Source organism: Thermobia domestica, chromosome 15 (genome assembly GCF_964235325.1).
Source record: "Thermobia domestica chromosome 15, izTheDome1.hap1.1, whole genome shotgun sequence".
Classification (NCBI taxonomy): domain Eukaryota; kingdom Metazoa; phylum Arthropoda; class Insecta; order Zygentoma; family Lepismatidae; genus Thermobia; species Thermobia domestica.
This window is the reverse complement of record NC_137468.1, coordinates 39993840-40046824: the sequence shown is the minus strand read 5'-3', so window position 1 is coordinate 40046824 and position 52985 is coordinate 39993840. Positions and strand designations below refer to the sequence as shown.

The window sequence follows — 52985 nt, the reverse complement described above, 5'->3', positions numbered from 1 at the left end:
CCTCGAAAAAGGAAATGATGTATGACTTGGTCCAATAGGATGATAGCAACACATACCAGAATAAGCATTTTATGCGAATATTAAAGTATCTTTAAAACTAGGCTAAATAGAGCGCAATAGATTATAAGCATCATTGTGCATATAAGCTATTCCAAACAATAGAACGTTTGTTCTACTTAATTATAATTTACTTTACAAAACTGAAAAATTTAGAATTTCTACTAAATATTATTTGCCTAAAATTAGAATTCTAACATCTGAAATTTAATTCAACAAATTTATCTTATTATCGCTTCCATAATGCGCGCAAAATCAATTTATGCGTATAGGTTTGAACCAGTGGTATTGTTCTTTCAGTATGCATTATGTTAGTAATTTCAGGGAATTTTCGGGAAAAAAGTTTCTCTACGAAGCTGCGAAATGCCCCCAGGGCATATCCCCGATAGTTCTCAACATAAGTTAGCATACCAGTATGTTTGCACTATTACGTTCAACGCTGCGTGTTAAAAACTGCTCCGGGGGATATCTTCTGATTTTTTTTAAAGCCCGCAACAACGAGCGCCTTTGGCAAGCGTGACACCCCCTACCGTTGAGTAGTAATACATAATCAGACATGGTGAACACAGAATGTTTTTTTATTAATAAGTTTTAGCAGTTTTATGGTATAAATATTTTCATTAATAACTTAGAACGGTAGAAACAGAAATATTTAATTTCGTTTAAGATGTAGTAGGTAGACCTAAATATTAAGGGAGCTCCTCCGTGGCTAAGCGGTTAGCGTACACGCCTTTGGCGTGGGAGGCCCGGGTTCGATTCCCGGCGGGAGCTCATGTGGTTCGGATTCCACGTTAATCAGTAGGTCCACGTCTCATATAGCCTCGCTGCTGAACGGGACGTTAAACTCAAAATCAACTCAACTCAACTAAATATTAAGGTTCTGTTGTTTACCATGTCTAATTATGGGGGACGGGTAGCCACATGGATTTTTATCATAGTGTGTTAAAATACAAGAAACGGATAAACAAATTCATATAATGGATTTTTCTGTAGTTCAGTTAGATAAGGTTTGTTGTTTTTAACTTAACCTTCTTTCTCAGCACGTAGCCCAAGTTACGTAAGCCCAGACGAGACGTTGGGTTCCTAATGTGGGATCTGAAGCAGATGAACTTTCTCTGGAAGTGCAGCGTCCCTTTGCAACAAGTGACTAACGCGAATAGTTCTTCACTCGCGCCCCCACAGGGAGAGTTTGTCTTGATCCACAATGATACAAATAGTGTGGGCAAAGAACTTGTTTATTTAAAAAAAGCGAAAATGATGAAAAAGAAGAAGAAAAAGAAAGAAAGCTGTTTTTGAAAACTTAAAGAAACCCCATCAGGAAGTCGCGTTCGAAAAGAGGGATTGCCGCCGTCTTTTGCACAATTACGATGACTGAAATTAGACTACTCACAACTCTATACACACAATCTAGAAAGTCGAAAAGACCAAAATGAGGCATGCTTTCTTAATTTGTTACTTTGTTAAACGAAGATTAGAGACAAAAGACAACCAATCAGAGTCGATTTTACAAATTGACCAAAGTTTACTTAAACGAGATGTACTGAACTTCGATTTTCAATGGTGCAACAAAATCCTGGAAACACGTTTAAACTTTAATATATATATATATATATATATATATATATATATATATATATATATATATATATATATATATATATATATATATATATATATATATATATATATATATATATATAGATATTGTTGAACGCATTTAACTGAACTCGCATTTAAAGTTCGTTGGTGCACACGGCTGTAACAAAGAAAAAAGTTCTTTTTTTTCCTCCTATCTTTAAAAGTATTCTAAGATATGATATAAATTAATTAAAATTCTCTTGCAATATCAAAATTAAAGCGTTTTAGCTTCTAATGAAATACTTCTTTATTAATACCATATTTATAAATTTCTTTCGTCTTAATCTTCAAGATTTATTACAAAAGGAGCAATAAATAAGCTACTAAAATTTTGAAGAAGTCAATTTTGTTTAAAATGAAAAAAAAAAAGTATATCTTGACGCTAAAAGTTTCACAAATATATATACATACTATAGACCTAATGTGAAAACTGATAAGAAAGGTCTGAAAAAAGTACTAGTCATCGATATATGTTATAAGTATTAGACATCGAGCTGGGTTTTCTCGAGGTTCTCCCATTTGCTTCCATTTTCTTCATTCCAACATTTAATACTAGTATCACCATTATCACTGACTTGAGTCAGGGGCGGATCCAGGACCGACTTCTGGGGGAAGGGGCGGTGAGTTGTCATACTGTTACTAAGAGCTACTTTTAAGAGCTTCAAACTCTGAGATAGTTTTTATTTATATATATAAAATAAGAAAGTTTCCTCTTCTGGGGGGGGGCGATCGCCCCGATCGCCCCCCTCCTGAATCTGCCCCTGACTTGAGTAACCGTAGGACTTATCATTAAAGAATATCATTTCATTTTCTTTCTAGTCCTAGCGATATCGAAGGAGTCAATGTCAAAGGTAGCAATAATATCTATAAAGAAGACAGAGAGAATGTGTAACTTTTTTTGAGGATATAAAGACTTTTTTTTTTTTTTTTTTTAGTACGGTAAGATTCGAGATGATGATGTAATAGAATTTCTCCAACCTTTTCACTATCTTAAATAAAGACTATAGAATTGTTTTACAATGAATAGTAACAAAAGATAATTAGTTAAAAAGAAAAAAAGTTATCAATTAGCTTCTAGCACGTATGTAACAAATAAATGCTGCTTTCTTCCTGGATGTACGCATTTTTCTTTCTTTTTTTTTTATCATTCTGAGCTACAATCTTCCTTAATTTTTGATTCTTTTTGGGGGACATAGGTGTGGGTATGCTCTAGAATAATAATAATTAGTTACACAGTAGATGATAGGATTCAGTTGTAAACTTGAAAGAAAAAACGGAAAATTGCTTTGATAATCCAGATTGGCAAACACTATAAGATGCTGTGTTGACATTGAGGAACAAAGATTTCAATACACTTAAAAAAACAACTTATGACGAACGTTTCTGCCTTCCTTTCTCTAAGCCTAAGTTTCACATTTAGTAGAGAAAAGCGATGTCCAATCCAAAGCAGAGAGAACCCCCGCTTAGTATAGTGGCTAGCACACTTGACTTCGGTTCGCGTGGTACCGGGTTCGATTTCCGGTAGGGGTACAGCTGAATGATTAAAGTGGTTCGGATTCCACTATAATCAGTAGGTCACTATAATCAGCCTACCAGGTATAATCGTGGGACGTTAAACTAAATCAAACGAAACCAAAGCAAATACAAAGCAGAACATATGCGGAGAGAGGACCTGAGTGCATTGGAGCCACATATTCAGTTCAGCCAATATGCACAATGAACGAAAGCGCGGTAAGATCAGCAATATATTACTGGAAAGGGACTGACTTACTGATAGTTTCTACTAATGGAAGAGTTTTCTATATTAAGGGGATGTTATACCTCTTCGCTTAGGTTTCTAACTCTCCATTTGATAACACGTAAATTTTAATATGGTAATTTCTAACAAAGTATTGCAGGTAATGACTTGAAATTTTTAATACAAATACACAAGACCCAAATAAATCCAACCACAGTCTCCAATTTACGTTACATGCGTTAGATTAATTGCAATATATTCTTCAGAAAGTTTGGCAACTATGCTGTATATAGTATATGGATAGATCTTTTTGAAGGAATTGAGAGCCCTCTGAACCTCTAGCCCTACTAGTCTTCGCGACACGTGGTAGTGATTTATGAGCGCTTCAGGCTAAAAAACACTGTCGCCTCTGAGCCTTTCTTTCTAATTTTCTTTCTTTTTTCCCTTTTTTTTTTCCAAAAACTTGTTTTGGGCAGCTTTGCCCTTTTTGTCGGCTGTCTATAGAAATAGCAGTCATACTCCCTGGAATTGTTGATTCTCGGTTGGAACAGTTACTTCCTCTCCGTCGTGAACCTCAGTGTTAGATTCGAAAAACAAAAATAAACAAGACAGTAAATGTAAAAAGACAACAGCAGCAGTAGTTTGTATTAAAAATTTGGAAAGAACAAAAATATTGTATCTAAATAACGTATTTGTGTTAAATGTACTTTATCATGATAAGAAGTTCTATATTCTTCTCGTATAAGATGCTATAAATGTTCTACTTTGTAATAAAACTAAAAGTAATGTCTTTGAAAGATGGTATTAGACTTGGCAAAAATTGGTTTTGTGGGGTCAATGTAATATTTCATACATACAATATTTTTATTCAATTTTCAGAAATTAGTGTGTTGGTAACATACAAAGTGTACAGTACATGTAATCAGTGTACAATATTAAGATATTTTATTGATAATTGTTTTTTGGACGAGTTAACTTCAGGCATATAATCATTCTATTCTTTTCTATAACGTATTAAATATAAATGTGTACACAGAGTATGAATGTTGTTTGACAATAGTAAGGTATTTCGTTGAAAAAAAATGTGTTTTGTAGGATCATTTTAATTTTAGATATACAGTCATTCTACCTGTTTTCATAAAGTAATTAATATAAATGTATCAACAGTCAGGGGTGGACTGGCCATAATCAAGTACCGGCCCGATGGCCGCTGCGCCCTCCTCACATCAGTGCCTTTGCGCCCTTCTGGGGAGGGGCTAAGACCCGTCTTAGCCTCGGAAAGGCGCACAGTTTCCTCTCTGAACACAATTTAAAAAAAAAACAAAGCTACATAATTATTTTATAAATTTGCTAGCCTTTGGCCAGCTAGGGCTCCACCCCAGACACCGGTATTTGCTCGGCCTGAAATATTTTATTAAACCAGCCGATGGAAGCTTTTCTTGGCAACAACAAATATATCAATAGTTTAAACTATATCACTAGCTTATGTATATTTTTTCTATTAAAAGCAGAGACACTGGTATTTAGGCATTTATTACAAATATCGCAAAGTAAATACATCATTCTATCTATTACTTTCCTTGGAATACCAAGTGTCATGAAAAAAAAATACAAAATAATGAAAGATAGCCTAAATTATAAATTCTAGAAGTGTAGCACAGTAGCGAATCGGCAGGATACCTCATTCCATTGTTCAGTTCCTTATTTGTATTATGCCAGGCTATCCTCTCAATATGCCAGCTAAGCTAACACCTTCATCTTGCTAGTCGTCTAAAAAGTTTTTTTTTTTTTAATTTTAGAGAGATAATCTGTTTGAGGCATATTATAAACGGTGTTTCTTAATACACCAGTGATTTGTCCATTTTTGATAAAAGAAAGAGATCAAATAACAAGACCGGGAGAGCAAATAACAAGAGATCTATAGTTACAACGAAGCAACAGTTTCACCATTGTTTTAATGTCCCTATAAAACAGAATGTAACGATCAAATTAATTTTTGCTTCATTGAATTCACAGTCATCTCTTTATGTTTTTGTTCATTTATTATGCAGAACTCCATTAGCGTTCGCTCTCTTGTCTAGCTTCTCCACTCTGAGCCACAGACCACCTTTAGAGGTGGAAAAGAAACAACGTTTGTCCAACTCAAGAGGAACTTTCGTCTTCTCCGAAACTACCAGTTTGAAGTTGGAGATGATGTTCACAATCGCCACCTTTGATTGTAACAGAGCGAATCTTGTTCCTGTGAAAAAAAAAATAAATTAATATTATTTTAATCATAGTCATTAAGTATTTTATGAACTTACACAATATTATAATTTTCCAGTTGCTGTAAGACCGAAAAGAAATTAAGTGATACGAGGGCTGCTCAGAAAGTACCAGATGTTTTGGCCTATTGCGGCACACTCAGTACGCATCCATCTATGGTAGCGTAAGGTCTGTGACGTTCTTACTATGCTTTCTGTGATATGTTACAATGTGCGCTGCAATATATAAATCCGAATCATGTGAGGGCAATTCTGTGATTAGGTTTTTGTTTGCAAAAAACCACAAGCCAATTGAAATCCATCGCCAAATAAGCGCTGGGGAGAGCTTAGCGCGATGTTTTTTTTTTTTTACGATAACGCACGTCCACACACGGCCAGGCGTACCCAAGAGCTTTTGGATGGGAGATGATCGATCACCCATCATGCATGCCGGATTTGGAGCCAAGCGACTACCACCTCTTCCCTTCAAAGAAGCCATGAAGCTCGCTATACAACGCTTTGATACTGACGCCGAACTGCATGCCAGTGCAAGCCAGTGGCTGAAATCGCAGGTGGCAGATTTTTACCGCAACGGTATTGAAAAACCCGTTTCACGGTATGACAAGTGCCTTAATTTGCATGGCGATTTTGTGGAAAAATAATAAGAGTGTACCTTCCAAATGGTTTGTTCATACTGTTACTTTTTTGCTTTTATTTCAAAACGTATTACTTTCTAAATAGTCCTCGTAGAAAAGAAACCAAAAACGAAAAAGGAAGGAACTATCATAAAAAGTGTAAGTACCACAGAAAAAAATAGATGCAAGATTAAAAAGGCTAGTCAAAATTTAATTTTTATTTATACTCAAACGATCATAGGGAAAGAAACAAAAGGAAAACAGATTTAAAGTATAAAAGTTTCTGGTGATTTTTTAAAGTTTTAATATTTTAACGTAGCTTTGATCTAACTAAATCTTCTTATTACTAATTTTAGATTAACTTGCACAAAGGAAAGTAATAAAGGGTGAGGTATAAAATACAAAACAATTAATAAATGTTCTACGAAGCTTCAAAAAATATACAATATCTAGTTGTAGCGTGAAGCTTTTCGACCTGCTGTATATTATAGGTTAAAATCTGTCACTCGAGTGTTGATCGTAAGTTGTATTATTGCAGCCGTGGTGCCAATACAGGGTGGCCCAAAAGTAGGTATACAGTCTCATCCACTATTTTATATCATTTTTTTTATTTTTATCAAACAGGTAGACCTAGTTTCTTTATTATTTGTTCTTAACTTTTTTACTTATCACTTAAGCCTGGAACAGTCGAAGCAAATAAATCCACAAACTAGGATGTTATACTTGATCAATGCAGGGATGTGGGCCACCCTGTATATCAGTGGAACGAGCACATCAAGGTGAACAACGTGGTGTACTTTCGAATAAATTCTCATGTGTGGTGTTAAAGTAATCGATGAAAAGCGAGTTTTTAATTCATGAAAAAGGATGTCACTCTTTGTGGATAATAATTGACAGCTTTTATTCTGTCTAACAGATCATCTACTAATAACTAGATATAGCTTATAGTAATCGAATAAGGGGGATGTACAGGCGAATTTTTCCCTTTATGTTAACTTTCTATTTCGAACATTTTTTTATATATAAAATGCACATTTCTCTAAATATTTTGCAGTCTCAGATTTAAAAAACACCCTGTATGTTCTGTATTTTCCTATATTGCTTATGAGGCTATAGATATTTCTCCTCGTCTTAAAAACGATGAAATTTTCCATGTATCTCGTCTCGTGTAGAACTAAAAACGTATTTTCCGTCTTGTTCTTGACAAGAGAATCGATACGAAACAAAATATTTCTCCTCTCGTGGGCAACATTACTCGTAGACTGCCAACAGTTGCTTATTCCGTTCTTCTATCTCATCGGTTCGTCTCTTTTCCCTCATCTGTTTCTCTCTGTCATTTCTTCGATCATAAAAGTCTGATTCTACATCATACATGGACCAGTTGTAAATCACTACTTACAGAAGCTTTAATGCTCTATTATCACAGCTTGTGAGCCTTACGTTGGCGACTGATCGGCATAGGTTGGGAGTTAGTAATTACAAAAATGAACTTTAAAAATACATCAACTCAACGCAGTTTAAAGTGTATGTTGACCAACCAACAATTTGCCATCACTTATCTAACGTAGATTAAAGTGTAGGTTGGCCAACCAACAATTTACCGTCATTTATCCAACATAGATTAAAGTGTATGTTGGCCAACCAATAATTTGCCACCACCCATCCAACGTAGGTTAGTGTGTATGTTGGCCAACCAACAATTTACCGTAACTTATCCAACATAAATTAAAGTGCAAGTTGACCAACCAATAATTTTTCATCATTTATCTAACGTAGATTAAAGTGTATGTTGGCCAACTAACAATTTGTCGCCAGTTATCCAACATAGAATGAAGTGTAGGTTTGCGAACCAACAACTTGTCATCACTTATCCAACATAGATTAAAGTGTATGTTGGTCAATTAACAATTTGCTGTAATTGATCCAATAGTTTCGATCACGCGATCTCCAACTCGCAGATTTACTTCTTTTCGTTAAGTATTACGTTGAAATTGAGTTAGTTGGCGAATGCTCGGCAAAGTGGCAAATTACAACGTAAGCCCAGCTTTAACAGTCACTTAGAGTACCGTTTCCCATTGTTGGATGTATTTGTTCTATTATATGTGCTCCTATGGTAATAACAATTTATTTTAATCCTTTATCCCTTGTTTATTTCCGAATTTGATTGAACTAGTGTGAATTAATTTGCCAAATTACAGCGTTACGTATATAATAATTGATTATCAAAGTTAAAGCCGACGACATTAGCCCCAATAATTAAATCAAAAGTGGAAAATAATGGTTGAAATATTGCCTGCTAGATATAGTAAAAAAAAAAAGAAAGAAAAGAAAAAAAAGCTGCTAACGCTCGACATTGGACGAAATCAACTGCAAATAGCATATTAGAGCGTAATTTCGACATCGGACTAGTATGGACAAAATTAAATGTCGAGTCCCACTCGAATCGGATTGGTACGAACAAAATTAAATGTCAACTCCCAGTCGACATCGGACTGGTACAGACAAAATTAAATGTCGAGTCCCACTCGACATCGGACTTGTATGGACAAAATTAAATGACGAGTCCCATTTGACATCGGACTTGTATGGACAAAATTAAATGTCGAGTTCTACTCAACAAGGGAATTCAAATGGTTGAATTTACTTTACATAAATGGTTGAATTACGCAGCATTCAGTTTTATGATGGTTAGGGCATTTATTTCTCTTGAAGTGAAACTCTGACCGAATTGGCCACGCTTAAACTCCCAACAGGAATTGGAAGTGTGATTGCTTTCACAGAAAGCAAGCACCTTTACCTATGAGGCGGAAAAGAAAATTTTCTTATATTAAAATAAAATACTGGACATTTTTTTTAAAGTCTAGTTATTTTTTTCCAAACGAAACTCGTACGATATAAAGTGCAACATTACCTAAGCAAATTCTTGGTCCTTCTCCGAACCCAAGGAACGTATAATTTGGACGCTTTTTCTTGTTTTCTTCTGTGAATCTATCTGGATCAAACTTTTCAGGATTTGGATAAAATTTCGGATCATAATGAATTCCAGACACTGAAATAAGAACACAGCTACCTTTCTCAATGACAAGATCTGAACCAGGGATTTTATATGCTTTGGTGCATTTCCTATTCAGAACAGGAAGTGGAGGAAACATCCGAAGAGCCTCTAGAAACAACAAAACATAAAAAGAAACACATTAATTCTTTAAGCAAAAGAAATCAGGAATTACAATATATTTATTTATAGTTGTTAGTCAAAATCTTCTGTTAAAGGAAGAAATTAAAATAGACAAGAACAGATTATGAATGTCCTCAATAATCGTAATGTGCTCAGAGTATGCTGAGTGTCGAACAATCTTAGTATAAATAAATAATCTGTGATTGGGTTCTGTTTGTTTCATTATAGATCTGGTCAAAAGGACTCTCGATTCAGCATTTCTGCTCTCATTTCCCCAGGACGCTTTGCGGTCAGTGACGTCACGTGGAGGTATTGCCAAAGATGTTATAAAATAGAGGATCTGTGTATACCACAAAATCGTGAAGCCATACGTCACAGTCATATGTATCCTGTGATTGGTGTTTTTGTTACCTGTGAAAGGTTATTTCGGGTAATTTCTTCTCATTCCCATTTGTACATCCATATGTACAGCATATAACCATTGTATAATATAAGTGTGAAGGAACGACTTAAATAAAAATAAACGACAAACACACTACATGTCTACATATGAAGATCGCGATGTTTTGAGCCAACATATATGGCGGTCATTCAGTTACCTAATAGGATGAAGATACATAGGGCAGATCCTCTATTTTATAACACCTTGAGTATCGCTAGGTATCGTTTACGAGAACAAGGGAAATACTGCATACGCAATTACGCTAGTTGGTATACTGTTTCAAGATGAGCAAAAGTCCCTCCACATGACGTCACGGACAGGAAGCCAATCAGAACGCTAAACGCGAACTGGGACTACCTGTTATTTATACAGGGTGTCTCAAAAGTCTCTTGACTCTGTTATTATCAGAATTACAATAAAATATAAGAAGGGAAACCGTCTCAAAATATGACGTTTTCAATCTAAAGTGAAGGGTTTTTTTTTTTTAAACGGACGAGTCATTTGGACTGTACACTCCTTATGTACCCAATGTTAAATGAAAATGAAACGTTGCCATTTACCTGGACCCACAACATAACTGAATAAAGTTACTGTCTTTTACACTAACGTGCCGATGGCCAACCCCCATTTCAAACATGCCCCCATTCACCATACTCTTACAAAATTTATCCACCTTACGCGCCCCGCCCTCCCCTTCCCCAGTCCCTCTATTAATGGTAACGATGTATTTTCATTTAACATTGGATGCATAAAAGTATAGAGCCAAAACGGCTCGTCCGATTAAAAAAAAAATCCTTCACTTTAGATTGAAAACATATATTTCGAGACGGTTTCCCCTCTTACATTTTGTTGTAATTTCTGATAACAACAGAGTTACCCTATGTCAGGGGACTTTTGAGACACCCTGTATACCTTGTCTGGTTAGGTCCGCATATTCAGTTACATACACAGTTGTTTTGTATGAATAACTAAGAATATAATTTTTGTTCTTGATTTTCTTGAGAGTTTGTTATTACATATTCTTGGCACCCAGTCTAAAGTGGACGTACTGTACGTATTAACACATCGCACGACCGGTGGAAGAGTGTTACAACTCAAATAATGGAAATTTTGAGCCATCATTGCTCAAAATAGAATAGAGAGAGAGAAGCGAGCTCCACCTGGTGGTATTTTCGCATAGTCGTAACTAAATAAATTAACTTCTAGATGCCAGAAATATCAGTATTCCAGGTAACGATTTTGATAGAATAACAAATTTTAAAAAGTCATTTTCTTATAAGTGTGTAATTTTGACTCGTAACAGTCTTCCACCTGTTGTGTGATATGTCATACATTGCCTTGTCCTAACATTAGGAACCTATACTAATATGTTTCTTAAACTTAGTAGATGCTGTACAATTTATTATTTTCAAAGTTTTGTGCTACAGTCTATGTTTGATCATTTAACACGCATATATTTTTCAATAAGTCAAGTTTTACAAGTATTGCCGATAGTTCATACGTAACTATTAGCGCTAAAATTGTACATGGTTTTAAAACTTAAGTATTTAATAAACCTCTCATGCATTCACTCTATCTTTTCTGAATAAAATACAACTACAGGGTTCCATACTGGACATCCAAACTCTTATTTTGGTCTAACTATAACATTATAGAATGAGATATACCCGTCAATATAACAATAATAATAATATTGAGTTAGTAAAAGCCTCGAAGTTTCGTAGTAATTTTGTTATTACCTTCACTTGTTCATCAAAGAATAGCTTTTCGTCAAATGTTGCTCCTAAGTTATTTCTACATCTTTTCTAATGTTTCCCCGTTTATATCTAGGTACAATATGCTGTCACCATATAATTTGTTTTCCTAGTAATGATACCACATTGTTTCATGATGTTTGCCCCCGCCCCCACAAGTTACGGCCCTGGTCACCATCACTATGACACATTATCCACAGAATTACGAAGAAATAGTACTTATCGTCATCACTCTCATTTTCTTAAACCCAATAGTTATTTAACTATCAACTATGTGCAACACCTACCTGAAAATACTCTATCAAGATATTCCATTTCGGAGATCGCTTCGTATGTTATTTGACCGCCATGTCGTTTCAATACTGTTTGTATTTCTTCTCTTAGTTTGCTCTGGAATTCAGGATTAACAGCCAGTTCATACATGATGAAAGTAAGTGTTTTCGAAGATGTTTCAAACCCAGCCTCGAAAAATAACATTGCTTGTGCCATTATATCATCGTTCGAAAATTCTGTAATGGAAACGGAACAATCTTTTAGTTTATTTCATCGTTTATTTCGATATAATAATGTGATAAAAACTGGACAACATATTCACAAACTTACAGGGTGATCGAAAAATCTTGTCACCCTTAAGAATTGCTTTATTTTTACCTCATTTGTGATTGTAACATTTAAATATACTTTAGAGAAACCCATGACATCGCGACAAGGTTGTTTGACTTTTTTAAAACTGTAATAATGTAATAATGTAATATTTTAAGATTTTATGAAGTTTTGACTCTATGTAGTACAGAGCATTGTTGGTGCCACTGTAGGCATTGATTAGAATAGTCTGCCTAAAAGTTGGTTTTAACAACTATTATATACTTCATAGGTGGCACGGTGGCTCAATGGTAGGGTGCTTATCTCTGGTGCGAAGGGTCCCTGGTTCGATTCCCTTCCAAGTAAGTTTGTGGTGGACAACATCTTATCTGTGGAGTGGGTTTCCTCTGATTTTCTCATTCCATCAATTCTTCCATGATCATTCACTTGCCTTAATCATCCGTCTGCACTGCAGAACTGATGCGTTCTTTGAGCTCGACTAAGTATTGCAGTAATTGGGGCACGTAAGCAAGGTCCTTAACGTATCCCGCTAGGAAGAAGTCGCAGGGCGTTAAATCAGGAGATCTGGGAGGCCAGGCGAGTTTCCCTTTACACAAGCAAACCAGTGTCCTTGAATTGCCGACACCACCGCAAAATGCTTTGTTTACATGGTGGTTCTTTCCTATATGCCTACTCTCTTCTGAAAGCGCGTTGCACAGCTATAGCAGACCAACATCTGGCAGATTCAAGCACACAGAAAATGTTTTTCTTGCTTTCCCTCCATTTTCGACACACCCAATCGGAAAGATAATAAACTCGAGCTGCCACATAGTACAAATATAGCCTTTTCAAAACGTATGAATCATTTATGCTAGCCCTGTACTAAATATGGTCCTGTATCACACCATATATAGTGTGGTCAATAATATGTCGTTAAGGCGAGTTTTATTATGTGGATCCTAACATATATTGCTTATATGTAGTGGATAATTGAATTGTGTGGACGATTGTGTTAATAAATGAGCTGATTAGAGTAATCTACTTTTAACGTAAGTTTCTTCTTGATTTATTCTTAAGGTCATTTACGTGTGAGAATCCTGGTAAAAAAAAAAAAAAAAAAAAAAAAAAACCTTCCATCTCTCACTGTACTGAAATGGTGTTACCCAGAGATCGATAGGCTACTCTACGTTCTAGTGCTGGGTTTCTGTTTTAGGGATTATACCTGGTTTTTCGCTTAGAGTTTGTATTCACGCCACAATATTCTATTTTCGGCCACAATTATAATATAATGAGAGGTTATGTGTAGTATAGTCGCCAACGCTCTTACCTTTGATGCAAGTGATCCCGGGTTCGATTCATGACGAGTATACTCGGCCTTGTCTTTTCAGGCCATTCTTCTGAGTGAGAATATTCCTAGATTTTCCTCATTTACATCACGCAAATGCCGGAATTGTACGATACCTAACATAAAGTTTCCAGGCTACTTCCTTAATTCCACACGTTTGTAGGTGGTATGATAGTCGAGGCACGGTATCCCTCACGCATGACGGGCTTAGCCCATAAATGCCAGTAATATCCAGAAATACAGTACAAACAATAATTCTAATATAATGAATCTGACAATTTCAAAATTCCCATAATTATGAAAAAGATGTCACACACAAGTTATGTTTAATTTACGGCAACAAAGCCTGATTCCAATTTAACTCCAATTTGCAAAATAGTCATCTCTTTAACCAGTGGTTTCATACAAACCATTTAGCAACAAATTCTGTCATTCGTATTTAACAAATGGTTCTTGGATCAGTGTAGATAAATTGATTTAGTATTAATATTATTACTAAAAGAGATTGTGTTAGTATTACTATTTATTTCAAAAGTCATATAGCACCAATACATTGGTGTTTGACTTTCTAAACCTATGCTAGAGATTTTATTTTAGTATTATGAGTGCTGGATCTAGAGATGAAGAGATACTTTTAGCAATTCATTCCGAGAGCCTGAGAAACTTTAACAACCGGTTCGGGTGAACCGACTAAACCATCGTCTTTAATGGTCACAGAACTATATGTTCAAATTTGAGATGATATCACTTTATTTAACTAGTAGTTAAGTTATCTTCTTATTTCATATTGAAGATATAAAAAAAGCTACCTTACCCATTTTGTTGCTTGCGTCTTTGGACCATTCAGTTTGCTCTTCAGCGGATTTTGCATCTGGTTCATCCATAATTTTTCCATACTTCTTCAGCTCCATCAAGATATCTATGAAATCATTTCTCTTCATGTTATTATTCTCCCGATAGTTAATGGTATTTTTAACAACAGACCTAATTAAATCTTGGATCTCTTGTGGATTAAACCTTAACCTCAGTGTCTCCATCACATGTGGTGCAACAAAGAAAGAGGTAATGGCTAAATTCCTGGCTATAGAGGGCTCAAAGATTTTGTAGCCAAGTTTTCTAAACTCTGAGTCAGGGTTCTGAAGAGAATTGCTGTCAATTCCAAAAGCACAAGAACATATGGAGTCTGTAGTGTATTTTCCCATAATCTCTTGCATATCGACACTGTGCTGTTTCTCGGCTGCGTTGTCCAAATAATTTTTAAGATGTTCCGCACACTGACACACCAAATAAAACATTTTCTTTAACTTCCCAGAAGTAAACGACGGTGAGAGTTTTCCTCGCATTGTTTTCCATTTTTGCCCGTTCATCACGAAGATATTTCTGTTGATTAATGGATCTGTTGAGTCATGAGCTGCAGAGATATGATCAATAAAATGATCAAAATCTTTGACGAATACGTTCCGAAGCAACTCTGGATCTCGTACAAGCAATGCTGGTTTATTCATCATGAATACACCGCCAAAAGGGTGACCGTCAAGCTGATTGTACAAATCTCTGAAAGCAGCAATAGAGTCCTTTCTACACAGGATAATATCCAGCAAGTTGCCCACAAAAGGGAGAGGTTTTAAATACGGCACATTTTTCTTTTCCCAGTAATTCAGATCTTTTGTGGCATACCAATATATAACAACGAATGTGGTCAACAGTATTGCAAGAATATCAACAAGAAAAGATTCAAAGAAAATAGCCATTATTTAGATGGATCAGAATCAGGTTAAGTTAAAAGTAAAATGTTCTGGGTTTTAATGCTAATACTGTTCTATTTCTTCTTTTAAATATTTTGTTTTAAATTAAACTAGATGTATCTGTCTGTAGTAAAATTATTTTATTTTCTCGCCCCTCAGTTGTGTTGGCTTGTCAAGTCTAAATCAAACTCGGTACGACGTCTTTTTTATTCAATATTGGCGCAAAAGATCCTGAAAATAAAAAGAAAAAAAGTAAAATTAATTAATTAATGACTCTTTTATTAGAAATTAGTATTAGTATTATATTAGAAAGTATTGTCAATGACTATTATTGGTATTTAACAAAAGAAGACAAAAAACATATAAAAGTGATACATGTGGCGCTTTCAGTGCACGAAGGAATCAGTCATTTTAGACATTTACTGCCTTATGCAGAGTCGTTTTGACGTATGATTAGTGTAATACTAAACACATGTTAGTCGAACCCTTTAGTATGACACTATTCATGCGTCAAAACGATTCTGCATATGGCCCTTAAAAATTTAGGCTGACTCGTTTTTGGCGTTGTATTAAGAGCTTGACTAACGCGTGATGCTAACTTCTGTATTTAATAACACGTAAGTGAAGTTAGCAACAATTTGTCCAAAAAGAGTAACCACGACTTCTCTGTGGGGTTGTCCAAATTCTTTAGGAGAAATCAAGCTACGTGAGGCCTATTCTCTCTCATATTGATTTGTCCTATTGTATTTGGACAACCCTACAGAGAAGTCGTGGTTACTCATTTTGGACATAAATCGTTGCTTACAACGATAACGTTGTATGTTGTATAAATAACCTGCACCATCTTATAAGAAAAGGATCAGAGGCGAATTATTTGAACAGTTTCATATAAAGAAAAGAAAGATACACAGAGATATCTGTAGATTATTTTGTAATCATCTACTAAAAAAAAGGTAGTTCCTATGGAAACATAATAAATGTAAGTAAAAGGGTGCAGACATCTTGTTAAATATGTAAAAAGTGGATTATTTATGCTTCTCATGATTGAGTATAAAAATCAGTTAAGAAAGTGGTAAAACGTGTGAATTATTTGAAGATTAGTTAGTCAAGAACCAGGATACAATCTAGATACTACGTAAAAATAAACGTAGTAAAATAAGTGGTGCCTCAACACCGGGAAATATAAAAGTGTCGTTTCGAAGGATAGTAAAAACGGCTAACATTCAACGTGGCATTAGTGTTACCATTTTGAGAAGCGGTAAAGTGATACACCGAAATATTACAATGAGTGCAACAGATAGAGACATAACTGGTGATCAGAGTATGTATCCAGAAATGAATTCAAAGGAAAATTTAACGGACATCTTAAGATACTTAGCTCATCAAATTAGGAACCAATCTGAGCAAATTAGGAACTAATCTGAGCAAATTAAGGACCAAGTTCGAAAAAGTGATGAAATAGCTCAGCAAATTAGGAACCAATCTGAACAAATTAGGGAACAAGCCAAACATTTTGATGAAAAATTAGACCAGAAAATAAACCAGCAAACTAAGGATTTCGATGAAAAGCTAGGGAGATTAGAACAATGTAATGAAAACAAATGGAACCTTAGTCAGCGTGAACTGAGGCAGATGAACCAACATATAGTAGTCAAATTTCAACAGTACGACGAAAAAATGGAAAGGGTAAGTTCAAAATTCTATAGATGCCATAGAATCAACGATAAATGCTCATGCTAATCACATTAAATTATTGCAGGATGAAGTGAACTTAATCAAAGAGAAATGTATTCCCGAAAGTGCATTGCAGGATGATGGATACATGAATGTGGTACATCCTACGTCTACCGGTTGTGAACCTACTCGCCATCCCAGAACAATTTTGGAAGTTAATGAATCTTCGAGCTGTGAAGAGAGTACTGATAGAGAAAGAAGAGTGAGACAATCATCCCGGCGGAACCATAACTCCAACAGGTGTATGAAGACTAATACAGGTAAACCTTTACGATTCAGCGAAGTTAAGTCGCTTACTAAATTTAGTGGTGTACCGGAAGATATACCCGCTAGGGGATTTCTTGAAAAATTTGAGGACGAATGTGAACTGATGGGTGTAGATGAGTCTCAATTTTTAAAATTATTGCCACATATATTATTACCACCCTGTTTAACATGGTTCAAAGCTATCAGGGGTAGTCTTCGTACATATTCTGATTTCAAGAATGCTCTACTATCGAATTATGAGAATGATTTTATGATAGCGAATAGAGATGCCGTCTTGCGAACGAAACATTTCACTCCAAAATTACACAGGAGCATTACGGAATTTGTAGTATCTACATATAACGAGTTAAGATCACTAAATTCAAATCATCCGGAATCCCGAATTATAGCTTCCATTAGAATCTTATTGCCATTCCGATTACAACAATTGTTAATGTCGGTGCAGTGCATCAACTTTAATCACCTAATTATGCTTGTCCAAAATTATGAAAGTCAGTCGGCAATACAGAATAACAATAGAATACAGGATAGAGGTCAGGGTAATTCTGGACGTTATCAGACACAATATGCTTCTGTTCGTAATATAAATGTACAACCTGAAAATAATTCTAATGTGCATAGTTTTAATAATAGAATGAATGGTTATAATGATACCGGTAATCGAACGCAACCTAATCACAGAAATGAAACTAGGAATTTTAGAAATAGCAACAGGAATTTCAGTAGGAGTAATAATTATCGCCGATTTTCACAAAATAAACTTGCAGATGGCAGAAATTTTGTAAATAGGAATCAAAATATGGTAAGACCCTGTGAAAGACAAGAACATACACAAGATTGTGCTATACAATGTTGCTTAAATGCACCCCTTGAACGTATAACTTGAACTATTAAATAGGCGTTCGACGTATTTGTATTAGATTGACCTTTCCTTACGTCTATGGTTAATGTGTTCTTCATTCAATTTATTATTAAAATGTACGTTAAAAACATATGCAATTGTGAAATATTATGGAATATTGATGAAATTAAGTTATGGCAGCCTACTGAAAATACTATTGAATTTGTTCCTTATAGATTTGTTGCAATTTCCTTTTATAGCATTAATTGAGAAAATGTTAATTTCTGTTTCATGCTAAGAAATTATCTAAAAGCTTTATTGTAATACGAGAATATATTGAATTTGACAATTTAGGGGTTTCTCCAGGAAACATGTATTTAAGATATTCTTGTTTTCGTGTTTTTATTCTATTCTAATTTTATACGAATATTATAAATATTCAAGAATAAAAGATCATAATTTTAATGTAAACGTATGAAGGTTATGAGAGATATATAAAATAGATGCAACTTATTATATAGAAAGAATAAGAATAATGAATATCGAATTTCTTAATTTTTCAGAGTTTATTAATGTATTAAATGATAATCATCAATGTGTTTATATGTTATAATTTTGTTGCCTTCTGATCCTACCAATATTTAGTACTATAAAGATCTTTGTTTGTAAATAATGTTGTTTGTACATGAAGGAATAGTTAATTAGTACCTTTAAAGGAAACTATCAGTTAGGTTTAATTTTTGAATAGTCTCATCGACAATAATTGTAAATCGACGTTCTTAGTATATTGATATATTGATAAATATAAAAAAAAACGTAATGTTATAATATGTTATATATATAAATGGAAGAGCAAGATATTTGTGTTAAAGTGATATTCAGTTTATACGAGGGCTATTCAAAAAGTAGTTGTTTTATAATTTCAACCCAGGGTTCTTTCCTTCATAGCAAAACTATTACGGAAGTCCCGTCCGGACAACATTATACAACGATAACGTTGTATGTTGTATAAATAACCTGCACCATCTTATAAGAAAAGGATCAGAAGCGAATTATTTGAACAGTTTCATATAAAGAAAAGAAAGATACACAGAGATATCTGTAGATTATTTTGTAATCGTCTACTAAAAAAAGGTAGTTGCTATAGAAACATAATAAATGTAAGTGTAAGGGTGCAGACATCTTGTTAAATATGTAAAAAGTGGATTATTTACGCTTCTCATGATTGAGTATTAAAATCAGTTAAGAAAGTGGTAAAACGTGTGAATTATTTGAAGATTAGTTAGTTAAGAACCAGGATACAATCTAGATACTACGTAAAAATAAACGTAGTATGCTAACTTCACTTACGTGTTATTAAATACAGAATTTAGCATCACGCGTTAGTCAAGCTCTTAATACAACGGCAAAAACGAGTCAGCGTAAATCTCTAAGGGGCTTATGCAGAGTCGGTTTTGACGCATGATTAGTGCCGTACTAAAGGCCAGACTACTACAGGAAACATATGTTAGTCAAACTCTTTAGTATGGCACTAATCATGAGTGAAAACGATTCTGCATAAGGCCCTTAGAGATTTATGCTGACTCGTTTTTAGCGTTGTATTAAGAGCTTCACTAACGTGTGATGCTAACTTCCGTCTTTAGTAATACGTAAGTGGAGTTAACAACAATTTATATCGAAAAAAGGCCAGCCACGACTTTTCCGCAGGGTTGTCCAAACACCTTTGGAGAAATCAAGTTAAGTGAATACTCTTCTTAATAATTATAATGATTTCTCCTATTGTAATTGGACAACCCTAAGAAAGGTCTAGATTGGCCTTTTTCGATATAAATCGTAGTTAACTTCACTTACGTGTTACTAAATATGGAAGTTAGCATGACGCGTTAGTCAAACTCTTAATACAATATCTAGTCTACTAAAAACGACTCTGTATAGGGCCCGTTATTTATACCTAGGTAAGATCTCTATTTGAAGCTCCTTTCATAGTTAAAAAATTGATGTCCAAATATTGTAAATATTAACTTTTAACAATATAAAAAAGAAACGAATGTTAAATGTTTCTATGTACTTGAGTGTGTCCTACAAAGTTCTTTCCCTTAAACAACTTGGGTTTTAAAAAAAAGGACTTGATTCCCTTGTGCTCTGAATACTTCATATATACATAATGCATGCCTTTTAGAGGTTAATAGTTCGGCTAAATTTTTTTCTTAAAATTCGGGATGTACCAAGTGTGTGACTAATTTGTGACAAATGGCAACCCTATCACATACAAAGAAGGACCATATCAATCGATAATTCACATAGAGCTGACGAACACAACACACGGGGTACATAGTTAGAGATAAGGGTCATGCACATTACACAAAATTGATGAAAAAGGACTGGAAGCTTTCGAAATGTGGGTGTGGAGAAGAATGGAGAGGATTAGCCGGGTCGAGTAGGAAATGAATGAGAGGGTGTTAGAAATGGTAAGGGGCCCAAAAGAAAAATTTCTGATATTATACAAAAGAGGAAGAGAAACTGGTTGGGATATTGGCTGATAAGAAACTGTACAATGACGGACGAGCTAGAGGGTATGGTAGCAGGAAAGAGAGGGAGAGGGCGAAGGAGACTACAATTAATGGACGGTATCAAACAGAAAAATTATATGTGAAGACGATGAAATTAGAGGAAGAGTGTGGAGCATGGAAGCTTCTTAGCTGCAGCAAGTGAACTGCCAATAATGGTAGACCTATAATGATGATGATGACGATGACGATGATGATGATTTTCTTCAGAACAAATGACTCATGTCATATCGTTAGGTTAATGGGGACTTTCCGAATGAGAAAGTTGCATCTGAATGAAAATAAATTTCTTAAAAGTACGTCTTATGAAATGAAATGAGTTTTACGTTGCACGCCATGCCCAATACGATACGTATTAATTCGTCACGCCCAATACGAATCTTATTATGACGAACGTAGTCGTCAGGGTGCAAATACAAGCGAAATTTTCATGACGAGTGGAGTCTTCATTGACAGTTAAGAGATTAATGAAATATTTATGAATGAAACAAAATCGCCTACGTCGTTTTTTTTCCTTCAGAAAATCGCCCGAGAAACAAATCCCCAAAATAAACTACCACCTCTGAATTTTTCAAGAAATGAATTGGCATTTATTCATATTTAAGGATACACAAATAATCACACAATATATTCCAATAATATATATTGTTTAAATGTTGTTATACCACATCTTACGTGGACCTCTGGTGATGGGGAATGATTCTGATAACGTTTAGATGAAATTAAAGAGACAAATCAGAGTATAAAATTCTGTACATAAATTTACAAAACGAGGAATCAAATTTGGAGACGAAATGAGAAAAGCTTTCCGAAAATCGAGACGAGACGAGAAAGAATTATTTTCAAAAATTTAGATGAGACGACTTCTACTTAATTTACGAGACTAGACAAGACGAGAAAGACCTATTCTCGCCTCGTGGGTAACTTAACTATACTTCTCTGATTTATGTTTAAATATTTTGCTTTTTGCGCAGAAAACTACGAAATAAGTTTAAGTTAGCACAGCAATTTATAAATGCATTTTCGTCATGGAAGATACATAATTCCTATTATCATTTATTTAGTGTTTTATTTTTATTTTACGTTTTTTTCTTATTCTGCCATTATTGGCAGGTCACTTGCTGCAACTGAGAAGCTTCCATGCTCCACGGACTCCTGTTACTCTTCCTCTTCATGTACGATTTTTGTGTTTTAATATCGTCCTTTAATTGCAGTCTCCTTCGCCCCCTTCCTCTCTTTCCTGCCACCATACTCTCTCTAGCACATCCTTCATGATAAATGAATTCAGTTGAGTTGATTTTGAGTTTAACGTTCCTTTCAGCAGCGAGGCTACATGAGACATGGACCTACTGACTAATGTGGAATGCGAACCACATGAGCTCCCACCGGGAATCGAACCAGGGTCTCCCACACCAAATGCGAGTACGCTAACCACTTAGCCACGAAGGAGCTCTCCCTCATGATACAGTTCCTTCTTAGCCAATGTTCAAACCAGTTCCTCTTCTTAATAATATCTAAAATTGTTCTTTTCCCCACCACCATTTCTAACACCTCTCATACGTTTTCCGCTTAACCCAGCTAATTCTTTTCATTCTTCTCCACAACCAGATTTCGAAAACTTACAGTCGTTTTTTTATCAATTTTATGTAATATCCATGTCTCCAATCAATACAGCACAATATTTCACACGAAACATTTTGTAAGTCTTTTTCTCAACTCTTTATTCAAGGTGCCACAAAATAGTCTTTTCTTCCTCCTAAAGGCTTCTTTTGCCATTCCTATCCCTGCTTTAATTTCATGTTCACACTTCATATTATCACTAATAGTGTCATATACATATTATCACTAATACTACCCAGATATCGAAAACTAGTCACCTGTTCTATTTTCTCCCCTACTACTTCTATATTTGACAGCAATCGTTTCGTTCCAATCACTATAGTTTTTGTCATTCTGACATTTATTTTCTCAGCATATGCTTTACAGCCCTTCCTCAGATTTTGAAAAAATGAAATGAAATTTTGAGTTTTACGTCCCACGGTTATGCCGGTTAGGCTAAAGGAGACGGTGATGATGAGTAATGAATGAAAATGGTGGAATGGAGAAAGTGGGAGGAAACGGGGGAACCCCGGGAAAACCCACGCACACGGGTTTGTCCACCACAAAGTCCACTTGGCGAAGGCAGGGATCGAACCCGGGACCCCAAGCACCAGAGGTGAACACTGAGGCACTCCTCAGGTTTTCTAACATCTTATTGAGTTTCTATTCAGATTCTCCAACAAGCGCCACATCTGCAAACCGTATACACCTAATTATTCTACCTACTATTTAAATGACATCTTCATTTTGAAGATTCTTTTTCACTATTTGTTCTAGACAGGGGTAAAAGTGGATCTGAAAAGGTAGGGGAACGCATGACGTCACGAAGTTCCCTGCCTATCTTGGTCCATTGTAAGTTTTTTTTAGAAAGAGGGGGACGCCATAGATTTCTGGAAGTGCGGGAACGACGTCCACCTACGTTCCCCCGCATTTTTATCCTTGCTTCTAGATATATATTAAATAATATAGGCGAGAGACAGCATTCCTGTCGAACTCCCCTTCCAATTGCAATTCCCTCTGTCATTTCTTCCCCTGCTCTAACACTTACTTGTTGGTTCATATATAAGTTTCTTATGAGTCTTCGGTCTTTCCATTACAACAAAATCTTTAAAATTTCCAAAAACGATTCCCAATTCATGGGGCGAAAAGCCTTTTTTTAGATCAATAAATACCACCATACACCTCTTTCCCTTTTTCTATAAACCTTTCAGCGACCATCCTTAATAATCCAATTTCATCTCTTGTGCCCTTACCTCTCCTGAATCAGAACGGTTCCTTCTCAATTTCTTCATTTGTTATTCCATAAAACCTTCTTTTGAAAATTCGAAGGAAAATGCTTTTAGCTGCATAAGATATGAAACTATTTAATAATAGTTCTATAATCCTCACAGCTCTGAGGGTTAGATTTCTTAGCCATCGGCATCGTGATTGTCTTCAGGAAGTTTTCCGGCCACTCTCCTGTTACATAAATGTCATTGCACAGTCGGAACAATTCTTTCTTGCTCCTGTCTCCCATATTCTTAATGAATTCAATTTATATGTTATTTATCCCGGTTGAATTTCCATTTCTAATCTCGGATATAGCATTATCAAACTCATCCCAACTAATAGAAAACTCTTTGTCATCCTTTCGTACTTTATTTACTACTTCAACATCTAGGCCACATGATCCATATCTCTACTCTCGTATAATTCCTCAATATATTCTTTCCACCTTCCTAAGACTTCACTTGTTTCGCTGACTACCTTCCCATTCTTATTTTCTACTGCCATCGTAATGCTCCTTTGTTTCATCCGAAGTTCCATAGATTTCACCTCCTTGTACAGCCACGAACATAAATAAGTAGAGGTTAGAGTCATAAGAAATAAAGGCTCTTACAGCTACTTATTTGTGTTCGTGACTGTACATTTCCTCATATTTCCCAACTTTTTAAAATTCTTCTAGGTCCTCGTATTTTTATATGGAAATCAAATAACAGAAATAAACGATTGTTGTACATCATAAATAAGCATGATAATTAACATAGAGAGATAATAATTATATGTGTAACTAATTTTTTTTAAATTTATATTTATTATGTAAGCTAATGTCTGAATTGCCCATGTTGTTACTGAATCCACAATTGAAATCTGGGCAGAGCCGTATCCACGGGGGAAGCAAGAGGGGGCCGCCCCCCTAAATTTTTCCTGGCCCCCCTAAAATTTTCATGGAAGACTTGCAAAAAAAACTCGATTAATTCTATGTGTAAACACTAAGAACAAAATGCAATATAAAAGAGATTATTCCAAGAATTTTTCCATTTTAACTATTTGATGAACACTTCTAAACATAATTTAAAGGAGTTAAAGTAAAGTTTAACAGTCTCCTCGAATCTCGATATGAAATGACGCAATACATATTGAAGCAAGTTTTTACGAAAAGAAGGAATATCTTCATAATACTTCATGCCACAGTTGTAATAGCGATCTGGGAGGTACGAGATGAAGTATGAAGTGCTTGCTGCAAGCCAAATCATAAAAATAGGAGCAGGAACAAATCGTTTATCTCTTGTCGATTGCAGTAACGGCGGTAGGTTATTGTTATTTTATTGTGTAGTTGAAGTACATACATGCGTTGCTAATCCTCGTCAACAGCAAATCTTAGATTAACTGTGGAACAATTAGTTGTGAATTGAATTAAGAGCTCCGAGTTCCGTTAAAGGCGATTGATTCTAGTAGGGTCAAAATCATTGTTGTGTGATATGTAAAACAAGAACTGTGGTGGAATATTCACCGAAAAAGTAATGGTTGCAAAGACCTTCATATGTTTGTTCTCGTAGAAGAATAAAGTTTAGCTAAATTACCTTAATTAGATGAGTAACTGAGCAAGTGAACATATTTAACGTTTAAGTTCAAGGATTAAATTCGGGATTGTAGAGCCAGGATTAGTAAAAATTTGCAAGATTTAGAGGAGAAATTAAGCAGCAAAATTTTTTGTATTGTACTTGGGGTGGGGGATCCCGTGGAAGTAGCTAGTTTTCATATAAAAACGTTGTAAATTGGAACTATTTCTTAGTCGCGTACGGTAATAATGTTGCAATTCAACATGAAAGAAGCAGTGATGCTTTTACTCGATACTAGATGGGTGTAGCGTTTTACTTACATTGAGAAAAATTCGTTCTCCGGACAGTGGTATATTGTACAATAGGCGGCAAAAAACCTGCAACATGAGCATATAAGTTAATTGTGAAATGACGAAGTCTTTTGCCCCAAAATAAGTGTGCACGGGAGGAGGCCGAGGTTTATGCTGGCGTGATTCGTTCTACTTAGACGTTATGTTCATTCCCTGTGCTATTAGGCGTAGTTTCACAATAAACTTACATCCTCATGTTGCAGGTTTTTTGCCGCGGATTATACATATACACGGAATCCTCTTGCTTACTACAAAAATAAGAACGGAGCATACATTATCCGTATACTACATAGGCACTGCCCTTAGGTGTTACATCATGCCGTTGCAGGATGTTTGATGTCTAACAGTACATACATATATGATTGTTACCTTCGTCAGCTATATGTTATATACGTCCATTTGTATGTGGGATCCAGACCGCCTATTTTGTTTCATACGGAAAGTATGTATAGATGGAACACTTATACAGAAAGTATTATAAAACATGCGTTTTCGGTTATACGCTTGCTGTACGTTGTCCAGAAACTACAGGATTTACAAATGTAATCTACGATATTACATATGCCGCATACATTTTTTTCTCAGTGTAGCTTTGAATAACATTATAGTATTTTCTAAGGTGTTTTGGTATGTGTTTTCTTGGTATAATGTGTAGGTGGTTCATTTATATAAAAAGAGTTTAATTTAAGATTTTAAACAAGACCTTAGTATAAATATTTAAAAAAAATACAACTGTAATTGTAAACAAGGGAATTACTTCAAAGTTACCCGTCCACCTAATTTTCAACAAAAATCGTAATAAAATCTACAATCATCAATTTCTACTTAAACTTTGTTCATTTTATGTTCTGTTACGTGACCTCGAGGGTGGGAGTATTGGGGGAGGAACCACAATTGCATATGGAAATCCATTATTAACCTACAGGTGAAACTGGCAGCCCACGGGGAGCACGGTTGTGGGTAGTTAATGGGGAGTACGGAGTTGAGAAGGAAGAACGAGCGAAGCGAGAAGCCGAAGTAAGGTGGAATAACGCACTACTAGGTTACTTAGGTTAGGTTATATCTACTTCGCACTTACCTTAGTACGTACTTAGGTTTGTAGAGCTCTCCTATCTCAAGCAGAAACTCGTGAACGATTGTTGGTGGTCTTTGTTCTTTCATTCATTAAGCCATGAATATTCAAAAGATTAACCTCATTATCAACATCATGTTTTACAAATGTTAGTACTGTCAATTCGCATCCAGCGCAAAGATCCTGTACATTTGCAGGCGTGTTTGCTCGAAAATTATCCACAATCCAACCGTCCTGAACCTAGAGACAAGTAGTTCCCTCTACTTGCGAATTAATCCCGTCTTTATAACCGCTTGTCAGAAGGTATTACGCATAAATTACGCTTCACTTACATGTTATCAAGCACACAAGCAATCAAATTATCAAATTCTTCAGGGAAATTTTCTAAATTTTGATAAAACGGAAGAGCAGCTTCGCAAGTTAACCATAATCAAGAGCCTTAGTAGAGTTGAATTTCCTTATTTCACAGTAGATCATCTCTCGATCTTAATGTTAGTATTACACGTGGGACTATTAAAACATTTATATTTTAATTCTAAATCGTGTAGTTAGTAATACCCATTCAATAAATTCACGTTTTTTTTTTTTTTTTCATGTAGATTACAGAATGTTAACTTAATGTGTGTGTGTGTGTGTGTAGAGGGGATAATAGAATTAGGTAGAAGCAAAATACTTAAACATTCAAGAGCAGATATGATGAATTGCTGATATTACTATTTGATGAACTAAAATATGGTTGGCTCGGGTCCCCTCTACATTTTTGGGCTCGCTACGGGCCTGAATCTGAGTAACAAAGAATTATGATTTACATGAGATGAATGTTCATTTTATGGTATACAATAAAAAACAACTTAATTTCACGCAAATGTTCATTTCCTAACTTCTGTTGGAGCCAAATGCTACTCGGATCTATACATTGTTTATTCAATTTTCAAACGTTTTACATAGAACACTATTTATTTTTTAACATTTCAATGAAAAACAAGAAAGCATAGCAAATAGGAATGTTTCTGGACGAGTTATGTGAGACAGCTACATCTGTTGTTTATGAATGTCCCTTACTGTAGTTTGAAACAACTAGGGAAAGATAGGACTTAAAAGATGCGTGTTATTGTCAGTGATCAAGTTGCCGGAAACTAAGCAATATTCTTACTTTTCTATGCATCTCAGTGAAAACAGCACCATCCACATGAACACTAACTATCATATACCCATACGTAAAAAATTACTGTTCTTATCAGAAATCCAGAATATACCAGATTGTGAATGGGGCTGTCTTCACGGGAAGATGGTATCATTCACTTTTAATCAGTGTTCGAAGTGAAAAAAAACAGAGGCGGTGTGTTTTATTATGATTTTGACTCAACATACCGGCTATTTAAATATTGTCTTGAACACTGAAAAAACAGAGACGGTATGTCCTCATTACTGAAAAACCAGAGGCGGTATGGTATATCACCGCATACCGTCTCAACTCGACCACTGCTTTTAATACCATAGCACTAATTTTGAAGGTATGTGAAATATTAGTGCTGAATATACCGCATAGTAAGAAAATTAGTGCTGTTCATACCGTCATGAAAAATGTTTTCCTTGGTGATGCCACTAGCATTATATCTTTGTTTTCTACTAAAGAGACTATACCGTATTATAACAGTAGGTGAGACACTACACATCCACAAAGAATGTGAAATTCTACGAGTGTAATAAGAGCATTAATATTCTTTCAATGCGTTACCGTTAGAGCTACTTTATTTTCCATTTTATTTTCCTTTTTTTCTTTCTTTTCTTTTTTCTTTCATTTTTTCGCGTATGTGCGATAATTAGTGATCATGCGGATGGCGCTGTCATCACATAGATTTTCGAAACCCTATTTAGTCATTTTTATTCCCAGATGCAAGAAAATATCGAAATATCTGTATGATCTTCTTGTCATCAATTCTACAGCCAATCTCCAATAATATGATGTATGGTCCGAAACGGGTTTATCTGTATTATTGAGAATCTAAAAGGCACCTGAAAAGAAAAGTCGTGTTCTTGAAGGAAAAATTTGTTGCTAAACTTGAACCAGTGCCGTAACAGATTTCTTCGGGGCCACAACGCAATAGAAAAATCTTTAAGGTTTACGTCCCACGATTATGCCGGCTAGGCTAAAGGCGCCGGTGATTATGAGAAATGAGTGAAAATGGTAGAATGAAGAAAGTGAGAGGAAACGGGAGAACCCCGAGAAAACCCACGCACACGGTGTTTGTCCACCTACAACAGAATAGAGTATTCGATGGCTGGCCGTTTCCTTTTGTGGCCATTCACGACCAACATTATCAAAACAAAACTAGTCAGCCTAATAGATCTTTTGATTTCAACAAAGAAATATTATAAATAAAATTTTGGTAATAATCATAATGATTTATTGATGATTGATTTCGCCTTAGCTTTAGTGATAAATTTACTATTCTGCATACAAAGGTCTAGCCTAAGTTAACTATCTGCAAAGTATTGTGTATTGTGCAAACGCGAGTTGTTTTAATCGTTATAATATTTAAACGATTTTTAATTTTTGAACATTATTTCTATTTTAACAAGGGCGGGGAGGATCAAAACGAGTTAACCACTAATCTGAAATCTTGTAGGGTATAAATCTCTTACACAAAATGAATAGCAAGGTAAGTTAAGAATTTAGTAATAAACAGTGTTTCTTCCGGACATTATTTTGACGGGGGACTGCCCCCCTGAGCTCTGACAGTAGGGATGGTACCGAGACCGAGACCAGTCTCGGTCTCGTCTCGGTCTCGTCTCGAATTATCAAGACGAGACCGAGACCGAGACGGACTTTTATATACCGAGACGAGACCGAGACCGATACGGACTTTTACATACAGAGACGAGACCGAGACCGAGACCGAGACAGACCTCTATAAATCGAGACGAGACCGAGACGAGACCTTGGTCAGTCTCGAAAGTCTCGGTCTCGTCTCGAATATTGACAGCTATTTTGCCTTTACTCAAAATTTGTTTCGCTGCTGTGTGAGATAAAATGGGAACGGTTGACTGATGTACAGTGGCGTATTTAGGAGGTAGGTGTCGGGCTCAAGCCCCTCCCGAAATAAATTTGTGATCATTTTTTCGGATTGCACGTATAACACAAATGTTTCTTACCCGTTCCTCAAGCTTCCCCCGAAACAAAATCCACTGCTGTTGTATATAATCTTCTCTCTCTCTCTCTACACATATATATATGTATACATATATATATATATATATATATATATATAGGCGCGGATCCAGGATATGATGAAGAGAGGGGCTAAACCATACTTTGCCTCTTTATCCAGTGTAAAGCAGAATTGAAGTTCATTTTATTCAGTGTATACCTGATCGTTAAGGGGGGATATGGCCCCTAAAGCCCTTCCCTTGGATCCACGCCTATATATATAATGCTGAAAATTTGTACCATGTTGTGTGAAATATTGAAGGGAAAATCCTTCTAGATACTTTGCAATACCACTAGATAAACAAACAATGTTGCCAACGCAAAATAAAGTTGTATTTTCTCAAATTGCACTATATAAGGTATTACCTATTTCTAATTTAGATATTAAATAAAACCACAATAGCCCATACATTATTTAGTGTAACAAAGGACAACACAGTATCACTAACATCAACATTTTGGAGATCTCTACTAACTCAAATGGCATAAACGGTGCAATGCGCATCATTTGTATCTTAGTGTCAAATACTATGATCATGGTATAATGTATTTCGAATAAGTGAAGGATCAAAGTTACAAGAAATGAAAAATTTAACTTTTTCTAAAGACTTCACTTCGAAAACGTGCAGACATATCACGTCTCATCATGTAGATGCTTCCAAAAGACTTAAGTGATCATAATGTCATTTACAAAAATTGTTATTTCAAACCGTTTCAGAGATACAAAACACATGGATAGTGATTGTTGTACTGCTTAAAATAACGTATTTGTGTTAAATTTTTATAATGATTGTTGCTTTAGTTTACTTCTATAACATTACATCAATAGTTTTTAGTGGTTTTAATTACAAGTCGCAATTCCATTATTTTAAGTAGTGTTGCCAACTTAAATAAATTGCTAAATATTATTCTAAATATAGTGCAAATAACGTAGCTAAACTGCAAAATATTTTTAAATTACTCATAATTTGTTTTATGGTGCAAGAATGTTTTCAAAAGACGATGTTTTTCGTAGTCTTTATAATGTTAATGTTAGTGTCAAAGTTTTGGTTCCAGCAATACATGTAAATGCAAATTGTAACTGAAATTAAATGTAACTGATAACTTTTTAGTAACCCTAGTTGTTCCCCTAAGCCTTAATCGTGATGTACACAAAACCATGGTTAATTAAAAGTTCTAATTACACCCTAGTTACATTTCACTTGTTTTAGTTTGACCACCGACACCCTCAAACTCGATCCATACCATAGCTGTATGCATAGTTATTCAAGGACTTACAGTTAGTAATACACATTGTGTTGATTCTTGGTTTGGTTTCTTTTAGTTTAATGTCCCTCGATTATGCTAGGGCGTCTAAAGAAGACGTGGAGCTAATGATTATAATGGAATCCGAACCAGTTCGGTCGTTCAACTATACTCCCACCGGACATCGAATTCGGGATTACGCGAACGGAGTCAAGCGTGCTAGCCACTAGACCAAATGTAGTCCTCACATTGTATTGATTTAAAACATTGAGTCAGTGTTGTCAGATTCGAAGATCAAAAACTAGCGTGTCTGTGCTCCAAAAGTAGCGGATTTGAACTATTTGTAGGACAAATATATACAGTAGAAATGAATTATTTGGCAACTAATGACTGGTACTAATGAAATGATTTTTAATATGGACTGGAAAATGTGCTGGACATATTGCAAGAAATTATGATCGATGAACAAAAACAATTTTAGACAGGATACCACGAGATAAAAACAGCCTAGAAAACGTTCTTGTACAAGCAGGTTTGACGAAATCAAGAACAACTGGGGAGTAACCTGAGAAAGAATTGCTCAAGATAAATAGTTGTAGAGAAGACTTGGAAAGACCTTCATCCAGCAGTGTGTTGATAATAGGTGATTATGGTTATGATTTTATTATATCTGGACCTCAGATATAAACTAAACCAAGTTATAATTTCGTAATTTCACAGGAGAAGCGAAAAACTGGTTCCTTAAGTAAGATCTATAGTACTGTTTTTCAAACTATACTAAGTAGTTACAAAGTAATACGATGCTTTTAGACTTATATTATTACATCACTAGAAAGAACATAGTCTATTAAAAAAGTATTCTTAAATCAATTTCGACCAAAAAGTGACTTAGCATAGTCTACCTCTAAAGTTTATATATATATATATATATATATATATATATATATATGTATATATATATAAACTTTTACTGGGTAAGGAAAGGTAAAAACGGATCCAAAATTTAACGAAATTCGCACAGCGAAAAAATATTTTTGACTTCATATTGCAGCAAAACTACGAAAATTAATAGAAAAGAAAACTAGAAAGTTAAGAATTACTCGTATTGCCGGGACAGAGAAAATAGATACATATAGCTCGAATTACCTATATACTTATATAATATGTATGTCCATGTTTCGCAAGTAATTTTCAATCAATATAAAATTTCAACGTAATGAACGCACGATTAGTTTTCTCGAATAAAGATCACATGCACCGCTGAGAGCTCAGGAATAAGCCGCTGAGACCTCATCTATGTTACGGCACGTATGCATATGTAATACATTACGACCTTATGAACTTGTATAAGAAACAGAATGTACTTAAAGTGAGACGCGAACTATACGAAACATCGGACTTTGAATGAAACTTGTTTGGTGAATCAACCCGAGACCAAAGGTAGCAAAAATGAGTGCCGTAGCTCCCCCCAAAAGGTTTAAGAAGTTCCTGTTTTAAAGTTCAATTAAACACTGATATGTGAATCGGTACTAAAGCATTTGATCAATTTGAAACAAAATATATTGTAGTAATAATTTACTCTATTTGTTAAGATCATGAATATTATATTCTGTTTTTAAAATGTCAGTCAAAGCAGAATGTATTGGATAATAACTGAGAAATTGTAAAATTTCAATTTCGGTACGATTAAATACATTCGTGCTGCCATGTGTTGCGTTATCCGTAAGGAGGTATTGAACAATTCTGATTCAAAGGAAGGAAATATACTACTGGTATAGTACTGGGGTTAATTTAATAGAGTTTAATTGTATAGGCAGTACTGAAGCTATTTGAGACAAAGTCTATTGCTGAAAGTGAAACATGAGTTACTATTAGGGTTTTATCCCGGGTATGTTATACCCACTGATGATTGAACCTGGAACACACAAATGAAAAGCACTAGCAAATTAGCTACGAAGAGGTACATCATACCATAATTCTAAGTCAAAAATGAAGGCAAAAAATAAGAAGCGGAAACGACAGACTGTACGATAATAGTACTTTCACAATTTTAATTTCATACTATTTATTTCGAGACTTTCGAGACGAGATCCGAGACGAGACCGAGATCGAGACAAGCATATGTTGACCGAGACGAGACCGAGACCGAGACGGCGATTTATGACTCGAGACGAGATCGAGACCGAGACCGCTACTTATCAACCGAGACGAGACCGAGACTGTATAAAGTCTCGTCTTGTCTCGTCTCGATACCATCCCTATCTGACAGTGTTCCCCGGTCTTGTTCAAAAATTAATAAAGAGAATAGAACCATATGAAATAATATGTGCACCTCAACTACGTGCCCCCCGGGACATTTTTTTCTGAAAGAAACATTGGTAATACGTAAGCAATATGAATGGTGAATGCGATGCCCTTTCATGCGGAGGGCGACAGTTTCGTTGCACCGCCGATTATTACGGCTTTAACTTCCACCGGCCAAGTAAGTTTGTGGTGGACAACATCATGTTTGTGTTTTTTTTTTCGATGTTTTTCTTTCACATTCTCATTCCACCAATATTGGCGACCATTATCATTTACTTGCCTTAATCATATCCGTCTCCTTTAGCCTAAAGGGTAAAATCGTAGAATGTTAATCTGAAAGATTAAGTTACATTCAATTTTCAGGGTTAGACTTGAACTCAGAACGCTCCATGGGTAGTCCACCGGGTGTGGACGTCCCCCCCCAAAATAAAAAAAACTTCAAATTGCACTTTTTCTCAATAAAATTATACTTGTTTAACAAGAAGATGATTGATGTAGAATAAAAATTGGATCTTAGCCTCGCTGCTGAAGGGGATGTTAAACATAAAATCAACTCAATTCAATTTCATATGTACTCTTTCTCTTATAAAAACAACCAAGTTCTATCTCTTTTTTTTTCTAAAAATATAGGGGGAAGTATTTAACATTTACTTATCGTCTTCTCGGGTACAGAATAATATTCGTTCATATTACATAGACGTAGTGGGTTGTAGTATTGGACCCACCCACCCCACACATCCAAAGCTTGGACCCCTTGCAACAAAAATTTCTGGCTGCACGCCTACAACTTTCCATTGCCAAATAAGTTTCTGGTGAACAACACCGTGCCTATTCGATTTTTCGTTTCTCATAGTTTCCCGTTTCCTTCGACGTTTTCATTCTACCAATTCTACTATCATCATTCACTCACCTCAATCATCCATCTCCTTTATCCTAAAGGATATAATACGTAGGACGTTAAATTGAAAAAATTTATTTTATTTCATTTTCACGGAATTTACTTGCACTATACTCTTATATAAGATAGGAAAATAGCTGTTCTGTCATGAAAGAAAGACACCGCTTTTGTTAAAAAAAAAAAAAATTACTTTGGTAGTAAATTATAATCATAGGGAGTATAATCTCTCCTTGTCAGATGGGAGAAGAGAAAAAGACATAGATAACAGAAACAAAGCCAGAGGTGGATTTAAAAAGTAAAAACTGTGGAAGCCAACCAAAACCCAGACTATGATAATTATATATTAAGTTTACTATAAACTTTCAAAAACATATAAATAATAGCTTGAATCATTTTTGTCGTTAAAAAAACTGGGGTCTTAGGGTCCCGAGCTCCGGGCTAGATTCGCCACTCAGGGGCGAATCCAGGGCGGACTTCTGAGGAAAGCGTTGGATTGAATACTACAACTTACAGCTACTTTTAAGAGCTCCAAACTCTGGGATGGGTTTTATTTATATAGAAAATAAGAAAGTTTCCTCTTCTGGGGGGAGGGCGATCGCTCCGATCACCCCTCCCCTGTATCCGCCCCTGCCGCACTCAGAAAAGCCTTATTCGACAACGAGACTAATCAATGTGTCATTGAAGGGAAAACAGAAGGAAAACCGGTAAGAGAAAAACCGACAAAAGAATACCTTTATCCGGTTAGGAAGATGAGGACGTATCAATCTCTTAAAATGCTCTCTGAACGGTGGAAAAAAATGTTTGAAATATAATCCAAATTATCCCCCAACCTGTGACGGAAGAGCGAAGAAAATATATCATTAAGACGCAACGCACTTTGCAATTCAATTCATCACTTGTATTGAATATCTATGATATATGTATAGTATACTGTGATGTGATAACAGATTTTGAAAACCGCTTGTGCATATTTTTTTTCAATTTTTCACTACGACTTTCTTGCAGTGTTATAACTTCTTAATTCTGGTTGCATATATATAGCATGCAAATGTTTTGTAGCATGCAAATGTTTTTTTTAAAGGCATAATATGATTTATAAGAATATTATGAGAATAATTAGCTTTTAGATGATAGAAACTCACCAACTTAGGACACCTACAACAGCTACCACACTGATTGTTCTTGCATCTATGTTACTGCGCAAAGTGCAAGATAAGAAAAGAAGGAAAAATTGTAGATTTACATAGGGATTGGATTTCAGGGAAGTCTTAGGTAAACTTTCTTTAGTTTACAGATGATTAGCATATTTGATTTTTTTAAAAAAAGAAAAGATATATATATATATATATATTTTTTTTGGTGCACAATTATTGCATAAGAGTTCGTTTAGTTCGCATCACAAAGGTTATGTTTAACAAATGCTCTAACATAATTTGAATACATTTAATAACGTTAAAGGTCTTCTTCTTCTTCTTTGTTTTATCATATGCATATGCACTTCGCAGAATCGATTGGAGAAGGAAATGTGTTTGTTTAAGTATGCTGTAATGGTTGTTATATTACAACATATTTACCTTGTGAAGCAACACATTTCGCTAGACAACTGTCTCTGTGTCAGAAACATTTGTAAGAAGGGACCATTGACAGATGCACGGGAGGGACAGTAGGTGCGCCCCCCCCCCAAAGGCTACCTTTTTATGGCCATATATACAAAACATTGCATTGCTTTATTCTGGTGTGATGTAAGAACTTCGTATTTCAAGCCCACATTAGCTGTCCAGGAGGTAATCCGGTTACATCAAACGACTTTTCTGGATTCGTTAGACACATCGAGACAAGACGAGACATTTCTTGAAAATCATACGGCACTACTAGATCACCCAACTCTTACAACTCAAACACTGTTTTAGTGCAGGCCCGTATCCAGGTTGTCTATGGGGACCTGCCCCCTAAAATTTTCATGGTAGGCTTGCAAATGAACTATAATATGGTGATGAACTATAATATGATTGCATCGGGCCCCCCCTAACTTCATCCGGTCCAGCCCTACAGTTTTGGGGTGGCTACCGGCCTGTTTTAGTTTTACGATAACAATAAATTGATAAACTCACTCTAAAAGCAAAATAAAGCGCATTTCTCAACGTTTAAAGAAATCTTTCAGTTTAACGTCCCACGATATGCCTGTTAGGCAAAGGAAGACGATGATTGAAGCAATTCAGTAATGATAAAATAATCTGTGAAATGAAAATGTGGAAAGGAACGAAAGTACCACGAGAAAACCCTCGGACATGATGTTGTACTTGCCGGGGAATCGAACCAGGGATCTCACGATCAAGAGGTAAGTACTTTTCCGCTGAGTTACTGTGCCCCCCTCACAATGTTTAATAATACGGAAGTATATCTCAATCATAAGTATAGTTTAAATATTGTTATACCACACCCTTCGTGGACCACTCGTGACTTCTAGATGAAATTAAGAAAAAAATCAGAGCATCAATTTTGTATATAAATTTAGAAAACGAGGCGAGGCGAGAAAAATTCTTCGTGAATTGAGACGATACTTCCCCAAAAAATTGAGACGAGAAAATCTCATTTTTCGTCTCGCCTCGTGTTTTGAAGCAACACTAGACATGACTTAGTAATTGCAGGTGAGATATTTGTAGTCTAGCGTAGGGGCGTAAATAAGGACCCCGCAGACGCCGCATTGCGGGGGGGCCAAGCCATCACGGTGCCCCCAAATCGTGATGTAGGACGTAGAGAAGGAGCCCCATTCCACGTTGTCTGCTGGTGGCCTCCAAGCCTTTAGTTACGCCACTGGTCTAGCGGTCTGAGATGTCCAGCTATGTGTTCAAGTCTCACCGAGGAGAAGGGTGTTTTAACTATCCTCGATGTTTCTGTGTTCATGTCCCTGTCGAGCCTAATAGTAATCCAAAGTGTAGGAAATACTTAATAATAAGAATAAGTGGCCTACAAGAAAAAGGTGGTAAAGCGCTCATTTCTAGTGTGGAAGTTCCCAGGTAAATTTCTAACTGTGTGAATTTGTTATGAACAAAATTTAGTCCATGTTTTTCGTGGATGCGCGATTATTCAATATCGTCGCGCATTCTTGATTCATCAAATATTTTCATAATAATTATTTAATTAAGTGTCCCTTTTAGTGAGCCTGAAAAGTTTTACAGTAGAAAGTTATTTTTTTAAAAAAAAAAAAAAGTAAAATAAAATACTTTGTTGAAGTTTTGTGTATGACGTCCTTATGAAATACCCAAGCTAACAAGGATGGGTCCTAACAGTGTGGGTTTCAAATCCGTTAAGTTGGCAAATGTGCTTGCCACGTTCACTGAGTGAAAATTAGAAGCGTTTAATGTCGGCAGGCATTTCATCCACGAGTGAAACAGTATCCTCAATTCTTGAACAGAATAATCATCACTTACGAATCCCCAGTCAAACATTGTAATCCCGAATCAAAGCAGCCATCCAGCATATGGAAGCATGACTCACCGCCTTCCCCAAAATTTCAGGTTTCCGGTCCCTCAAAGAATTTCTTTTCTTGCTGTTCCGTGGATTAGTACTATATCACTGGGTTACAGGTAATCAGACTGTAAATGTAGACTATTATGGTCAAATGTTTTACAAGTTAATTTGAAGGGAGCAATTCGCAGAGAAAGAAACAAAATGAAGTGCTTCATGAAGAATAGTTACTCCTGCAGGGTAACGTTAGGCCACATGCTTCACGGCAGACTATAGAAAATTTGCAGAAAATTGACAGGCAGTCTCTAGACCATCCTACATACAGCCAAACTCTTGCTCCCTGTGATTTGTAGGTTTTCTTAACACTTATAGGTCTTCACTACAGCGAAATTAAACTACCGCTAATTTTAGAGTTTTTCTGTAATATCATCAAAACATATAAACATATTCGAAAAGCAGAAACGTAGTGAACTAGACAATGCGAATTTGCATGTGATACCTTTATCACAACTCATCTATCTGCTTTCGATTTTCAACTGTAGACAGATGCCCATTTTTGGGGGCTCTGTAAATAACGGCATACCAAAAGCATATAGTGAATTGAAGTAAAGGTATCACATGCAAAATCGTATTGTCTAGTTCACTACGTTTCTGCTTTTCGAAAATGTTTGTTTGTTTTGAAGATATTACAGAAAAACTCAAAAATTTGTGGTAGTTGAATTTCGCTGTAGTGAAGACCCTTAAGAAGGACTTACGCGGAAGGAAGTTCAGCACGTACCAGTAAGTGGAAGATGCTAGAATCACTAATTTACACTGACTCTTAGAAAATGATCTTCAACATGTGTTTGAGAAGCATGTATTCATTGCTGAAAATGATACAGGCCTACAATATTTGAACGACACTACTTCGAAAAGCAAATCAACAACATTCCTCCTAGTGACTCGTAGCCCGAATAGTGATCCACGTAGTCCACGAACTTTGGGAACCGCCCTTATAATCCTTGGTATTAAAGAGTAATTTAACGATAATTTTATGAAGCCTATTTGTCAGAAGATCATAATATTTTCACAGAATATCTTATACTATAACACATTGGGAAATAAATTTATTTCTAACGATAAAATTCCCTTAATTTTGACACTTCAACCTTTTGGTTAACAATAATTCGATAAAAAGGCTTTGAATTCAGATTTTTCTTATTATTGTATTTATTGGTCTGATTTATCCCTATTTACGTCAGCATCGAGGTTATGTGGCAGTAATTCCCAATTATTATTCACTGACAAGGACAACACACTTTACTGAAAGCTTACGACATCACCACACCTATTCGTTTTATTATTATTAATAATAAAAATAATAATTATAAAATAAATTATAAATAGTATAAGACTAAGTTTTTATGTATTGAGTCGAATATTGTTACTACCATTGAGTAGTATAGTGTGCCTTCAAATGGATTTTAACCCATTGTTAAAGAGTTCATAATAATAATAATTATAATAATAATAATAATAATAATAATAATAATAATAATAATAATAATAATAATAATAATAATAATAATAATAAAATCTGGTAGACAGTAAACAGAATGAAGCACTAGAAGCACTGTTGCCACACTTAGTACAATTGTACCAAATTCAGCCCTTTTTCTCATTCATCGGCCCGTTGGTACCACGCTGGCATTTTCAGCCCATTTTGTGAAAAAGTTGATACAATTATGCCCAATACAGCACTATTTAACAAATATAAATACTCATTTTCAAAAGTGTCAGTAAGACTTTTCCTACATCTCAAATTACTCATACTGTGTGTTGGACTCTTTCAGAAAATGATGTTTAACATTTATTCTCTGACGTTGTATCGCATAACGCCATGAACTTTGTGTGTGAAATTCGTAATTCGGACTATACCGGGAAACAACTGATGCTAGATGGGCGCATCCTGATAATTTATATTTTAATATGTTATTATAACGTACTGTTTACATGCAAACTCGGAGATGATTGATTTATTCCTCGTTTTATGTATTTTTTCACATATAGTGATAATCCCATTTAGGTTTATTAGTCACTGAAATAGAGGCGCATTTGGTTTCCTTACAATACATACCGAAAATGATAACTATTTTCCCTTTTAATTTCCGGCTTCTGTTATACATCCTACATATGAGAAAAGCTTCATATACTTCCGTGGTTGTTCGGGATCCTCCCATTTGAATGTTTTATTAAAGTAATTTTTAAAAAGAGCACTTTATTTAGAGTCTTGGAAGATGGGAAGAGTGTTCTAGAACTTTACTCTTTTAGAGCCATGTATTATAATTGATATAAAGAAATGAATTCAGCCCTTTTTGTTTCAATTTGGTACTATTTTTCAGCCCACTCCAGGGCTAGGACTGTGGCAACACTGACTAGAAGATTCAATTTTGTCGGATAGATGTCAAACCGCTAGACGCTGTTTATCTGTCTTGTCTGCCTACAACGCAAGAGAGTATTCAACAACGGTTGGCAGTCTTCTTTTGGAGCCATTCACGACCAACATTATTAAAACAAAACTAATCAGCCTACTAAATCTTTTGATTTCAACAAAGAAATATTATAAATAAAATTTTGCTAATAATCATAATGATTTATTGATGATCGGTTTCCCCTAGTTTTAATGATTTTTTAACTTTATTTTACTAGTCTGCATCCAAACGTCTAGCCTATGTTAAGTATCTGCAAAGTATTGTATACTCGCGAGCTGTTATAATATTTAAACGATTTTTAATTTTTGATTATATCTGTTTTAACAAGGGCGGGGAGGATCAAAACGAGTTAGCCACTAATCTGAAATTTTGTAGGGTACCGGTATAAATCTCTTACACAAAATTAATAGCAGGGTAAGTTAAGAATTCAGTAATAAGCAGTGTTTCTTTCAGACATGATTTTGACAGGGGACTGCCCCCCTTGAGCTCTGAGAGTGTCTCCCGGAGTGGTCCAAAATAATACGTCTATACACAGTAAAAAAATGGTTGTGTTAATCAAACTCAAATCTAACACAGGGCAGTGGTTCCAGCGTGACTACCACTATGCGGTGTTAATTCAACACAGACCCCGCGGTGTTAGCGTTTAACACAGGTGGTGTGTTACGTTTTTAACACACAACCGGTGTTGAGCGGTGTTAAATTTGGATCTGTGTTACTATTTTCGGTGTTGATTCTATACCATCTCTTGGTCTATAGTGTGTGGAAAAGTGTTGAGTGTTAATTGTGGCGGTTTTGCACCAACACGAAGAAAGTAACACAGTGTGTAGTGTGTTAATTATTTTGTGTTAATATTACTCCATGTCAAGTATTAATATAGCACAGCCCCTGTGTTATTTCAACATCATTTTCTTATTATTTCAGCACACAATCTTTGTCATAATTCAAGGTCAAAGCCGTATAAGTAACATAATTTTGGTGTTAATTCAACATTCCCTTGTTAAAATTCAAGGTCAGACTACCAGGTTAACACAGAGACTAGTGTTAGTTCGACTCCACTTCTGTGTTACTACGACACCTATTTCGGTGTTGAAATAGCTCCGAGTGTAGTGTTGATGGAACCATTTTTCTGTGTTGGAAAAGCTTGTGGTGTGCATGCTTACGATTACCGAAGATTCTACTTTAAAAATAAGAATAGTAAACTACAGAACAATTCGTTTAGGAAATCTTCATAAACGTTTTTGTCGTCCTCCTGAACACTTATTGTGAAGTATTTCTTGATTGTTCGAAATACAAGCTTCACCAACAACTTGTTCAAGAATGATAGGAAATTCTTACCTATATCCTTATAGTATATTTGCCTCCTAATCGTATTTCTAGTGGTTTTCCGCCATTTTTGAAACATTGTTCCCGATGTTGACTGGCGAGGTCTAGTGCAGTGTAGAAGTGACACAGTAATAAGGTGTTATTTCTCGCTATTGACATATTTCTTCAGAAACTTTATGTGAAACAACTGAGAACAAATCGCGCAGTTTGCACGTTGAAATTTTGGGAATACCTGGATTTATTTAAGTATTTCTTTCTACTGTGTTTGTAGTTTCAGTACATAAGCCTTTATAATTAGATGGCTAACATATTTGGCAACCACGCAGAAAACAGCATCGAAGATTCTACACTTGTGTTAACTTAACACACAGCAGACACATAGCCAGGGGGTCTGGACCCCCTTCGAGACCAGAAATGAAAAAAATTAGGAAAGGATGAAACGAAATGAGAAAAAGAAGTATCAGCGTTAAAAATAAACTACAGGAAGCTTTTGGTTACTCTTTCTTATGAGGAAATTTGTATTATTTGCAATACATGGTGGCGAGGTGAGCGAGATATCCTGGAAGAGTCAGGGAATTTGAAATTTCTAGAAAAGTTGCGAAATTCTCAGAATTTCTGCTACTAGTCAGGGAGATTTCAAGCTTCCGAAAGCATAGTGCCGTTGTGCAACAGCGTGGACATTTTTATCATAATTTTTCGTCATCGCATCCTTGCGATATTAAACATGTTATTTCAAAAACAATTTTCTACTGCTCCTTTAACCTGTCATTTGAAACAGACAGTAGTTGACGGAATAATAAAAACAAAAATATATGTGGAAAGAAAGTTCTGTTAACATTTGATTCAACAGAAAAAGGAACGCAGATATTGCAAAAATATTTTACAAGACATTATTGAGTATGTACTTTTTATAATAGTGAATATGTAGTTTTTATAATAGTTGAGGTCATAATGAAAGGAAAATTGTTATATTTGAATAAACAGAGGAAGGATGTAAATATTGTATAATCTTTTTCAATGCGTTATTTTTTATTTTACTCGAAATTTCTTCATAGTTTATTAAAATATTTACCAACATATCCTCACAAACCAATATATGTTGATAGCAAAGTAGTTTAGATTGATCGAGCTTCTGGGAGTTCAGAATTTCATGTCACGCCTTCCCCCCCTCCCCTGTTACGAAATCCTGGCTAAACGAACCAATATATGTTCCAGTAAAAATTGTTTAGAATGATCGAGTCCTTGGTGTGATGATCACAGTATTTCATGTCACGGAACCCCCCCTCCCTTCACGAAATCCTGGCTACGTGCCTGGCACACAGGCTGTGTGTCATTTCAACTAGCGGCATTTAACACACAACTCCAAATGGAGGGTGAGTTGTTCTAACCACCTTAACACATAGACATGTTGAAATAACACAGCGATTTTTTACAGTGTAGTGGATGAGAAGCCCTTTCATGCGGGGGGCGACAGTTTCGTTGCACCACTTGTACCGCTGATTGTTTTGGCTTTAACTTCCATCGGCCAAGTAAGTTTGTGGTGGACAACATCGTACCTATTCGTTTTCTCGTTTCTCGCGGTTTCCCGTTTCCTCTGACGTTTTCATTCTACCAATTCTACTATCATCAATCACTCACCTTAATCATCCGTCTTTGTTAGCATAAAGGACATAATCGTAGAACGTAAAATTGACAGATTTCATTTTATTTAATTTTCACGGAATTGACTTGAACTATACTCTCATATAAGAAAGGAAAATAGCTGTTCTGTCATGAAAGAAAGACAATGACACACTGCTTCTATTAAAAAAAAAAAAAATAATAACTTCGGTACTAAATTATGAACATAGCAAGATAACCTCCCTAGATGGGAGAAGCAAAAAAGACATGGCTTCGAAGATAGCACAGTCAAAACAGGCGTCCATCAGAAAGAGAGGAATAGACCTACTAACAACGAAAAATGGAAACTAGAAAGAGATTCATCAATACAGTACCGTGCTATGTGGCTTAGAAACGCGACCACTGAGGAGAACAGAGGTACGGAAATTGGAAGCGTTCGAAATGTGTTACCGAGTCAAAATGTTGGTTATTCCGTGAGCGCCAACGAAGACGTGCTAATAAAGGAAGCTAATGAAGAATGGCGAATCATGCAAGCAATGGAGGGAAGAAGAAACAACATGTTTGGCTACTTTATTCGAACTCTTGACTGATCAATGTGGTGTTAGAGGGGAATAACAGAAGGCAAACCGGGAAAAGAAACACCAAGAAAGGAATACCTTGATCCAATTAGGAAGGGGAAAAAAATGAAATCTTTAAGTTTTACGTCCCACGGTTATGCCGGTTAGGCTAAAGGAGACGGTGGTGATGAGAGATGAGTGAAATGGTGGAATGAAGAAAGTGGGAGGAAACGGGAGAACCCCGAGAAAACCCACGAGCACAGTGATTGTCCACCACAAGATCCACACGGCGCGAGCTAGGATCGAACCAGGGACCCCAAGCACCGGAGATGAACGCTCTACCACTGAGCCACTGCCCCCTTCCCGATTAGGAAGAAGAGGACGTATCAAACTCTCAATCTACTCTATTGAGGGAGGAAAATGTTTGAAATATAATCCACATTGTTTCCCAACCTGTGACTGAAGAGCGAAGAAAACATATCATTAAGGCGCAACGCACTTTGGAATTCAACTCTTCACTTGTATTGAATATCTATGATACACTCTGTAAAGAAAAAATAGCGACACCTCAATTCTCAAGATAACTTACACAGAAAACCATAGTTGCAGCCCGTTAGAAGAGGAATAGAAGGAAATGAAGAGTGGGATAGTTCATTTACGTTATCTGTGACACCTGTGGTGTACGACATCGCTTGCCAATTGTTTGTGTATCAGTAATATTTTCGCTAGATGATACTGAATGCGTCTCGTAAATTATTGTAGTGAGAATTCTGCATTGCATTTGTGATGTGTAGGCTGAGGTAAATGACATTTTATGATTGTTCTTTGCTTTTTCATTGTTTGGATAGCGTCAAGTGGCAAAATTGTTGTTGTGCAGTGTTGTTTGTGTGTGATATTGTTGTTTGTATGTGGACTGTAAACAAATAAGATGGGTAAGAAATGTGACTTGGTGCCATGTGAACAAGACATAATTCTTGCTTTGATCAGCTAAGGCAAATCTTTAAGGAAATAGATGGAATACTGAAAATCTATCATTCTACGGCAGGAAGAGTAATTTACAAGTGGAAACAGGATAGCAAATCGCCCCTTCGTCAAAAGTGTGAAAGAAAAAAGAAAGTATCACCCAGAGCAGATTGCTAAATGAAATCAATAGCACTGCAGATTTCAGGAGTGATTTTCCCAAAAATCGCTTCTGTAGTTTGACATGATCTTGGAACTGTAGTTATTCGTACAACTGTATTGTATGAAGAGGATATTACAAAGAAGGAACCACATAGAAAGTCAAAACTGACAAAACACGGAGGACATCAACATGTAGTTTTGTAAGTCGATATGAAACTTGGATTTATGGTAACTGCAAGCACGTCGTTTTCTTTGTTGAAAAGAAGTTTAGAATAGTGGGAAACGATGGTGGTGTGAAGTTGTGGATACGAACAAGTAAGGAACTTGACAAGGATTTTGTTTAAGAGATGCAAATATTCAATTGCTGAGTGATTGTATGGGCTTGGTTCACCGTGTAAGACGTCAGAACGACGGATATATGTGAAGAATCGTTTGATGCACGAAAATATCTTCAAATTCTGGTACGTAAAGTACTTACAACAACTAAAGATGACTTTGCTGAAGAAAATTTGGACTACTTCCTTTTCCAGGACGATAATGCTTCATGTCACCGATCGAAAATCGTTAATACGTGGTTCAAGAATATGACTATTTAGAGACTCATGTGGCCTACAAACTCCCCTGACATGAATCCAGTTGAAAATTTGTGGATCAATATGAGCAGAAGATTCAATAGACAACTATCTCAAATAGAATGGAATTCAAGGAACAGATACTCCGGGTGTTATTCCATGAAATCGAGGTTGCATTTTGCAATAGCTTTGTTACCAAAGGGCTCCGATGATTCGCTGCACTCCAGAAAGCCCATGGTGCACATAAAAATTATACTAGGTACTTTCCGATGTTTGTACGCAATATGTCTTACCCTTAAGGAATTCCATTTCTTGTTTTCTGCTATTGTTGTTGATTCTTTTTCAGTTTTATGTATAACTCTTCCTATAAACGAGTTTGCTCAAAACACACATAGCTACTTATATATGCATATAAATTGATGTCAAAAGCCTGGAATTCTGGCGCAAGTATTAAGAATGAACTGCTCATTAGGAATATGCATTGTAATATTATCAGGAATTCATGTAAAAACTCATATTGGTTAATGTATGTTGTGAAAACCATATCCGAGCAAGTGTCGCTATTTTTTCTTTACAGAGTGTATATGCATAGAGTGCTGGGATCTGATACAGATTTTGAAAACCACTTATACATATATTCTTCCAATTTTTCAGTACGACTTTCTTGCACTGCTATAACTTCCTAATTCTGGTTCCATATATCTTGTAAATTTGTAGCATATAAATGCTATTTAAAACAAAAAATCATAATATAATTTATAAGAATATTGTGAGAATAATTAGTTTTTAGATCATAGAAACTTACCAAGTTAGGACATCTCCGATATCTACCACACTGACTGTTCTTGTATCTACGCTAGTGTGCAATTGCAAGATAGAAGGAGGAAAAATCATTTTATTTACATAGGGATTTCAACTCAGGGAAGTCTCAGATAAACGCTGAACTATAAGATAAACTCTCTTTAGTTCACAGATGAATAGTCTAATTGATTTTTTTTAAAAAATAAAAGATAAATATTTTTTTAAAAAAATAAAAGATAAATATTTTTTGCACGTTATTATTGTATAAGAGTTGTTTTAGTTTATATCATTAAGGTTATGTTTAACAAATGTTCTATTATAATTTTCAAAGATTTGATGACGTCAAAGAAATTTTTATTCTTTATTTATTTTCTTTTCACTATCATATGCATATGCATTTTGCAGAACCGATTGGAGAATGAAATGAGTTTGCTTACGCACAAAACAATGACTGTTATCTAGTATGTATAGTCCCCTGGAGCAATACGTTTAGCTAGACAATTGTGTTTCTGTGTCAGAAACGTTTGTAAGAAGGGGTCACTGACGGATCCACGGGAAGGATTGTAGCGGCGAACGCTCCCCTCCCCCTAAATGCTATCTTTTTGTGGGCCTATATAGCCTATATAATATTGCATTGCTTTATTCTGATCTGGTATAAAACTTCGCGTTTTAAACCTACATTAGTCATCCAGGACGCAATCTGCCTCTTCCAAACGACTTTTCGGGATTCGCTAGGACCAGGCTCGGACTAGCCATGTCAGGAGGGCAGGAATCCCTGCCAGGGCCCTCTCTCTCATATATAGACCCTAATAATGAATATTCAATAACATGGAAAGTAAGATTTAAAAAATGTTTGCTGTGTTGGAACATAGTTACTCGGTTGCAGTTTGTTACGTTCCCAGAGTTCGGTGGTCCCAGCATTGAATGTAATGTTGGTATCCCATTATTGGGGTGAATCTAATAGTATTGTAAACTCCTGTTTGGAGCTTTTTATTTGTGGTCTAGTAAGAATATATTTCAACAATATAAAGAATGGGACCCCAGCATCATATTGTCTATGTGTATTGAGACCCCAAGAATGCCGGAATGAGACTGACTTTTATAATATACTGCTGGGGCCCTCTGGTAGTCGTTTGAAAAATTATTGCAACACCATAAAGAAACAGAACAGATCCCCTCTCTGGGGCCCCACTACCACGTGTAAATTAAGCTGACAGCTTTATGAAGAAAAGCCACATCATCGCAAAAATTGTATAAGACTGTTAAACTTGTACTACTACTACTACTTCTACTACTACTACTACTACTACTACTACTACTACTGTTACTACTACTATTACTACTACTACTGCTACTACAGTGAAACCTCTACTAACGGACACCTCTGTAAAGCGGACACCTCTCATAACGGACATATTTTGTAATCCCCAAACACTGTAATAGGAAAAACCATGTTGGCAAACCTCTCTAAGGCGGACACTCTCTAGTACGGACACGGACAGTCTTTTCTGTCTTTTATAGATATTATTTACCTCCATATTACGGACACTTTCTCTAGAAACAAGTTGAAAAGTACAGAAAAAGTACATTTTCAGTAATGCATACATGTATCACCAAGGAAGCATTGTAATAACATTTTTCCTCGTCAATTGGCTGTTCAGAAATTCAGATGAAGCGTCTTTGTTTAACAACACCTTCATATCCTTTGCTTGCATTCCACTCCCACCTAACCTGTTTTAGAATCAAAAGTGATTGACAGTTGCCTGCTATTTGGGATGACACGTCATTCTATTGTTGCTGCTGGAAGACATGTTTGGTATTTTTTGTCCGCGTATACGCATATTGTCTTAGTGCCTCTATTTGTAGAAGGAAATCTTTTTAAGTCATTCTGCATCGAATAAGCAATAAGGTGTAAGTTGTTGTGAGCTTTCGAAATGCCACGAGAAGCACTAATGTTAAAATCGAATTGATTGAATTTTCGAAGAATACTGAGGTTGCGAAGGATAGCTGAAAATTTTTGTATCGGTAAAACACAAGCACCTGAGATAATATAAAACCAAGACAAGTTAATAAAGTTGTGGTGTGAAAATGACAATGAAAATAGTGTCTCATTGCTTTGAACAAAGTTGGTGTGCAAGTGAATGGTTTTGTAGAGTGCGGAATGAAAAAAAAAAAAAAAATCTGTGTTAGGGTCGAGTTTAAAAGCTAAGGATTTGGAGGTAGCAACAGAAATGGATGTTTCAGATTTCAAGGTCTCGAACGAGTGGTTAGAGAAGTTTCGAATTAGACACAAAATTTCTTTCAAAACGATTTGTGGAGAATTCGCAGATGTCGACATGCCCACAGTCATAGAACGGTTTGATAAATTAACTTCAATAGTTTGTAATTACATATCACCTTGTACTAACTTACGTAAGAAAATATCGAAACCTCTCTAAGACGGACACCTCTCTATAGCGGACAATTTTTGATTCCCCACGGCTGTCCGCTTTAGAGAGGTTTCACTGTACTACTACTATTACTATTACTACACTACTACTACTACTACTACTACTACTACTACTAATAATAATAATAATAATAATAATAATAATAATAATAATAATAATAATAATAATAATAACAACAATTTGGGGGCCCTACAAGTTAGGCTCATCCCGGGGTCCTATATATCCCCCAGTCCGAGACTGGCTAGAACACAAACATGACTATTCTCATTTCGTTTCGAGACAAGATGATATATTTCTTCGGAATCGTACGGTATTACTAGTTCACCCAAATCCTAGGTCTCAAACACTGTTTTAGTATTGTAAGATTCATAGTATGATAACAATAAGTTGGTAAACTGATTGTAAGCACAATTAAGGTCATTTCTCAATGTTTAAAGTAGTGATGAGCAAATGCAAGACCAAGACCAAGACCGGGGTGGTCTTGGTCTTGGTCTTGGTCTTGTACATCCAGTCTTGGTCTTGGTCTTGGTGTTGCACTGGAAGCCTTGGTCTTGGTCTTGGTCTTGCATGCAAGAGTCTTGCAAGTCTTGCATTTAAGAAATCTCAAGCTTTTCATAGGTAAATTTTACTATGGATATAAGGGATAATAAACTCTACAATGCGCCAGTAGTAACGGAAATACAATGTATGTTTCGAAATGTAATATACTTTAACTTTGTGCAAGTATGATGATAGTGTATAACATAGGTGATCAATCACCTTTATTTTTTTAATGGGTGCCCACGCTTCACTACTTATAAGATATGCCTAAATCACAACGTTTCGTAATTTGTTTATATTTTTTAACAAATAAAACAATCCACTGGTTCCCAAACTGGTTGGTTTAAACTAAAAAATAAATAAATAAATAAAAATAATAATATATTACGTTAGTCAATCACTTTTTTACCATTAGTAAAGCGTTCTCTGATATCGGTAATTTTCGATTATTTTTATATTTCTCTTCTCTCCTCCTCACCAAGTGCGGGACTCAATTTGGATTTAAACACCATCAGAAGTATCACTGTTCGTCTCAGAGACCCCGAAAACTATGGATTCGGCAGTAATATCGGTCATTTTCAATTAACTTATATATCTCCTCCTTCCCCATGTTGCGAGGCATGGCATCGGAACTGTCATTGTTCATCTTAATGACCTCGAAAACCATGAGTTCGAAATTGATAATGATCATTTTCGATATTTTTTATAATCTCGTTCCTTGAACTGAATTCTTGAACTAGCCTCTTGATGAAATGCTACGTACGGCATTGATGGGAACACTGAATAAAATAATTGTCTACCTTTGTGCATGGTTTAAAATTGTATAATGATGGATCATTCCTGTTAATAAACGTTAAATTATTAGGACTGAGCAAGGGCGCCAATTTCTATGTAAATTTGGGGAGGGGGTGCATTCAGATGCAGAAAGCATTTATGAGGATTATTAAGACAAATTGCATTCAATTTATGCGAAATATTGTATATTCATAAATACAATGCCGGTCCCACATGAGCTTTGAGGAAGGCTCCCGGCCCCCCGGGATTGGCGGCCTTGGGACTGAGGGACTACGTTGACGATCTCAAATCTTCATTAAGCTCACTAAATTAACTCACTAAGAAAGCATTAAGATTGACTCAGTACAAAGCAACTTTCCTAAAATGTGTCTTTTTTTAATACAACTTTTCTCGAAAGCTCGCTCAACTGTATCACTTTCTTTCTTTCTTTCTTTTTTATCTTTTTTTCTTTTTTTTTAAGTTTAACGTCTCACGATAATGCACTGAATCTAAAGAAAACGGTGATGATGAGATAGGTGATGATTCTGGAATGAAGGAAGTTGAAAGAAACGGAAGGACTTATAAGCACACGTTATTTGTTCACCAGAAATACTACTTGTTGGAACCTGGGTTCGAACCAGGGACCCCCTCAGCACTCCGCCTCTGAGCCCCTGCGTCCCGAACTTAATCAATCTACCAAGCTATTTGAATTCATACCATTCGTAAAAAAAAAAAAAAAAAAAAAAAATGCTTTGTTTTGCTTTTCTCTAAGTGTACAGTAGAACTGATTAGAAATTAAATGTGTATATTTGAAATACAAAGTAAACTAAAAACTTTGAACATTATAACATAATAATTTACTATTAATTTGTTTTTAATCTATTCAAACAACTATTGACAGACTAAAACGGAATATTAATGACAAAATGTGCTATATGCATACTTCCAATCTCCATGGCGAGTTGGTACCCGACATTTTACAAACCATGGTTGTATTATTAAAGATTTACGGCTAAGAAAGTAAAGAACGAAAGTGTGAATTTTTAAATTTCTTGTTAATTCGCATTTAGAATTATAAACAAACAATGGCGCACCCAGAAAGTTTTTTTTTTGGGGGGGTCCAAGTTGTGGAGAAGGAGGGATCCAATAGTACAAGCCATTGCGTCTGTGTAGTATTAAACGGGTATTATTCTGCACTCGAAAGACGGTAAGTAGAGCAACCCAAAAGCATAAAAAGTATAATAGCAATTTAGACATATGGTTGGTACTTTGAACATGGTTGTGGCTGTTTAAACGTCCAGAAGAAACTAATTTTAAAAGCATAATAAATCCTAATTTTAGAAAATAAAGCATAATTTAAAATATATAGCACAATTCTTGGAAAATTCTGTTGAACTGCAAGTTTAACATACTATATTAATATTTTCTTTTTAAACCAATATTTACAAAGTAAAATGAGTGAGAATATAACAATGCAACAATGAAAAGCTAACTTTTATTTCTGTAAATTTTTCGGTGTAATCCTTTGATGTGGAGAAAAGAAGAAACGAAGAGAAGAAAACTTTCCGCCAACAATGAATAGTACACAAGAACTCCACACTGTATTGTTATATGTACCTCTTGAACTTGAGCACTTTCTGTATTTTTTTGGTGAAATCTTTTACTTTTCCTTTCTGTATATATGCATTTCTAGGCGCACACAAGAGAAACAAAAACCGACTCGAGTAAAGCATTCCTCTTTACAATGCATTAAGTAGAAATTTCATTAAATATGAAAGAAGCTAGTTGCATAAAATATTAATAAATAGATCAAGATATTTAGAATATTTAATGTATAGTAAATATTATATATTATACACGATTAATATACGTAAAACAATGATTAAAATTAACAATAAAGCATAATTTGGAAAAAAATAAAGCATAATTACACAAAAAATAAAGCTTAATGTGGGTTGCTCTAACGATAAGTAATTGTAAAATACTTCCAATATATTTTCAGAAAAAAGTTATAGAACTACATTATTAAGAGAAAAAGAAAGATGAAATTTTCATGCTACATCAATCATTTCCCTGTTAGACAAGTAGTTTTATTGAGAAGGTGTACAAATGTATTGTATGTTCAGTTAGGAATTTTGGAGGGGGTTCCAATGGAATATTCTCCACGGGTGCGGCCCTGTAAACAAAGCATTTTAATAAAAACATCTATTTTTCAGAAATCGCCAGATTTTGTTCTGTTGTAGTAGGCTATATTATTTGTCAATATACAGTATATTTTAACCCTTCAATTGGCAAGCATTGATAGCATTACCATTAAAATATTTAGTTAGTTTTTATGGTTGAACCATGCCTTCCTGATCATAATTTCGTAATTTTTAAAGCATTTTTGTATTTTGATTACAAAATACAGGATGCTTATTTCAAAGCAAGATTGACAGTGTAGCTACTGAGCAGCATTGCCTATTATGGTAAAATATCATAAGAATACTCTCAGTAATTACCAACAGTTTCGTTGAAATTGAAATATCTTCCTACAGAGCAAGAAACCACAAATATAATATATAAGAACTTTCACGGAACGTAGGAGATAAAGCTTCTACAATACTATTTTTGACTGTCTCCTGTTGACGAAGATTAGAAATATCTAAACAAGCGACCAGCAAATCACGTATACGAATATAGTATGAAACCAATAATGGCAATTAAATTATCACTGAAGTTATAATTCGTGCGGATAACGCAATAGAATGCGATGTTGCTTGAAGGCAACAGTGCCAAAGAAAGGGTTTAAAAAAAAAACGAGGGAGTTGCAAAGTTAGAGATTTGGTTAGTTCAATAACAAGAGAATTCAGAACGTTCTTTATATAAAAACTATGGAATGGATCACTGGCGTCTCTGGCGGGGAGGACAAAGGGGACGCGTCACCCTCAATATTTTGAAGTACAAAATATTCGATATTTTATTTTAATGTAATTTACTTACTAACGACAGAATAACATATAAATAATAATTATTATATTTAT

General features: G+C 35.4%; 1 protein-coding gene across 2 annotated transcripts; it reads right to left on the bottom strand.

Annotated features, from left to right (window-relative positions):
• Nucleotides 1-4949: 4949 nt before the first annotated feature.
• LOC145670985 (cytochrome P450 6k1-like) lies at nt 4950-46278 on the bottom strand. Of its 2 annotated transcripts, none has more exons than XM_081739614.1 (5): nt 46203-46278; nt 14424-15585; nt 11970-12191; nt 9223-9474; nt 4950-5672 (listed from the first exon to the last, which is right to left on the bottom strand). In XM_081739614.1, the coding sequence occupies exons 2-5, from the start codon at nt 15358-15360 to the stop codon at nt 5470-5472; spliced, it is 1614 nt and encodes a 537-aa protein (XP_081595740.1). In that variant the 5' UTR covers nt 15361-15585; nt 46203-46278; the 3' UTR covers nt 4950-5469. The 2 variants fall into 2 exon arrangements, with proteins under 2 accessions (XP_081595740.1, XP_081595741.1); XM_081739615.1 differs by lacking the exon at nt 46203-46278 and adding an exon at nt 35407-35474.
• Between the last annotated feature and the right edge of the window lie 6707 nt (nt 46279-52985).

Coding starts and splice junctions, on each gene's coding strand:
- LOC145670985 (XM_081739614.1), bottom strand. CDS start 15,360: ATGGCTATTTTCTTTGAATCTTTTCTTGTTGATATTCTTGCAATACTG. Junction 12,192..14,423: donor AGACGCAAGCAACAAAATGG/GTAAGGTAGCTT, acceptor TTTCCATTACAG/AATTTTCGAACGATGATATA. Junction 9,475..11,969: donor TCTTGATAGAGTATTTTCAG/GTAGGTGTTGCA, acceptor TGTTGTTTCTAG/AGGCTCTTCGGATGTTTCCT.